At 32.1% G+C, this 64,067-nt stretch overlaps 6 protein-coding genes and 1 long non-coding RNA gene across 7 annotated transcripts; 5 read left to right on the top strand and 2 right to left on the bottom strand.

Moving 5' to 3' along the window:
* The first annotated feature begins 11,265 nt into the window (after positions 1-11,265).
* Positions 11,266-13,534, top strand: LOC108481690 (cytochrome P450 72A397-like). Its single transcript, XM_053031229.1, has 3 exons — positions 11,266-11,800; positions 12,520-12,892; positions 12,982-13,534. Exons 1-3 carry the CDS (start codon positions 11,523-11,525, stop codon positions 13,414-13,416), a joined length of 1,086 nt encoding a protein of 361 aa, XP_052887189.1. The 5' UTR covers positions 11,266-11,522; the 3' UTR covers positions 13,417-13,534.
* A 2,411-nt stretch (positions 13,535-15,945) lies between these two features.
* Positions 15,946-16,793, bottom strand: LOC128295556 (uncharacterized). The gene is made up of 2 exons (XR_008286059.1): positions 16,507-16,793; positions 15,946-16,205 (listed from the first exon to the last, which is right to left on the bottom strand). It is a non-coding gene; the product is annotated as an uncharacterized LOC128295556 (long non-coding RNA).
* Positions 16,794-21,234: 4,441 nt separating this feature from the next.
* Positions 21,235-23,495, top strand: LOC108482425 (cytochrome P450 72A397-like). The gene is made up of 5 exons (XM_017785557.2): positions 21,235-21,776; positions 21,857-22,074; positions 22,162-22,406; positions 22,483-22,858; positions 22,945-23,495. The coding sequence occupies exons 1-5, from the start codon at positions 21,494-21,496 to the stop codon at positions 23,377-23,379; spliced, it is 1,557 nt and encodes a 518-aa protein (XP_017641046.1). The 5' UTR covers positions 21,235-21,493; the 3' UTR covers positions 23,380-23,495.
* Positions 23,496-28,944: 5,449 nt separating this feature from the next.
* Positions 28,945-31,224, top strand: LOC108481689 (cytochrome P450 72A15-like). Its single transcript, XM_017784786.2, has 5 exons — positions 28,945-29,373; positions 29,456-29,673; positions 29,806-30,050; positions 30,134-30,509; positions 30,623-31,224. Exons 1-5 carry the CDS (start codon positions 29,091-29,093, stop codon positions 31,055-31,057), a joined length of 1,557 nt encoding a protein of 518 aa, XP_017640275.1. The 5' UTR covers positions 28,945-29,090; the 3' UTR covers positions 31,058-31,224.
* Positions 31,225-35,180: 3,956 nt separating this feature from the next.
* LOC108480736 (uncharacterized) lies at positions 35,181-36,152 on the bottom strand (the record flags this gene model as incomplete). The annotated part of the gene is made up of 3 exons (XM_017783824.2): positions 35,181-35,466; positions 35,554-35,673; positions 36,128-36,152. Coding segments are annotated over 3 exons (288 nt in total), but the record flags the coding sequence as incomplete, so codon positions are not given.
* Positions 36,153-41,311: 5,159 nt separating this feature from the next.
* LOC128295545 (defensin-like protein) lies at positions 41,312-41,910 on the top strand. Its single transcript, XM_053031223.1, has 2 exons — positions 41,312-41,448; positions 41,562-41,910. The coding sequence occupies exons 1-2, from the start codon at positions 41,385-41,387 to the stop codon at positions 41,732-41,734; spliced, it is 237 nt and encodes a 78-aa protein (XP_052887183.1). The 5' UTR covers positions 41,312-41,384; the 3' UTR covers positions 41,735-41,910.
* Positions 41,911-56,025: 14,115 nt separating this feature from the next.
* LOC108481688 (defensin Ec-AMP-D1-like) lies at positions 56,026-56,869 on the top strand. The gene is made up of 2 exons (XM_017784785.2): positions 56,026-56,147; positions 56,537-56,869. The coding sequence occupies exons 1-2, from the start codon at positions 56,084-56,086 to the stop codon at positions 56,707-56,709; spliced, it is 237 nt and encodes a 78-aa protein (XP_017640274.1). The 5' UTR covers positions 56,026-56,083; the 3' UTR covers positions 56,710-56,869.
* The last annotated feature ends 7,198 nt before the right edge of the window (positions 56,870-64,067 follow it).

The raw sequence follows: 64,067 nt of genomic DNA, 5'->3' as shown, positions 1-64,067 counted from the left end.
TGAAGTTTCTAAGTCTTCTCCAGAGTAATACTCAATGTTAACACTCTTCTTTTTGTGTATCCCTAAGTAATAGTAGGGATTCTTTTGCTAGAGCTTATGATTTGCTCTTTATCATTTAAGTGAACATTAATAAGATGCATTTTGTCATGGTCTTTTCATTCTCATTAACTTCATAATTTTTCCCTCTTTTCACAGCCAATCATTGCATATATCTCACATCATGTCATAATATTATGCTTGTTGGTCCCAATACTTTGATGCTCCTCTATAGTTTCCTTTTCCATTCAAATTTTAGGTGTTCAGATATCAATGGCATGAACAAACCCGTTACGAGTCCTGAAATCGATTTTGAGAAGGCTGTTTGTTTAGGAGAATTCGAAGCCGAAGAAAATACTGAAGACTATGTCTCGTCTCCTGACTTGCTAAGAATGGTGGAACAAGAGGATAAACAGATTTTGCCTCATTAAGAATCTGTTGAAACAATAAACTTGGGAACTGAAGAAAAGAAGTAAGAAGTGAAAATTGGGACCTCTATTTCAGAGGACACCAGGCATAATTTGATTGCTTTACTCCGCGAGTACAAAGATGTATTCGCATGGTCATATCAAGACATGCCAGGATTGGATGAAGATGTAGCAGTCCATAGACTCCCACTGAAACCAGAATGCAAACCCATTTAGCAAAAGCTAAAACGGATGAGACCTGAGATGCTGTTAAAGATAAAAGAAGAGGTCAAAAAGTAATTTGATGCGGGTTTCTTACAAGCTTCCAAATACCCAGAATGGGTGGCTAACATAGTCCCGGTACCAAAGAAAGACGGCAAAGTACGAATATGCATAGATTACCGTGACCTGAATCGAACAAGTCTTAAATATAATTTTCCCTTACCACACATTGATACGTTGGTGGATAACACAGCAAAATATTCATTGTTTTCTTTCATGGATGGATTCTCGGGGTATAATCAGATTAAGATGACCCCTGAGGATATGGATAAAACTACCTTCGTAACAATGTGGGGAACATTCTGTTACAAGATGATGCCATTCGGGTTAAAGAATGCTGGGGCAACATATCAGAGGGCTATGGTGACGTTATTCCATGACATGATGCATAAAGAAATAGAGGTCTACGTCGACGATATGATTGCTAAATCCCAAGGGAAGAAGAGCATGTAGTGAACCTCAAGAAGTTGTTCGAAGGTGAGAAAGTTTCACTAAAACTTAATCCAAACCAAATGTACGTTTGGGGCTACCTCGGAAAGTTGTTAGGCTTCATTGTCGATGAAAGAGGTATCGAGGTTGATCCAGATAAAATAAAAGTCATTCAAGAGTTACCACCTCCGCACACACAAAAAGAAGTCAGAGGATTTTTAGGGAGATTAAACTACATTGCCCGATTCATCGCTCAACTTACCAACCAATGCGACCCAATTTTTCGGCTTCTTCGAAAACATAACCCGAGAGAATGGAATAAGGAATGCCAGGTGACCTTTGATAAGATAAAACAATATTTGTCTAATCCTACAGTGCTAGTACTGCCAACTCCGGGAAGACCATTGATATTGTATTTGACTGTGTTTGAAAATTCAATTGGTTGCGATCGGGCAACACGACGAGTCGGAAAGAAAGAAAAGGCGATCTACTACCTCAAAGAAAAGTTCATCAATATGAGGCAAAGTATCCGTCCATTGAAAAATCTTGCTGCGCCTAATTTGGGTAGCTCGGAGACTCGGGCAATATATGTTGTATCATACGACATGGCTAATTTCAAAGCTGGACCCAATAAAATACATGATGGAATCACCGGCACTCTTAGAAAGAATGGCACGATGGCAGATCCTCCTATCGGAATACGACATTGCCTATGTAAGTCAGAAGTCGATAAAAGGGAGCGCAATAGCTGATTTCTTAGCGACTCAAACGACAGAAGAATATGAGCCCTTGAGATTCGATTTCCCAAATGAAGAATTAATGTTCATCACAGAAAAGGAATCCGAGTCATCAAAAGAGAAGCCATGGAAGATGAGTTTTGATGATGCGTCGAATGCCTTGGGGCATGGAATTGGAGCAATCCTAATCTCACCAGACGGGAATCATTATCCGTTCACAGCCAGGCTGAATTTCTTCTGTATCAATAACATAGCAGAATATAAGGCCTGTATCATGGGACGTCGTGCAACTATTGAACGAAACGTCAAAACTTTAAAGGTATATGGAGACTCGGCGTTGGTGATTTACCAAACCGTGGAGATTGGGAAGTGAGGATCCGAAATTGGTTAAATATGATGATCTAGTGGCGAGTGATTAAAGAATTCAAGAAATAACTTTTAATTACTTCCCACGAGAAGAAAACCAATTGGTGATGCCCCGCCACTTTGGCTTCAATGTTCAAAGCAAACAGAGAAACAGAAATAATGCCTCTTCAAATGAGCATATATGAAGTCCCTGCACATTGTTTCAGCATTTAGAAAGAGCCAGATGGATGGCCATGGTTCCATGATATCTTAGAATACGTCAAGAATCAAAAGTACCCCGAACAAGCAAATGAGAATGAAAAAAGAACAATCAGAAGAATGGCAGTGAGATTCGTTCTTGATGGGGACATCCTGTACAAGAGAGGAAAAGATTAGGTGCTCTTGAGATGCGTAGATGCTGTTGAAGCCCGAAAAATACTTGAAGATGTCAATGAGGGAATTTGTGGGACACATGCCAATGGTTTCACTATGACCAGGAAGATTATGAGACTCGATTATTACTGGCTGACGATGGAAAGTGACTGCATTAGTTTTGTACGAAAATGCCACAAATGTCAAACTTATGGTGATAAAATTCATGCGGCCCCTTCACCCCTTCACATCATGACTTCTCCGTGGCCTTTTTCTATGTGAGGGCATGAATGTTATAGGGCCAATTTCCCCAAAAGCTTTTAATGGACACCGATTTATTTTTGTGGTCATTGATTATTTCACAAAATGGATAGAAGCCGCTTCGTTTGCCAACATGACGAAGACTGCAGTTTGCAGGTTTTTGAAAAAAGAAATCATTTGTCGATATGATTTGCCTGAAAGAATCATTTCAGATAACGCCATTAATCTAAACAACAAGATGATGAAGGAGGTGTGTGAACAATTTCAAATATCATAATTCATCACCCTATCGCCCGAAAATGAATGGAGCTGTTGAAGCGGCCAACAAGAATATTAAGAAGATTATTGGGAAAATGACTGAGACATATAAAGATTGGCACGAGAAGCTACCATTTGCTTTGTATGCATATCGTACATCTGTGCGGACATCTACGGGAGCAACTATTTTCTCTCTGGTATATGGAATGAAAGCTGTGCTACCTATCGAGGTTGAGATCCCCTCTCTACGAGTCTTAATGGAATCGAAACTAGAAGAAGCAGAATGGGTTCGAGCTCGATATGATCAATTAAACCTCATCGAAGAAAAACGTCTAAAGGCAATTTGTCATAGACAAATGTACCAAAAGAGAATGATCGTGGCCCATGAGAAGAAAGTACGGCCAAGAGAATTCCACGAAGGAGAACTTGTGCTGAGAAAGATTCTCCCAATACAAAATGACTTCTGAGAAAAATGGGCCCCAAATTGGGAAGGACCATACGCCGTAAAGAAAGCATTCTCGGGTGGAGCTTTGATTCTCACTGAGATAGATGTGAAGGAGTTATCGAATCCAATGAATTCAGATGCTGTAAAGAAATATTATGCTTAAAAAAAAGAAAATCAAGATGAAAACCCATAAAAGGGCATCTTAAAAAAAAAAAAGAGAAAAGAAAAGAAAAAAGAAAAAGAGAGAGGGATCAAGGTGAAAACCCGAAAAGGGCGTCTTGATTAACACAAAAGATTAGGATGAAAACCTAAAAGGGCGTTCTAATGAAGCAAGCACTGGTTTAAAAAGCAAGGCGTTTTGAACGGTGGGTCAAACAGAGAGACTACAGTATTTGAAGTATTTCTAAAAACTCAAAATCTCTTACGCAAGAAAGCCATGCTCGAAAAGATTCTTGATTGAGGAACGTGGAAGAGTTCATGTGTTGAATATCTAGAGCATTTGTATTTGTTGAAATGCGATCCCCTTTCTCTTTATGACACTTTTTTTACTATCATTGATTAACTTTCTTTGTTTGCTACATTTGAAATGAATAAATGTGAGGTATCCTTTTGTCCCTACTGACCATTTTCATGCATCTCATTATGTGGTTCATTTACATGATAAATAGTGAAATGACATACTCTAAACAAAAGAAGTGCTAAGCATTACCGGATAAGAATTTGATAAGTACAAGAGCCTCAAAGCAAGGACAAAGTTCAACCAGGGCAAAAGAGCGATATCGAGAAACGAGATTAGTCGTGAAGCTAGAGGAAAGGTACAGGCCTCAAGAGAAAGTCAAGAGTCAAAGCAAGTGAACGCAGATCATCAAAAATCATGACAGAAAGGGACATATGACAAGCAAGCCCAAGGCGCATAGCATGATCATGTAGGCATAAAGGCATTTAAGGTAAACATGTGCATATCATGATAACATCATGCATGACATATACATGTATTTCAGCAGAACAAGAGGTTTTGATGATAGCTGTACTGAATCAAAGGAAAGGACACTTAAATTCCACCAGATGACATCTTTTGGTATTTTGATGTTTTTATTTCTATCTTTCAAAAAAATCAACTCATATTGCGAGAGGTGAGTTGGGCCTTAGGTCACACGCTGAGGTATTTTCAATTTTTGTTTCTTCAATTTATGCTTTTCAAAAAATCAACTCATATTGCGAGAGGTGAGTTGAGCCTCAGGACACGCTGAGGTAATTTCAATTTATGCTTTTCAAAAATTAACTCATATTGAGAGGTGAGTGAGCCTCGAGGCACGCCGAGATATTTTAATTTCGCTTTTTCAATTTCGCTTTTAATTTCTTTTTCAAAAATCAACTCATATTGCGAGAGGTGAGTTGAGCTTGAGCACGCCAAGTATTTTCAATTCTGCTTTTCAATTTTGCCTTACAAATTCGCTTTTCAAATCAACTCATATTGCGAGAGGTGAGTTGAGCCTCAGACACTGTTGAGGTATTTTCAATTTCGTTTTTTAATTTATGTTTCTAAAAAATCAACTCATATTGCAGAAGTGAGTTGAGCCTCGTGACACGCCGAGGTAATTTCAATTTTGTTTGTCAAAACTCAACTCATATTGCAAGAGGTGAGTTGAGCCTCAAGACACGTTGAGGTATTTTCAATTTGCTTTTTCAAAAATCAACTCATATTGCGATAGGTGAGTTGAGCCTCGTGACACGCTGAGGTAATTTCAATTTTGTTTGTCAAAATCAACTCATATTGCGAGAGGTGAGTTGAGCCTCAAGACACGTTGAGGTATTTTCAATTTCATCTTTCAAAAAATCAGCTCATATTGCGAGAGGTGAGTTGAACCTCAAGACACGCTGAGGTAATTTCAATTTTTGTTTGTCAAAAATCAACTCATATTGCGAGAGGTGAGTTGAGCCTCAAGACACGTTGAGGTATTTTCAATTTCTATCTTTCAAAAAAATCAGCTCATATTGCGAGAGGTGAGTTGAACTTCAAAACGCTGAGATAATTTTTATTTCTGTTTCAAAATTCAACTCATACTGCAAGAAGTGAGTTGAGCCTCAAGACACGTTGAGGTATTTTCAATTTCTGTCTTTCAAAAAATTCAACTCATATTGCAAGAGGTGAGTTGAGCCTCAGCTCACGTGCTGAGGTATTTTCAATTTCTGTCTCTATTTGTCAAAATCAACTCATATTGTGAGAGGTGAGTTGAGCCTCAGGACACGCTGAGGTATTTTCAATTTCTGTTTGTCAAAAAAACCAACTCATATTGTGAGAGGTGAGTTGAGCCTCAGGGCACGCTGAGGTATTTTCAATTTCTGTTTTTCAAAAAAATCAACTCATATTGCGATAGGTGAGTTGAACCTCAAGACGCTGAGGTAATTTCAATTTTTGTTTGTCAAAACTCAACTCATATTGCAAGAGGTGAGTTGAGCCTCAAGACACGTTGAGGTATTTTCAATTTCTGTTTTTCAAAAAAATCAACTCATATTGCGATAGGTGAGTTGAGCCTCAGGACATGCTGAGGTAATTTCAATTTTTGTTTGTCAAAAATCAACTCATATTGCGAGAGGTGAGTTGAGCCTCAAGACATGTTGAGGTATTTTCAATTTCTGTCTTTTAAAAAAAATCAGCTCATATTGCGAGAGGTGAGTTGAACCTCAAGACGCCGAGGTGTTTTCCATTTCATTCTTCAATTTCGTGTTTCAAAAAATCAACTCATATTGCGAAGGTGAGTTGAGCCTGGACACTGTTGAGGTAATTTCAATTTGCTTGTCAAAATTAACTCATATTGCGAGAGGTGAGTTGAGTCTCGGCTCACATGCTGAGGTCTTTTTAATTTCTGCTTTTCAATTTCTGTTTTTTTCAATTTATATTTTTCAAAAATCAACTCATATTGCGAGAGGTGAGTTGAGCCTCGGGACACGCTGAGGTAATTTCAATTTTTGTTTGTCAGAAATTAACTCATATTGCGAGAGGTGAGTTGAGCCTCGGCTCACATGATGAGGTCTTTTCAATTTCTGTTCTTCAATTTCTGTTCGTAAAAAAAAATCAACTCATATTGCGAGAGGTGAGTTGAGCCTCAGGACACGCTGAGGTATTTTTAAATTTCTGTTTTTCAAAAAAATCAACTCATATTGCGAAAGATGAGTTGAGCCTCGGGACACGCTGAGGTAATTTCAATTTCTGTTTGTCAAAAATTAACTCATATTGCGAGAGGTGAGTTGAGTCTCGGCTCACATGCTGAGGTCTTTTTAATTTCTGCTTTTCAATTTCTGTTTTTTCAATTTATATTTTTCAAAAATCAATTCATATTGCGAGATGTGAGTTGAGCCTTGGGTTCACATGTCGAGGTATTTTCAAAATCTACTTTTTGAGAGGTGAGTTGAGCCTTGGCTCACGTCTTGAGCTATTTTCAATTTCGCTTTTAATGTCTAGTTTTACAGAGTCAATTCATATTGCGAGAAATGAGTTGAGCTCGGGATCACATGCCGAGTAAAGAATCAATATTAGAGTGATTGAAGACACGATTTTGTCTCCCGAAGTTGCAAGTGAGTTAATCGAGGATATTAGATCTTGCCTTTCTAAAGTGGCGTAAGAGAAGACCCAAAACCTTATCTCACCGGGCGATAGAAGAGCATATTGAATTACATTGGAACAGATTGAAGCTACAAGGCATATCTCCGAATTTGCGATGGATTGAACCAAAGCTACAAGATGCGATGGATGGAAAGAGACTACGGATGAGAAGAGCACCAAAGAAGTCCATACTTAGCAAGACCGGGCAAAATTGGCTTTTTTATATCTTTGCTCTATTCTCGTTACGATAATAAGCAAAGAGGGCATTATTGTAGGCCAATTTTAGCCCATTTACATCAAAACCCAATTTAGCCTTACCTAACCCACCAAAATTAAACCCAAAACCCAAAATCTTAACTACCCAAAGCCCAATTTACATCAAAACCCCAATGGCCCAAACCCTAAGCCCAAATCAAAATAAAAAAACCTAGCCCACAACTTAAACTTTTCTCAACTAGCCACTCCTTTTCCACCACCAACTCCACTAGCCACACATTTTCCACCACCAACTCCACTAGCCACTCTTTTTCCACCACCAACTCCACTAGCCACACCTTTTCCACCACCAACTCCACTAGCCACTTTTTTTTCACCACCAACTCCACTAGCCACACCTTCTCCACCACCACTTGTACCTACAAATGAAGACATAAACAATAAAAAAATATTTTGTAAATGGCTATATAAGCCTTCTCATATTTTGTATATGGGGATTTTTTGGAGAGTTTTGGGAGAGAAAGTTATTGTAAAGGATTTTGGAGAGGTTTCTTTTAAAGTAATCAAGGAGAAGAGTTATTGTGAAGGCTAGTTTTGGAGAAGCTAGTTTTTTGAAGATTAATCAAAGATCAAAGCAAAAGAGGTTTCTTTGTCTATTCTCATTTTAAGTTCTTTGTTTACTTATTGTTTTCCTTTCAATCTTATTTTGTTTCTTTTATACGAAAGTAAAAATAAAAAATAAAAGGAGGAAGCTTACTCATTTTTACCGAAAAAGTTTTTTTGAAGTCCCATTGCCGTGTACGGTGGGCCATGGTGATGATCCATGACCGGACGATGGCCGACCTTTGGTAAAAAATCACCCACCCTCTCCCTCTCTTTTTTTTTGTTATTATTATATTTCTTAATATTATATTATATATATTCTTTTAATATATTAGGTATATTTTAAATTCTATATTATGTATATATATATTTTATACTATTTTATTTATATATCTTTAATATTATATTATTTATATATATCAATTTTTTCTACATGTTATCTTATGTATATATCTTAACTATATTATGTATGTATTTTAACACTATATTATGTACATATTTTTAATATTATCACGTATTTATTTTTTATATATGTACATATTGATATAGTATTATTAATAGTATTTTTTAAAAACATCATTATTATTTCTAATATATATATATTATGTACATCTTTTTATTTCTATTTTATTTTTATTTGTCAATATTAATTATTATTATTCTAATATTTTGATATTTTAATATTTTATATTTTATATATTTTATTATTCACATCATTGTTCGCATTTTTTGACAATAATATTCTTGGATTTTTTATTATCATTTTAAAAACTTTTTACGTTTTAATTTTAAAAATAAGGCAATGTACCAATTTTAACATTAAGTCATCGATTTCATCGCTATGTTGGGTGAAATTAATCGGCTCGTGTTAAAATGGGACGTCCTTCTAAAAACAAAAAACTTGCAACTTCTCATTTCCTTCAATCGGATCACACTTAAATGTCAAATTGAATTCGTATTTTTGAAAATCAAGACAACATGTGTTTAATAAGATACCAATTTTGGGCGTCGCGAGGGTGCTAATACCTTCCTCGCGCGTAACCGACTCCCGAACCCTAAATTTTCTCTGGATTTTAACGTAGACCTAAACTCAGCCTTTTATTCGTTTTAATAAGAGATCTAATAGGTGTCCGATCACACCTAGGAAAAAGGATCGGTGGCGACTCCCTGTTTATTTCAAAAATCAAACGTCAAATTTCAAACTTTTTTTTCAATAAATCGCCACAATTAGAGACCAAGCTAAGCTAAAATTTTTACGTCGCTACAAGCTTCACTATAATTTAAAAAAAAAAAAACATTGCTACAATATTACAACACAAAGTTACAATAAGAGCTTATAACTCAACAAAGGCTATCATAAATAATCTCAAGCAAGTTAAAGAGAAATGTTGAGAATACCACCCAAATAATGACTGACTTTAAAAGTTGAAAACCCAAAGCTATAGTATCTCAAACGAAATCAAACCATAAATATTAAAATTTTTCGAGTCTATTAGCTACTATAAAAAATTTAGCTCCAACAGACACCAAATGAGCCTTTGATTGAAGAAAATACGAAAACTAGTCTAGGTAAACCAAGCTGCCAAACTTACTTATCTTATCTTTAATCTGCCGTGAAATTCAAAACTAAGTTTTTGTTTATTTCACTTAGAACGACTTTCAAAAAATTATTTTTAAAAAATGGATTGATTTTTCGAAATACATGATATTTTATTGTGTTGAAATTTTATTCGTTGTCTGAAAAATTTTTAAATCATTTTCTTAGAGTTATTTTAGTGAAATAAATATAACATAAATATATTTGTTATAAAAAATTATATTAGTATTTTCTTTCGACAATTAAAATTTATTTTATGATAAGACAATATTTTACAATAATTAATATCATATATATATACGTAATAATAAATCATGTTTAATTAAAATTTAATTTAAATTAAATATATTAATAAAGCTACATATAATCATATTTTATATAATTAAAATATTAATATAAATATTTTTCAATAATTTATTAAAAATATTAAAATTTAATATTATTATTACTAAAATTAATTGTTAAAATAAAAATGTAATATTAAATAATTTAGTGTATTATTAAATATAAATAATTAAATATGTATTTTATAATATTTTAATATTCTTAAACAGCCATGTTTTATAGATGCTGGTGATGGTGATGGTGATGGTGCAGGCCCTTCTTGTTATAATTACTATAATTTCTAGTGCAATAATTGAAGTTGTTGGGTGGTCAAGCAAATCTCTTTTGACTGAAATGCATGTAATATACCGGCGAATCTAGAGGGGCTCGCGTGGTACCGGTCTCTTTAAAATTTAAAATTATTATTTAAATTTTTAATTTTTTAAAAAATTTTAAATTAATAAAAGTAACTCCTAAAATTATAAAATTATATTTAATCCTTTAAAAGTTATAAATATATAGACTAAAAATTAAAATTTCATTCGGCCCATTAAAAGATTATTTTGGCTTCGCCCTTGATATTGATGTTGAATATTTTAGAGTATGTTTCTTTAATAGGGTTCAATTATATATTTATATAATATAATTATTATTCATGATCGTGACATCGTAACTAAGTTCTTATGCATGTCAACATATATCTTATTTTAGGGTTAATACGTTTTTTTTAAATGTGAATTTACCTATATAATGGTATAAACCCATCACGCGGTCTCATGAAATATGCGAATATATGTCGTGCGAACACAAAATACGAACTACACAGAATACAGACCAAAACCCAATTAGGTAATCGGATACGGATCAGTAATAATGAATTTCATAACAGCCACCATCCCCTCATTTGTTCTAATTTATTTTATTTCCAGTGAGTTATTGTTTATGATAATTCACAACAAATGTTTTTGTCATTATTTTGTTGGTAAATAATAATAAGATTAAACTTTACTTTCTTAAGCTCCTTCAATTCTTTGGACGTTGGTGGTTTTTATTCTAATCTTATTTTCTTATTAATTTCTTTTTATAATAAATGTTTTTATAGATAAATTGGATTATAATTGAGTCATTGTATGGAATTAACATAATTGATATCGATTAAAATTTATTCGACTGGGAATATAAATTTAAAATTTTACTTCAATTTATCTTAATTTATAAATGATGAATTTAAATTTATTTTTTCTCTCATTATATTCAGTTTTCCGGATAAGATTTGGCCCAGAACAAAAACTAGAACAATAAAACAAATATATATATTTTCCAAAATTAAATTGTCAACTTTAAAATATATATTTTTAGCTATTTATCATCATAGAGAAAAAAAAATAAGGTCACCTGGCCTCATGCTTCAACACCTCAACCTAGATTCTCATCACCTGTATTTATCATCGATTCAGATTTTTATTTTTACTATATTCAAGAACTACCTATAAATATATCTTCAAACTTCTTCTTGTTAAGTTCATTCATAGATAGGTGAGTAAACTTGAGCTTCAGCTTCAACAAACACCATAGTTTGAAGACACAATTCTCTCATACTAAAAATATGGAAGTTTACCATGTAATTAGAGATTTGGTCTCATTGCTTGTTGTTGGGTTATTAATGATATGGGGATGGAGAGCTTTAAACTGGGTATGGTTGGCCCCAAAGAGGCTCGAAAGGTGCTTGAGACAACAGGGTTTTGCAGGGAATACTTACAGGTTCCTTTTCGGTGACATAAAACAGCTCTCAACTATGAATAGACAAACAAGAGCCAAACCTATGCCTCTTAGTGATGATATTGGGCCTTATGTTGCTCCTTTTCTTCATCAAATTGTCAACCAGTATGGTTTGTTTTTTTTTTTTTTTATTTAATCTTCAATTTATGATAATTCTTTGTTATTTATGTATGGAATTTATTGGGAGGAAATGCAGGAAAGAAATTTTTTAAATGGTTTGGTCCAAGACCAAGGGTGAACATTACGGACCCTGAAAAAATAAGAGAAATACTTAAACAAATTTAATGACTTCCAGAAGGTACATACCAATCCACTGCTTAATTTGCTTGTAAGCGGCCTTGTTAACCTCGAAGGAGACCGATGGAGCAAGCGTAGAAAAATCATAAACCCTGCATTTCATCAAGATAAGTTGAAGGTATAGAATAGTGATGGGTACTCAAGACTTTACAGAAAACATCATACTTAAACCTATGCTTTTCTGATTTAGAAATAATTGGATGCAGAATATGTTGCCAGCATTCTATCAAAGTTGTAGTGACATGTTAAGCAAATGGGAGAAGATGGTGTGTACAGAAGGATACAGTGAGTTAGATGTGTGGCCTTATCTCGTAGATTTGACAAGAGATGTGATTTCCCGATCTGTTTTTGGAAGCAGCTTCGAAGAAGGCAAACTAATTTTCCAATTACTAGAGGACCAACTCGTTCTCACAATCAAATTAATACAAACTGTTTACATTCCAGGCTGGAGATAACCCTCAACTTAATTTACTTGAAAAAGGTTGCAAATGTTGGAATTCGCTAAATTCGTGTTTGTTTTCTTGAAGGTTTTTGTCAACAAAGACAAACAGGGAGATGAAGATGAAACACAGAGACATAAAAGAGTCGCTTAGGGAAATGATAAAGAGAAGAGAGAAGGCAATTAAAGCAGGGGAAGAGAGCAATGAGGACTTGTTGGACATACTTGTGGAATCCAATATCAGAGAAATGGAAGCAAAGAATATGGGGATGAGCATTGAGGATGTGATTGAGGAATGCAAGCTGTTTTACTTTGCTGGCCAAGAGACCACTTCGGTCTTACCGGTGTGGACTATGGTTTTATTAGCAAGGTATCCCGATTGGCAAAGTAAAGCAAGAGAGGAGGTTTTGCATGTTTTGGGTGACAGTAAACCTAATGCTGATGGCCTTAATCGTCTCAAAGTTGGAAGTCCCTAGCATGTCTTTTGAAGGTTCGATCAATGAGGTGGACAACTCAAAAACTTGGTTTTTTTGTTTCGCTAATTCTACAGGTAACAATGATATTGTACGAGGTTCTAAGGCTGTACCCATCAGCGACTGAGCTAGGACGTTCCGTTCCAAAAGAAATAAAACTGGGAAATTTGTTGTTGCCAGCAGGAACAGAAGTTTCGGTTCCGATCCTGCTGATCCACCATGACAAAGATCTTTGGGGCGACGACGCACGGGAATTTAAGCCAGAGCGGTTCGCGGAAGGGGTTTCCAAAGCAACAAAGAGTCAAGTCACGTTTCTGCCATTCGGATGGGGTCCTAGGATCTGCATTGGCCAAAATTTTGCTATGATGGAAGCCAAAATGGCAGTGGCTATGATTCTCCAACACTTCTGGTTCGAGCTTTCCCCTTCCTATGCTCACACTCCTTGCAGCATGGTAACGCTTCGTCCACAGCATGGTGCACAGATAATTTTACATAAACTTGGCTCTAATTGAATTGTTATGTAAACAAATTTTTGTGAAAATATAGCGTTTTAGTGTATCGTCAAAGTCCGGTGTCTGTAATGGTACAATTCCGATGCATGAATAGTAAATTTTGAGATGTTTGGTGAAAGTCCGAAATAATATGCAGAAATTGAGTGTCTTGAATGGATGTAGTATTTAATGGTGGACATAGTTGAGGGACTAATGTGGTAATTATCAAACAAATAATTGCATATGGTACAAAGACTTTTATGGAAATTAGAGCAGGGGGAGTAGAAAATGACTACTTTGCTTTGGGCATCAATTTAGAAAGATTTAAAGTACAAATGTATTATTAGTTTAAGGGATTTGTTTTAAAGAAGGAATGACAATTAAACCTCATGGTTGATTTGTGGAAGGGAACCGATGATGGGATGATTACTCTTAGTGGTAAAAAAAAAAAACTATTAAGGAGGATATTATACTTGTTATCACCGGCCAAAATTTAAATGGGTTTGGGTTGAATTATATTGAGCTCGCAAGATGAGTTCATGGACCAAGCTTGCATGATAATGGGTGTTCACAGAAAAGTATCTATAGTTTCCTGTAAAGTCACATGTGAGATCGTACATTGGGACCGCATAAACATGTTTTATGTTTAGAATATGATATGTGTCTATGTGCATGGAATCTACCTAGTATATCATATCAATGAATAGTATCAATTATGAGCCAAAATTTTTTTGAGAGGTTAGAATTAAATTGTATATTTTTACGAAAATAAAAATTCAATTTCACTATTTTAATAGTTTATTTCTTTTTAATTTTAAATGATTAAATTAAATTTTATAAATTTTAGGAGGTTGAAGTACAATTGTATCATTACTAATTTAAAATTTTATAAATTATAAAAGACTTAAATGAAAATTTTCCTATTTTAAGGTGACTATAAATAAATAAATACCACCATCTAAAAGACTTAAAAAACACTCAACAAAGGATAAATAGAGAGATGTTGGGTAAATGTCCAAAAATGATTTAAGTGAAGATACGTGGGTAGGCGTCATGGAAATGTAAAGACAAGAATCCCACTAATGTATGGGATGTGAACACTTGAATGTAGGGAGCAAAGAGGAGCGAATCATTGTGGTAACATTTGGACAAGAAACATAATGAACAAAATGAAAGGAGAGGAAGCTAGTAAAAGATTTTTTTGGGTCATATAATTTGTGTGGTATATATTTTTATAATTTTTAAATATCATTTTAGAGTTGAATTATAATTTCTTTTTATGTTTTAAAACATAATTATTTTATTTTTAGAGGGTCAAAATAGAGGTGAGCATTGGTCGGGTTATCCGGCCCGGCCTAAAGATCTACTAGAAATGTGAGAGGTTTGAATAAAAATATAGGCCCGAAAAATGGGCTTGGACAAAAAATATAAGGTTCGTTTAGAAAACGGGCCGAGCCTTGAGTAAGGCATTTTTGACCTCGGGCCTAGCCCTGCCTAAATTCACTAAAAGACAAAAAAAATTTAATTTTTTAATATTATTTTCTTGTTATTTTCTCCCTATTTTGCTATCATTTTACTATTATTTTGCTACTATTTTGTTGTTATTGTTTGGATATTGTATAAAACTTATTTTATTGTTAATTTTGTTATTATTTTAGAGACATTTACTTGTTAAGTTGCTTCTATCTTAGTGTTATTTAAGTATACATATTTTTTAAAATATATTTTCAATTTGTTGAGAAATATTTATTTTGATATTTTGAGTATTTTGGATGTATTATATATATTTTAAAATTATATGAAAATTAATATGGGCAAATGTGGTCGAGTCCGAGTTTTAGCATCTTTATTTGGGTTGGGTTTGGACAAAATTTTAAGCCCATTTTTCAGGCTGAGCCTAACAAATGATTCTAAATTTTTAGTTGAGCTCTCGGCCCGGCCTATGCTCATCTCTAGTTCAGAGCTGCCCTCACTTTGTATTTCTTTGAGATTCAGTCTTATCTACTGTTGATTGCCCACTCAATTGAGGGTTGAGTAGAAAAATTTGGCGAAGCAAGCAAAGCTATCAATCAAGGTTGGAGAAAGCTTAGGAGGTCACAATGCATAATTATTTAAATGTAATTCTAATATTTAAATCAAATTTATTAATATAGTATTAACAAGCCTTAAATGTAATGATCATATACTATTACATTTTCAGGAAGAGAAAATATGTTTAAACTTTAAAAATAATGTAATTAAAAATGATAATCATAAATCTTAAAACATAAAAATATAATTAAAAATTAATTTTAAACCCTGGATAAAATTCTAGTTTTAGATAATGATACTAATAACAAATCAATATTTAAATTAAAATTAATATTAATTTAATATAATTTTGAGTCTTCAGCAAAGGCACTCAATGAATGCTTGGAAAGAAATAATGCAACTTGGTGATAACTTTGTTGGAGTTATATGGTCTTATTATAGTTTTATGTTTTTATGTTGCAGAAAAAACATATTGGAATTTTCGGTGGACTTTCAAGTTTCATGATTTTTTCTTAATACTTTACGTGAAAAAAAATAATGGGATTTAAAAATCTATCAAAAAGCTTCTGTTGTAGACCAATTTTGGCCCAAATACAACCCAATTATTCAAACCCCTTAAAACCCAATACAAAACAACCCAAACTACTAACCCTAGCCCAGACCAATAATAAAAAATAGCAAAGAAAAAAAGAACCCTGGCCACCCCGTGATGTTTGCCACCCCATGCCTCTGCAGCACCATTCCCAGGCATCACACACTCCCACCAACTCCTCCATACCCTGCAAAATGAAACAAACACCAAGACAGAAGCTGACAACACAAGAGCAGTAGCAAGAGGCTTAAAATATCGTTTTGAAATGGCTATAAGAGGGGGATCCGATTGTAAAAATTGGGGGGGGATTCAATATACAAAAATTGTATCACGAATTTTGGCAAATCAAAAGCAAAAAAAAAAACACATAAAAAAGGTTGAATTTTATTTCCTTTTTTCGTTTCTTTATTTTTTATTTTCCTTTTTTTGTTCAAAAAATCAGTTTTAAAACAAAAAAAATAAAAAAAAAAAGAAGAAAGGGGACTTACCTGAACTTCGGAGCCGCGACATCGGAGCCCTACTCCGTCGTTGAAATCGGCTCTCAAAAAGGAAAATGGGGGTCTCTCCCTTCAGATTTTCGGGCTAAGAAAATAGGGCCTTCAGGCGCCCCCAAAATCGGGGTCAAAAGCCCCCATTCAAGCAACCCCGACCACCACCTACGGTGGCTCCATGGCGGCGGCAATGATAGGTATAAACCCTAGCAAAAGGGGAAATGAGGGAGAGAGAGCCAAGAAACTCTCTGTTTTTTTTTTTTGCTTTTCAAAATAGGGGCTGGAAACACAAAATAAAAAAAAGGGTTTTAAGTTATTTAAAAAAAAAGGCCTGCACTTTAACCCGTTTAACAGGCCTAATATGTGCCTTTTAATTGAAAATGGGGGAATTGTACATTAGGTCCTTCCCCTTTGCGCAAACATTCAATCATGCCACATTTATTTCACTTCCTTTTTAATTTGGCTTTGAAACTTACGCATATTAGCAATTCGGTCCCATTTCTTTTTATTTTATTATTTTCACCCAATTTCATCTAGAGTTCAAATTAGCCCTTTTCGTCCTTTTCTTTTATATTTTATTTTATTATTTGATATTATGGTATTATAATTGTATTTTATTTTCATGCATATTATTTGCTATTATTATTATCACCTTCATTCCATTATTATTATTGCTATTGCTATGTTTTTTGTTGTTTATATTTTTATTTATATTATTAGTATATTGTTATTCCTTAGTTTATTATTATTATATCATTTTTATGTATTTATCTACATTATTATTATTATTATTATTTTTTTTGAACACATCATGCATTTTAAATTATTACCAATTTTAAATATTTTATATATATCATTTCATTTGATCATCATATGTAGTATTTATTTTAGATTCTTATACGTATCTTGGTATTTTAGATTATTACATGTATACCTATATATATATCTTTTATTTTAAACATTTTTCTATGCATTTTCTTACATCAAATTTCTTTTTTTTTCACGTTATTTTTCTAAATATTTTATATGTCATTTGAACTAAATTCTATTTTTAAAATTTTTATATATTACTTAGTTACATTATTTTATATGAAAATTATTTTGAACTCTTTTATTATTTATTGTAAACCTTTATTATTATTAATTTTAAGACTATATAGGTATTTATTGAAAAACTTTCATAAATATTATTTTGGATTTATATATATTTTATTTTTGAACAATATTTATTTTAAAATTTTCTTTTACACATTTTAAGCTCTTTGGTAAATTATTTTAAAGTGTTCTTGTTATTTTTTTTTTGTATTATTCTTCTTATTTCATTTAACATATTGTTTATTTGAAGTTTGCTTTATATAGGTTACTTTATTTTATGCCCAAAATATTATATATATTAATTATTATAAATTGTTTTATATTCTTTACTTTAAATTGCCTTTTCATTTTAAAATTGTTTTATGTATTATTTATTTAAAACTGTCTTATTATTTTGAATTGTTTTATGCCCCATTTTTAGAGCTCAATTTATTTATTTTATTTATCACCCATTATCGTTATTTCCTTATACTATTACATATTTTATACTTATATATACATATATATGTGTATGCATCATTTGATCTAAAATTTTGTAAATAAATGTATCATCTTTCCTTAAATCATTTTATATATTTTAAATATCCATTTTTCACTTTATTTACTTTTAAAACTTAGTTATGATCATGTTAAATAGTTTTTATATCTTATTCGTTTTAATTGGCTTTATACTATATATTTTAGATTATCACATATGTTATTTCATTTATTTCATTTATTTGTTTATTTATTTTTTTCTCCTTGATTACTAATATTAACATTTAAATAATGCATGTTGAGTGATTATTGTTATTATGTGTACCTTAATTCATTCACTTGCATATTTATATTTGTCGTACATTTGTGATGTTATTCTTGTATTATTATTTCATGGTCTATAATCCCTTTCATTTTGTTTCGTTTAAATCATATCATGCATCTACCTCAAATGTATTTGTCCAAACATGGACCGTTTTAATCCAAACAAATGATACACGTCGCTTAAGTATCACACTTGCTATGGTTTTAAAAAACAAAAATTTCAAAATGAGGCAATGTTTCGCGTTTTAGAACATCGAGAAATTGTGCCCTAACTTACGGGGTTTCGATTTTCTCGTTGGTTCTAAATGTCAAAGTATCCTTTTGAGTTTTAAAATACACGAAATTTTAATTAAAATTAAAGATACACCTATGCTCGAGAATTCATGGTATGGTGTCCTAACTTACGGGATGTGATGCTCCGATATCTCGAGATAAGGAAATCTTTAAACAAATTGTTTTGAGCTAATTCAAAAATTTTAAAATCGATAATGATAGAAAAGATCATATTTCAAATTCATTCCTGATTTTTGATTTTCGACATTAAGACACTAACTAATCAATTCGGTACCAATTTTTGGGCGTGTCGGGGGCGCTAATCCTTCCTCACACGTAACCGACTCCCAAATTTGTTCTCTTGGAATTCGTAGACCAAAATGCCGTTTTAGTAAACTAAAATTGTTAAAACAAAGGTGATCCGATCACACCAAATAAAGATCGGTGGCGACTTTCGTTTTAATTTTTGTTTCCAAACAAAGTCGACCCCATCCTTCAAAAACCGGTTTCGACAGCTTCACTATAATAATAATAATAATAATAATAAAACATTGTTACAATATTACAACACAAAGTTACAATAAGAGTTTATAACTCAACAAAGGCTATTAATAAATAATCTCACACAAGCTAAAGAAAAATGTTGAGAATACCACTCAAATAGTGACTGACTTTAAAAGTTGAAAACCCGAAGCTATAGTATCTCAAACGAAATCAAACCATAAACATTAAAATTTTTCGAGTCTACCAGCTACTGTAAAAAATTCAGCTCCAACAGAAACCAAATGAGCCTTTGATCGAAGAAAATATGAAAATTAGTTTGGGTAAACCAAGCTGCCAAACTTACTTATCTTATCTTTAATTTGCAGTGAAATTCAAAACTAAAGTTTTTGTTTATTTCACTTAAAATAACTTTCAAAAAATTATTTTTGAAAAATGGATTGATTTTTCGAAATAGATGATATTTTATTGTGTTAGAATATTATTCGTTGTTTGAAAACTTTTTAAATCATTTTCTTAGAGTTATTTTAGTGAAACAAACATAACATAAATATATTTGTTACAAAAATTATATTAGTATTTTCTTTTGACAATTAAAATTTATTTTATGATAAGACAATATTTTATAATAGTTAATATCATATATATATACACGTAATAATAAATTATGTTTAATTAAAATTAATTTAAATTAAATATATTAATAAAGCTACATATAATCATATTTTATATAATTAAAATATTAATATAAATATTTTAATAATATATTAAAATATTAAAATTTAAAATTATTATTACTAAAATTAATTATTAAAATAAAAATGTAATATTAAATAATTTATTCAATGATAAGTACTTATATTAATAATTTATCGTATTATTAAATATAAATAATTAAATATGTATGTTTAATCATATTACGTTATAATATTTTAATATTCTTAAAACAGTTTTAAAGATGCTGGTGATGGTGATGGTGATGCTGCAGGCCCTTCTTGTTAATTTTAGTGCAATAATTGAAGTTGTAGGGTGTGGTCAAGCAAACCTCTTTTGACTGAAATGCATGTAACATACCGGTAAGTGGCGTATCTAGAGGGGGGCTGGCGTGGCCTCGCCCCTCCCCCCCTCCCCGCCCCCAAAAAAAAATTGAAATTGTTATTTAAATTTTTTCAAAAATTTTAAATTAATAAAAGTAACATTATACTTTGTCCTCTAAAATTATAAAAATTCTATTTAATCTTTTAAAAATTATAAATATATAGATTATAAAAATTAAAATTTCATTCAACTCTCCTAAAATATTGTTCTGGCTTCGCCCTTGATAGCGATGTTAAATATTTTAGAGTATGTGTCTTCTTTAACAAGGTTAAATTATATATTTGTATAATATAGTTATTGTTCATGGACGTGACATTGTAACTAGGTTCTTATGCATGTTAACATATATCCTATTTTAGGATTAACATGTTTTTTTTAAATGTGAGTTCACCTGTATAATGATATGAACCCATCACGCGGTCTCATAAAATATACAAATATATGTCATGGGAACACAAAATACAAACCACACACAATACATATCAAGACCCAATTGTGTAATTGGATACGGATCAGTAATAATGAATTTTCATAACAGCCACCATCCCCTCTTTTTTTCTAATTTATTTTATTTCCAGTGAGTTATTATTTATGATAATTCATAACAAATGTTTTTGTCATTATTTTGTTGGTAAATAATAATAAGATTAAACTTTACTTTCTTAAGCTCCTTCAATTCTTTGGACGTTGGTGGTTTTTATTCTAATCTTATTTTCTTATTAATTTCTTTTTTATACATGTATGGTATTAACATTATATCAATTAAAATTTATTCGACTGAAAATATAAATTTAAAATTTTACTTCAATTTATCTTAATTTATAAATGACGAATTTAAATTTATTTTTTCCTCTCATTATATTCAGTTTTCCGGATAATATTTGGCCCAGAACAAAAACTAAAACAATAAAACAAATATATATGTTTTCCAAAAATTAAATTGTCAACTTTAAAAATATATATTTTTAGCTATTTATCATCATAGAGAAAAAAAAATAAGGTCACCTAGCCTCATGCTTCAACACCTCAACCTAGATTCTCATCACCTGTATTTATCATTGATTCAGATTTTTATTTTTACTATATTCAAGAACTACCTATAACTATATCTTCAAACTTCCTCTGGTTAAGTTCATTCATAGATAGGTGAGTAAACTTGAGCTTCAGCTTCAACAAACACCATAGTTTGAAGACACAATTCTCTCATACTAAAAATATGGAAGTTTACCATGTAATTAGAGATTTGGTCTCATTGCTTGTTGTTGGGTTATTAATGATATGGGGATGGAGAGCTTTAAACTGGGTATGGTTGGCCCCAAAGAGGCTCGAACGGTGCTTGAGACAACAGGGTTTTGCAGGGAATCCTTACAGGTTCCTTTCTGGTGACATAAAAGAGCTCTCAACTATGAGCAGACAAACAAGAGCCAAACCTATGCCTCTTAGTGATGATATTAGGCCTTATGTTGCTCCTTTTCTTCATCAAACTGTCAACCAGTATGGTATGTTTTTTATTATTTAATCTTCAATTTATGATAATTCTTTGTTATTTATGTATGGAATTTATTGGGAGGAAATGCAGGAAAGAATTCATTTACGTGGATTGGTCCAAGACAAAGGGTGAACATTATGGACCCTGAAAAACTAAGAGAAATATTTACCAAATTTAATGACTTCCAGAAGATACGTACCAATCCACTGCTTACTTTGCTTGTAAGCGGCCTTGTTAACCTCGAAGGAGACCGATGGAGCAAGCATAGAAAAATCATAAACCCTTCATTTCATCAAGATAAGTTGAAGGTATAGAATAGTTATGGGTACTCAGACTTTACAGAAAATATCATACTTAAACCTATGCATTTCTGATTTAGAAATGATTGGGTGCAGAATATGTTGCCAGCATTTTATCAAAGTTGTGGTGACATGTTAAGCAAATGGGAGAAGATGGTGTGTACAGAAGGATACAGTGAGTTAGATGTGTGGCCTTATCTCGTAGATTTGACAAGAGATGTGCTTTCTCGATCTGCTTTTGGAAGCAGCTTCGAAGAAGGCAGACGAATTTTCCAATTACTAGACGACCAACTCGTTCTCAGAATCAAATTACTACAAACTGTTTACATTCCAGGATGGAGGTAACCCTCAACTTAATTTACTTGAAAAAGGTTGCAAATATTGGAATTGGCTAAATTCGTGTTCGTTTTCTTGAAGGTTTTTGCCCACAAAGACAAACAGGGAGGTGAAGATGAAACACAAAGACATAAAAGAGTTGCTTAGGGAAATGATAAACAGAAGAGAGAAGGCAATTAAAGCAGGGGAAAAGAGCAATGAGGACTTGTTGGACATACTTGTGGAATCCAATATCAGAGAAATGGAAGCAAAGAATATGAGGATGAGCATTGAGGATGTGATTGAGGAATGCAAGCTGTTTTACTTTGCTGGCCAAGAGACCACTTCGGTCTTACTGGTGTGGACTATGGTTTTATTAGCAAGGTATCCCGATTGGCAAAGTAAAGCAAGAGAGGAGGTTTTGCATGTTTTGGGTGACAGTAAACCTGATGCTGATGGCCTTAATCGTCTCAAAGTTGTAAGCCCCTAGCATGTCTTTTGAAGGTCCGATCAATGAGGTGGACAACTCAAAAACTTGGTTTCTTTGTGTCGCTAATTCTACAGGTAACAATGATATTGTGCGAGGTTCTAAGGCTGTACCCATCAGCGACTGAGCTAGGACGTTCCGTTCCAAAAGAAACAAAACTGGGAAATTTGTTGTTACCAGCAGGGACAGAAGTTTCGGTTCCGATCCTGCTGATCCACCATGACAAAGATCTTTGGGGCGACGACGCACGGGAATTTAAGCCAGAGCGGTTCGCGGAAGGGGTTTCCAAAGCAACAAAGAGTCAAGTCACGTTTCTGCCATTCGGATGGGGTCCTAGGATCTGCATTGGCCAAAATTTTGCTATGATGGAAGCCAAAATGGCGGTGGCTATGATTCTCCAACGCTTCTGGTTCGAGCTTTCCCCTTCCTATGCTCACTCTCCTTGCAGCATGGTAACGCTTCGTCCACAGCATGGTGCACAGATAATTTTACATAAACTTGGCTCTAATTGAATTGTTATGTAAACAAATCTTTGTGAAAATAGTGTTTTAGCGTATCGTAAAAACTCCTGTGTCTGTAATGGAACAATTCCGATGCATGAATAGTAAATTTTGAGATGTTTGGTGAAGTCCGAAATAATATGCAGAAACGGAGTGTCTTGAATGGATGTAGTATTTAATGGTGGAGATAGTTGAGGGACTAATGTGGGAATTATCAAACAAAAAATTGCATATGGTACAAAGACTTGTATGGAAATTAGAGCACGGGGAGTGGAAAATGACTACTTCTACGGGCATCAATTGAGAAAGATTTACGGTGCCAATGTTAGCAATTCTTTGAGCTTCAGCCTTAAACATTAGCAAGATTTTAATACCGGGCTTAACTAGTGTTGATTGCCCGCTCAATTGAGGGTTAAGTTGAAGGGTTTGGTGAAGCAAGCTAAGCTATCAATCAAGGTTGGAGAAAGCTTAGGAGGTGACAATACATCATTATTGCATAAATAGTTTAAATGAAATCTTAATATTTAGATAAAAATTATTAATATAGTACCAACAATCCATATCTTTTAACCACGTGTTTCAAGATTATGAATTTCATTAATGATTTGCAAAATATATCCTCCATTCTTATTGCGTGGGTCTAATGAAAAATTCTCCTATTTCTAATTGTGATAAAGTTGAAACTTTCTTTAGAAAAAAGGGCAGCAACATTTTTCAATTATTGAACATGTTAAATATGACTCCTATTTTCAGTCAAATTTGAAAAATAGTCTTTCAGTTAAACTCTGTTTACTTGTTTCAATCAAACACTGATTAGTTTAGATTATTTTATTATTATTTGATCTATGAATTTAGCTTATAAATAGGCTCTTTTACAACATTAGAAAATACACCCATTAGAAATTAGAACTCATAACACATTTAGAGAATTTTGTGTTTACGTTTTGTGGGTTCTTTGTTTTCGGGTTTTCGGGGTTTAGTTTTTATCTCCATCTTTTGTACTCTTCGTTCTTTTGCCATTATAGTAAAATTATCTTTGCCCGTGGTTTTTTATCCTCTTTGGAGGGGTTTTTCCACGTTAAATTTGTGTGTTTAATTTCTCAATTTATTCTGCTATTTTCTTGTTCGTTACTTAATCGGGTTAAAATCCTAACAAGTGGTATCAGAGCTAGTTCAATTTTCATAGATCAGTCCGTTCAGAGATGGCAACAACAAGGTTTGAAATTGAGAAGTTCGATGGTGAGACAAATTTCAATCTGTGGCAAGTTCGGATGATGGCAATTCTAGTTCAATCAGGCTTGAAAAAGGTTGTTATCGGGAAAAAGACTGAGAATCTAAATAAAACAGAATGGGAAGAGCTTGATGAAAAGGCTTTATCTGCAATCCAGTTGTGCCTCACGAATACGGTATTGCAGGAGGTATTGATGGAGAAGACCTCATCTGCCTTGTGGAAAAGGTTAGAAACTCTTTATGCGACTAAGTCTCTGGCTAACCGTTTAGTGTTGAAACAACGTCTATTTACGTTTCGCATGAACGAAGGTGAGCTTCTTAGAGATCACATCAGTCAATTCATTACTCTTTTAAATGATTTAAAGAATGTTGAGGTTCATATTGACGATGAAGATCAGGCTATGCTATTATTGTGCTCTTTACCCCCTTCATACAAGTCTTTCAGGGAGACCCTGATTTATGGTAGAGACAAACTCCCATTCGAAGATGTGAAGGGTCATTTGTTGAGTAGAGACAAACTCGACAATGAGCTTCATTTGGATAGCAAGACAGATAGGCAAGCTTCCATTTTGGTAGCATCAAAGAAACGAGATAAAAGGTGTCGCTATTGTAAAAAGTTAGGTCACGTCAAAGCAGATTGTTATAAACTGCGAAATAAAAAAGCTGCTGAGAGTAACAAGGAAGATGTAGCTGGTGCTAATTTGGCCGATGAAAATGGGGATGATTTCTTGTTAGTGTCAACAAGTGATAACACCAAGCTCAAGTCCGAGTGGGTTTTAGATTCATGATGTTCTTTCCACATGTGTCCCAATAGAGAATGGTTCTCCACATACAGTTCGATTGAAGGTGGAGTTGTGCGCATGGGAAACGATTCATCCAGTAAGGTAATTGGTATTGGTACTGTTAAAATTAAGATGCACGATGGGACGATTAGGACACTCTCAGATGTTAGATATGTACCTGATTTACGAAAGAATCTCATCTCCTTAAGTAGTTTAGACTTGAACGGATGCAAAATCAACATCGAGTCGAGCGGTATTAAAGTATCTCGTGGAGCTCTCGTTTTGTTAAAAGGTAAAAGAACCGACAGTCTTTATATTCTGGAAGGTTATACAGTGACCAGTGAAATCGGACGTCCCTCGTCCGTTACGGAGTTGAAGTCAACTTGTTTGGAGTGGAGGCAACTTGGTCATAGGAGGGAAAAAGGTATGACTATTTCGTTGAAGAGAGGTTCTCTTTTAAATGCAGGTTTTGAAAAGTTAGGGCACTGTGTTCGCAAAAATCAGACCCGGGTTAGTTTTGATTTGGCAGTGTACAAGTCGAAGGCTAGAAGTCTTCTAGTTTCTAAGCACAAATTTGACTCAGTTGATTCCCTGCATAGTTCAAGATAGGCTCGTGGCGGGCTTTGGCAAAGATGGCGTTGTGGAAATATGAGTCAAGGTAGAGATTTGTTAAATATGACTCCTATTTTCAGTTAAATTTGAAAAATAGTCTTTCAGTTAAACTCTGTTTACTTATTTCAATCAAACACTGATTAGTTTAGATTATTTTATTATTATTTGATCTATGAATTTAGCCTATAAATAGGCTCTTTTACAACCTTAGAAAATACACCCATTAGAGATTAGAACTCATAACACATTTAGAGAATTTTGTGTTTACGTTTTGTGGGTTCTTTGTTTTCGGGTTTTCGGGGTTTAGTTTTTATCTCCATCTTTTGTACTCTTCGTTCTTTTGCCATTATAGTAAAATTATCTTTGCCCGTGGTTTTTTATCCTCTTTGGAGGGGTTTTTCCATGTTAAATTTGTGTGTTCAATTTCTCAATTTATTCTGCTATTTTCTTGTTCGTTACTTAATCGGGTTAAAATCCTAACAGAACACCTAGGTGAATTTTCATTTTTTTTTTTCGATTGGGTGTATGTTAAAATTGATTTTTTTGACAGAAATTAGTAGACTTGAGAATTTTTACTTTGTAGGGTTCAATTTCCGTTTGGGTATTGTAATTTCATATTATTGTGTCTTTATGTTTTAATCTTTTAGGAAGAAGTTTTTACATGGACTTTCAAACTTCGTGATTTTTACTATATACTTCACTTGAAAAAAATTCGTGAGAGATAAAAATTCAAAAAAAAAAAACTTGCTATAAGATTACAACACAAAACCATAACAAGAGCTTATAACTCAACAAAAGCTATCAATAAATAATCTCAAGCTAAGTAAAGAGAAACGTTGAGAATATCACCCAAACAGTAACTTGCTTTAAAAGTTGAAAATCCAAAGTTATAGTACCTCAAACGAAAATCGAATATTAAACATTAAAGATCTTTGAGCCTACTAACTACTGTAAAAAAATCAGTTCCAACAGACACCAAATGGACCTTTGATCGAAGAAAATACGAAAACTAGTCTGGTTAAAACAACTTGCCAAACTCACTTTTTCTCAATTCTTTAACTTGCAGTGAAATTCAAAACTGAGGTTGTGTTTGGTTAACTGAAAACAACTTTGAAAAAATTATTTCTAAAAAATAATTTATTTTTTGAAAAAGATTGATATTTTATGATATTTGGATGATTTTTGTAAAATATATTTTGTTGTTTGATAATTTTTTTGAAATCATTTTCTTAGAGTTGTTTTAGTAAAACAAACATAAAATAGATATATTTGTTACAAAATATTATAGTAATATTTCCTTTTGACAATTTAAATTTATTTTTATAACAAGACAATATTTTATAATAATTAATATTATATATAAACTTAATAATAAACAATATCTAATTAAAACTTCATTTATTTTAAATATATTAATAAAGCTAAGTATAATTTAAACAAATACTCATGTTTTATATCATTAAAATATTAATATAAATATTTTCCAATAATATATTAAGAATATTATTTAAATTTTAAAATTATTAATGCTAAAATTAATTATTAAAATAAAATGTAATATTAAATAATTTTTCAAAATGATAAATTATATTAATAATTTATTATATTATTAAATATAAATAATTAAATATGTATGTTTAATAATATTCAACATTATAATATTTTATTAATATTTTAATATTCTTAATTTTAAAAATTAAGATAAAAATTTATTATTAATATAATAATATTGAGCTTGATTCAAGTTAGTTTTTATATAAAAAATAAAATTACACATAAAACTAATTTTCAAAAATAACTTTCACTTTTAAAAAGTAAACTAATTTACAGAAAAATAAACTTATTTTGTGTTAATCTATTAATTTATTTTTGTTAATAAAATTATTTTCATGAAATAAATATAAAAAGTACAAAAAAAAATTTCCTATTAACTCTCGATATTAAACTGCCATTTTCTTCCTCTCCCTAATTTGTATGTAGCTGTGAATGTTTAATCAATTTGAGTAAAAGTAAAATTTGAGTCAACAAGTCATATTTTATTATCTTAATTGATTTAAATTTTTTGAATCAAGTCAAAACTAAGAGTACATAAATTTGAAATTTTTAAAGAAAAAAATTTTAACATGATAAACTTAAATTGTTAATTAACTTACTTAGGTCCCAAATTTTTTATATATATTTTATAATTTTTATAACTTTTCAAAAATATAAATTTTGAAATTTTTATAAATAATTTAAATGTAATTTTGTTGAGTGAGAGACTAATTTACTCATTTTTAAAATTAAAAATTCAACTCAACTCAAATTCAAAACTCATATAACTCAATTTAATTAACTCGAAATTTAATATCTTTTTATTTTTCAAATCAAATTTAATTATGCTCGTCCTATATCAATAACTTTGTATCCAGATCAAGCTTCTTTTAAGCTATATATAAAATTTTAGAGAATATATGGTCACCACGGCCCAATGATTGAACACCACTATACTCTCATCGATGTATACTTGAACAAAATTTCAACATTCTTTGCACAAGTCTTTTGGCCTGTGGTGTTTATAATTGAGCTCTAACCTTTGTCTATTCCTTCATAATCATCTTAATTTTTTGAGGATATTATTTACTCTTTTAATAGGTAAATAAATTTATTAATATTATCATACGTTTCATCATAATATTATTTTTACATAAATTTTAATAGATATGTTAATAATAAATTAATTTAATTGGTAATATTTATTTATTCTCATGACTCATTTTTAATAAAGAAGATAAAGAAAATTCGCTTATCATGAGGAGGTTTTATTTTTAACAAAAATATTAGTTATATTTCTAAGTTTAAATCTAAATCCATACTAACTATTTTTTATTTTATATTTAATTATTATAATACATAAATAATAAATATTTTTTTTCCTATTTATGCTACCAAACAATCCATTAATCATAACTTATTAATATTTATGGAAAGTAAATCGGACGCCAAAGAAACCTTAGTCATACCAAAAAGAAAGAAGAGCTAGAGGTGGGCAAAGCTGAGGTTCAGCTTTTATAAACACCATCATTTGATGACACAGTTCTCATATTCAAATCAAAAGACATGGAAGTTCACCTTGTAATTAGAGATCTGGTTTCACTGCTTGTTGTTGGGTTATTAATGATATGGGGATGGAGGGCTTTAAACTGGGTATGGTTGACCCCAAAAAGACTAGAAAGGTGCTTGAAACAAGAGGGTTTTGCAGGAAATCCTTACAGGTTCCTTTCTGGAGACATCAAAGAGAGCTTCACTATGAGCAGACAAACAAGAGCCAAACCCATGCCTGTTAGTGATGATATTGAGGCTTATGTTCTTCCTTTTCTTCATCAAACTATCAAGAATCATGGTATGTTCTACATTAATCTGCAATTTCATCGTGATATTTAGATTTCTTTTTTTATGTCTGAAGTTTATTAGGGGATATGCAGGAAATAATTCATTTATGTGGATTGGTCCAAGACCAAGGGTGACAATTATGGACCCTGAAAAAATAAGAGAAATATTTACCAAATTCACTGACTTCCAGAAGCTTCATTCCAATCCACTGGCTAGATTCCTTGTAGGTGGCCTTTCCAACCTCGAGGGAGACCAATGGAGTAAGCATAGAAAAATTGTAAACCCTGCATTTCATCAAGATAAGTTGAAGGTATGTTGTGTTTGCACTTTTTTTCCTCTTTTAATTCAATCATTTTGACTTACCTTAATCAATAACTTTAGGAGACCGATTTTCATTTCTAATATATTTATGTACTTTCTTCTGGTATGGAAACAATTGCAGAACATGTTGCCAGCATTTTATCAAAGTTGTAATGAGATGATAAGCAAATGGGAGGAGATGGTGTCTAAAGAAGGATACAGTGAGTTAGATGTGTGGCCTTATATCGTAAATATGACAAGAGATGTGATTTCCCGAGCTGCGTTTGGGAGCAGCTACGAAGAAGGAAGACGAATTTTCCAACTATTAGAGGACCTAACCTCTCTCACAATCAAAGTTTTTCAATCTGTTTACATTCCAGGATGGAGGTAAACCTGAACTTTATCTTCGAGTTTTAAGGAAAATGTTACAGATGTTGAAATTCGAATCTCGGGTGTTTGTTTTCTTGAAGGTTTTTACCCACAAAGACAAACAGGGAGTTGAAGATGAAACACAAAGACATAAAAGAGTCGCTTAGGGAAATGATAAAGAGAAGAGAGAAGGCAATTAAAGCAGGGGAAGAGAGCAATGAGGACTTGTTGGACATACTTGTGGAATCCAATATCAGAGAAATGGAAGCAAAGCATATGGGAATGAGCATTGAGGATGTGATTGAGGAATGCAAGCTGTTTTACTTTGCTGGCCAAGAGACCACTTCGGTCTTACTGGTGTGGACTATGGTTTTGCTAGCAAGATATCCTGATTGGCAGACTAAAGCAAGGGACGAGGTTTTGCATGTTCTTGGTGACCGTAAACCTGATGCTGATGGCCTTAATCGTCTCAAAGTTGTAAGACCCCTTCTCCTAAATTCTCTCATTATTATTGCACCGAATATATAAAATTAATCATTTTACTACTCGTTTGTCTAAGTTAACAACTAAAAAACTTCGCTAATCTACAGGTAACAATGATTTTGTACGAGGTTCTAAGGCTATACCCACCAGTCGTTTCGCTAGCACGCTCCATTCCAAAAGAAATAAAAGTAGGACATTTGTTGTTGCCAGCCGGAACAGAAGTTTTGATTCCAATCCTGCAGATCCACCATGACAAAGATCATTGGGGTGACGACGCACATGAATTTAGGCCTGAGCGGTTCGCCGAAGGGGTTTCCAAAGCAACAAAGAGCCAAGTCACGTTTCTGCCTTTTGGATGGGGTCCTAGGATCTGCATTGGCCAAAACTTTGCCATGATGGAAGTCAAAATGGCGATGGCTATGATTCTCCAGCGATTCTGGTTCGAGCTTTCCCCTTCCTATGCTCACTCTCCTTGCACCACGATGACACTTCGTCCACAGCATGGTGCACAGATAATTTTACATAAACTTGGGTCTAAGTGAATTGTTACGTAAACAACTCTTTATAGTCATCATTACTCAAATAAGTGAAAATCTAGATTAAATTGCGTACCCTTCCGGTAGGTCGGGGATTTGGATAATATAATATTTTGTGAATTAAATTATAAAAATTATTGAAGTAAAACCTGAATTTGATTTTCATGTTTAAATTACTTATTGAGTTTGTTTTTTGATTTTCGAATTTGACTTCCGTCACAATTTTGATAGAAATAACCTTAACAAACGCATTAAAATGAAATAATATATAATATATATTAAAAGTGATAATATATATATCTATAAATTTAAAGATAGTGTTTTGGCGTTGAATTGCAAAATAGTGGGATTCTTTTATTGAACATTGAGGACGTAAAATATTGTAAATAAGTTGAATGTTTCATGAATATTCTTTTTTCTCTCCATCTTTGCTTGAAATAGAAAATCAAAAGTTTAGGTTGACGAGGATTATGAGTTCATTTTTCAGTGATAAATGATAAAATTAAGGGACTAATCATCAACTGCGATAAAATGTGTATTTAAGGGGTAATGGTGATGGTCAACGTATCAATGTGATAAGAGATTAAAGGCCTTAATGTTGCTTGATCGGAGAGGGAAAGAAAAAGATATAGAAGAATGAAAGAAAAATTGTGCATATTATTAATGATCTGGAGATTGTTGTTTCTTGGTGCATTAATTATTGCATTTGATCATGAAACTCAATGAATATGTTGAAGATTGAAGTTGATGATATACGTTTTTTTGTTGTAATTAGTATTAATTTCTACATTGTCTTTAGATAGTTGTATTGCGATTATCATATGGACTAGTTTTATGGCTAGGATTAATATTAACTTTTAGATTCAATTTATAGCTTTAGGATTTTAGGATTTAACTTAGAATTAAGTTTAGAAATTAGAAATACAACTAAACTTCAGAACATATGACTTAGTATTCTTTTTGTTGGTATCTTGCTATAATTTGACATATCTTTTATATGTCTTTGTCATGACAACTTTTGTGTATACTTCCATTGATATGTCATGATCACCTCCCTCACATCACACTTCCTTTAGTATATATTGTATGCTCACATTATTATATTATTGATTGGATGTCATTTTCTATGTCATATAGCCTCCTAGAATTTCATGTTCAAACATGGTGTAAATGAATGATATCAAGTATACTTATTGAATGAATGCTTCTTGCTTGCCTACCTATATGCTTTATTCATCCTTGCATTATTTACTCCTTATACTCTTCATAATTGATATCATAAGCTTCTGAAATCCATTGTAGGTATCATTATTGTCGAAACTTTTTTTGAAGTCAACTTTTTATTTTGAAAAACAAATGAAAATGGAAGTCGTCACCAATTCTTTTTATTTAGGTATGATTGGATCACCTTAAAACTCATTTTAATAAAATGGTAGACTTGTTAAAACAATACTTTTTGATCTACAAAATCCAAGAATTGGGTTCGGGAGTCGGTTACGCACAAGGAAGGATTAGCACCCTCGTAGCTCCCAAAATTGGTACCTAGTTGATTAATTAATGTCCTAGCGTAGAGAATTGAAATTTTAAAGAGAATTTAAAAATATTATCCCACTTTGCATAATGTTATTTTTAATTAAAATCACTTGAATAAATCAAAAGATATGTAAAATGCCCTCTTATCTCGAGGAAATAAAAAGGTCATATCTCGTAAGTTAGGACACAACATTTCAAATCCTTGAAAATAAGCTTTCTTTTTATTTTAATTACTATTTAAAATCTCATGTGTTTTAATTTTAAAAGGAATGTTCGGTTATCTGGGTTCAAAGAGAAAGTCGAACCCCGTAAATTAGGACACGACTTTTCGAATCTCCAAATACGAAACATTGTCTTAATTTTAAAAATTTCCTTTTTATACATTGAATAAAAATTAATGTAACACTTAAAATGGTATATATTTAATTTATTCAGGCATCGTATGAAAAACGGACAAATATGTTTAAGCATAATGTATGGTACAATGATAATGAAATAGTGTGAAGTGGCTATGTGGGTAGAATACTAAAATAATAAATAATAAGTAAAGGAATGCTATAATAATTACAATATAATTATAATAATAATAATAAAACACTAAATAATAACAATAGCAATAATCATATTAATGACTATTCTAATACTAATTAAATAATAAAGGAGAAATAAACACTAATAATAATAATAATAATAAGTGCAAATAAAGGAATAAATAACAATATAAATTTTAAATACAAAAAGAGTAAAGAAATAAATGAATGAATGAATACATAAATAAATAAATAAATAAAATAAAACAATACACATATAAAAATCTATGAAAGGTTGAAATTAAATGAATAAAGGATTAAATAAAATTAAAATAAAATTTAGAGCCTAAATTATAATAAAATAAATGAATAAATATAAAAGGACTAAATTGAAATTTGAATGGAATTTAGGGACTTAAATTGTAAAAAAAGAAGATAAATGACAAACATAAAACGTTCTAAAAAGGACAGGGACCAGATGGGTAATTATTCCAAGCCTTGGGACACGTGTCATCCCCTAAACAAGTTCACAGTGACCCAGGGATTAAATTGTGAACAATTTAAAATTATAGGGAAGAAATAAAATAATTAAAAAGGAAAATGACTAAATTGAAAGAAGTCGCAAAAACAGAAGGGCCAAAGGTGCAAATAGACCCCCTAAAAAAACACGCTGATCCTAGGTCGGGTGGTTTGGGTTGGGCTCAAGACGACACCGTTTTGGGTGTCTATTTCCCAAAAATGGCATAAGGATCAAAATGAAAATAAAGTAAAATTAAGTGGTAAAATTAAAAAAAGATCAAGAATGTATTAAAAACCGCCTAAAAAGCGAAAGGACTAAGGTAGCAATTTTACCCTAGTCACAAAAACATGTGGATATTAAGGTATCAGGTTGGGCAATCGGGTTGAAGGCCAATACGACATCGTTTTGGGGCTATTGAAGCCAGCCCTAAAGGACATTATTTAACATCGCCTACAAGAGCCAATTTTTTTTTAAAAAAGTCAATTCTGTTTAGTTTTTGTAAAAAAAAAAACTTAAGAGTTCTCTTTTCTTCTCTGGATGGTTCCTAAGTTCGGCCACTAATCCAGCGAGCTCCCATGACGGCCACGGGTCATTGACGACAAGCTCCGCCGTTTTGGTGACCGGAAAAAGTAAAATGTTTCCTTTTTTGGCCTTTCGACTCCCAAAGCTCAGATCTGGTATCGTTGCTCCTCGAAATTTGATGGAAAAAAAATCTAAAAACCCTTTTAATTTCTCCGCCATTTTCACCAAAGGGAGTCGCCCGTCGTATGGGACAGCATCCTCGTCCACTCACGGCAGTGGAAACCGAAATGACTCTTTGAGTTTTCTATTTTTATTTTATATTTGATGTTTTTTTAAATAACAGAAAAGAAACAAGGGAATCACCTTTTGAAATTTTTGTTCTATCTTTTTTGACTGCTTTTCGTGTCTGTTTCTTTTTTATTTCTATTTCAAAAAAAACCCAACCACTTTTACAATCTGTTCTAGGCTTTTTATAGCCAATTATGATATATTTCTTTTTGCTTTTTTCTACTGTTTCACTACTGTTTCTTGTGTCGCTGTTGTACTTGCAAATAGTGGTTGACAGTGGCAGACCTCGGGCGACGAGACCACTAGCAAAGTGGAGCAACAGTGCTGGCTAAGGGTTAATGTTTCTGACCATAGTAGGTAATGGGCCATTGGGCCATTAAGTTTTTCTTTTTATTTTGGGCCTTGTAATATTTTATTTAAATTTGTAATTTTTCTTTTATTTACTTGGAAATGGGTCTGAACTAAATTGGCCTATTACAATTGTGTTTTCTATGACATATTTCTTAATAACAATTGGTATCTTACAAAAAAGAGAATGTTTCAAGAAAATACATCTACTAAGAGGGAGTATGAAAAATAAAAATTGCGTATGTTTATGAATTACTCATTATATGCAATTTTGACATAGGATCATTCCTTGATCACAATACTTGACAACAATTTGTGTCCTTTTAGGTACTTAATTTCACTCAATAATCCAAATTGATCCTGCCCTAGCCAATAAAAAAGCACCACATTGCCACCTCAATAAAATATGATTAAAAATTTTATATTCATGGAAGAAGTAAATTTATGAAATTGGTTAACTTGTGGAGAATGAAGTCTATTCTACAAAATCAGAGTTTTAAGATACCAAGGCAGCAGGCAGCTTCCATTGAACTAGCAATGTCCCTGCATACCAAGCATCTCAGTCAGACCTTTTAGTCTCTCGGTTCCTTCACTAATCAGGAAGCGAATCTTTTGTCTATCCTTGCAATCTCGATTACTCTCCATCTCTTGTCTAATGACCTGTTTCAATTCAGCTGCATAAACCCATTTCTTTTCAGGCAATGCAAACTAAAACTTGGTTTTTAAAACTCACAATCCATTTCGAGCAATAAGATTTTCACCTCTAGAATCATGAGGAGCCTTTCGAGCAGCCCGTAGAGATTGTCTATAAAGCTTCAGCACTCGAGCACGAAGCAGAAAGCCCTGCAAATCCATGGAGAGAACCACAACTGATTCTCTTCCTTTGAAAAGAAAACATTGCTTCAAGATCTAATTTCCAATTTAAAAATTGAGGGGAACAAGGTTTGGCTTCTTTGTAAATCACCTAAACATCAATTCATTTCCAAGGAAGAAAGTAGTGAATTTGTTTACAGAGTAAAGAATCAAACTCCTCAGTCGAATAACTATTCAAGATCAATCAAATAAATAAAAACAGAGAATGAGAAGAAATTTAGGGCAGTTTCCCTGAACATAAACATGAGAATAATCACAAAACATGAAAATTCTTGAGGCTGCCCCATAAAAACTTACTCTAGGCCGGGTGAAATTGAATTCTCACATCAATTTTTTTACTAAGCAAGAACTCATTTGGAACGGCCAATTCTTCAAGAATGATAAAAAGATCGTCTTTTCAAAAGGAAAAACACACGCTTAATTAACATAAAAAACTGAAAATCTCAGGGAATGTATAATTACCTTTCTGAGAACCTTGCAAGAGTAAGAAAATTTACTTGCAAAAAAACCGAAAGGAATTATTTTAGGGTTTGATTTCTGCCGGCAACGGAACAAGAGCGGCACTGCTTATAATAAACTTCACTCTGTTCTCTCAAAGGCATTCTGGAAAACCCTAGATCGGCCTTTAATATTTATAACCTGATTATTTAGCTCCTTTTCCCTTTCTGTCCCTCGACTGCCCGTTGAACTTTTTCTTTTGAAATAATTTCACTAAACGTCCCCACACTATGGGGTCAGATTTTAAATTAGTCTCAATATTTTAAAATATTTTAATTGAGTCCAAATTATCATACTGTTCCAATCAAGTCCATACGTTAGCGATTCCATTGTCTGTTATATGTCTATTGGGGAAATGTGTTACCATCTAGTTGGTACACAATTTTTATACTTTATTATTTTTTTCAGTACTCCATTATTCTTTTTATTTATTTATAAATAATAGTTTATATGTTATAATTAATATAATTAATTAAAATTATTTATTTGCATTAATTTTATAAAATATTTTTAACTTTCTTTTTATATAAAAACACATAATACAATTAATAATTTATATATTAATTTAATTTAATTTTAAATAATTTATTAAAATATATTAATTTATTAATTTTATAAAAATTATTTTTATATGTTTATTATGAAAAAGAATAAAGAGCTCGATTGAGTTTTAGCATGATTGGCATGGGTTTTCTTGCCAATATAAGAGGACATGAGTTTGAGTGCACTGGAGCGTATTATCCTCTTTTTATAGGTTGGTCTTTTATAGGTTGGGGAGGGGTTATTAGTAGTTCTAAGTATTGTGTTAAAAAGAGCATATATGATCAGAATCTATAATGAAAAAGAGAGATGTGTGGTATTTTTGATTTTGACATGTCATTAATAGACATATAATAGAAAAATTAAGGGCAAACTCTAAAAAATAGTCCAATCAATTATGTTTTTAGTTCTATTTTGGTCATAACTATTAATTTTTTTGATTTAGTGACTCATATTTTCAAAATCAAATGTTTTACTTACTCTTTCATTAGTTGTCCTTCGATGGGTGAGGAAAAGGTGGTATAAAACTTTTTTATTGACCTAATAATAAATTTAGCCCTCCAATATTTGCACATTCTATCAATTTGATCCTAAATCTAAAGATTTAACAAATTTAATCCTCAATGTTTATGAAATTTGTCATTTTAGTTCTAATTCTAAAAATTCAACAGGGGAGTGACTAAATTACTTGATTTTAAAAAGTTGAGTGATTGAATCGAAAAAATTAATAGGTGGGTGACCAAAATAGAACCAAATGCATAGTTGGATGACTATTTTTGTAGTTTACCCAAAAATGAATAAAATTGCTGATGGAAAAACATGATTAGAGGGATACTGATAATTTTGTAACTTAATTAAAATGTTTTAAATTTTAAACATCAATTCAGAATTTGACTATATTAATTTAGCAACATCTAGTGTAATTCACTCTTTTCTTTTTAATTTTCTTTTTTAAAAAGTCTAATTCTATATTTACTTTTAAACTATGTTAAAATTTGGAATTTAATTCCTCTACATTAATTTGGTTTAATTTGTTTTTTATGTTCAATTTGGTAACATACAAGTAAAAAGAATGCATATTTGTAGGTTTTTTCAACTTTGATATTATAGATTTTTATATTTTTATTAAAATAAGTTTAAATGAAAGTTATTTCTCATAATACACTTTTTACTATTCAAAGTATATCTCAATGCTAATAAATGTCAAGTTTTTTTGGCCAGAATAAGTATCAAGTTTATATATATATATATATATATATATATATATATATATATATATCACTTAATTTCTTCAAGATCAAAAACGAGATAAGGGAAGAGAATTAATTAACAAGTCTGACTTAGCATCTTGATACTAGAGTTTCGTTTTATATATAGACTTCTATTGATATCGAATTAGCTTAACATTTTGATTTTTTTTCGTATTATATATATAAATAACACAAAACTCTAACTATAATCTCTTTGAGGGTGTATCTTCAAAGGAAAACTCCTAAAAGCTTGGAAAATTTGTTGAGAGCTTGACTCTATAAAAAAAACACTTAGGAAGTTATGTGGAGTTGTTGGAAATTTTTTTTAATTTCAACAATCCAAAAACAAAATAGACGAGTAATAAAAATCAAATGAAAAATGAATTTCCCTCAAAATAAAAATATTTCACATTTTGATTTTATTTGAAAATAAATAGTTTCATTTGAAGGGAATTAGATTTTTCATCTTCCCTTTCTTTTGTTTTGGATTGATAAAATTTAAAAATTTCCAATAATCTTGTATAGAGCATTTTATGTGTTTTTTATGTATATATTTTTATCTATAAACAGAGCCAAACTCTTTACAATTTTTCAAGGTTTTAGGAGATTCTTCTATTGAAGGAACGACATAATAAAGCTTATAGCTAAAGTTTTGTGTTATACAAGAATGGATCTAGGGGTGATTAATTTAATATATTCATTTTTGTTATGTATTCCCTGTTACATGAAATGAATTTGCACTTTAGTGATAATGTGGTAGAGTTGCTACCACTTAGCTCTGCTTCGGATTCGCAATATGAACTTAAATTTTTCCAAGTTGAAGATATTTGCAAGCTAGTGAATAATATTTATCCAGATGATTTTATAGAACTAGAAAAATAACATATGAAAATTCAATTGGAGTACTTTGAACTTGATGCTCATAAGAGCTTAGAGTTGAAGAAAGTGTTAATGATCACAGAGTTGTATCAAGTGTTAGCAAAGATAAAAAAAATTAGAGATTTATCTTCTTGTTGCTAGAATTATTCGTCTTGTGCTAACTCTTCTACTGTCTATCATAATAACAGAACAAACATTTTTAACCATAAAAATCGTAAAGACAAGGCTCTTAAATAAAATGGAGGATAATTTTCTTTCTTACTTGGTGGCATACATGAAGAAGGATATAGCTTGACAATTTTCAACTGATTCTCTTATTGATGATTTTGACTTAATGAAAAATCGGAAAGTATGATTTAAGATGAATTTTAAGAGAGAGTGTTTTAGTTACTTCAACTTATGTTTTCTTTGTAAGTAGATTATATTATCCATTCCTATTGTTTTTTAAAATAAAAGATCCATTATTATTATTATTATTATTATTATTATTATTATATATAAAATATAAGAAAGAAACAAAAGAAAAGGAAAGGATTTTTTTTTTAAAAAAATAGTTAAAATTAAACTTGACATTAATAGGAGTCGAGGTCTATTTAAAAAAACAAAACAAAACTTGAAACCTCGAGTATTGAGGTCTTAATTCAAACTTTTCAATTGACATTCTCTTTCTTTGTTTCTTCTCCAACTCGAGAGAATCCAATAATCAGAATCTTATATTGAACTTGACACCCATGAATATTGAGGTACATCAAAAAGTAAATGATTTTTTTTTAGAAACTTAAATTGGGAAATAATAAAAATTTCCCTATATTCAAGTAAAAAAAAATGCTTGAATAACGATTATCAAATTAAAAAAAATTATAAACCGTAATGAACTAATAATTGAAATATTTGTTAACTTAAAATGGAATAAATCTAGATAGAATTTACACATGTTGAGATTTAAATCCAAATAAATTTAGAAAGAGCTCACACATAATTTACACAAGATAAGACTCAAAATTAGACCATCAAATTTTTACCATCATAGTCGGTATTGGCAAAATGAGGAATGTGTATTCCTCAACACTGATGGAGCAATGCAAATGATGTCTGGACATGCTGCGGCTGGGGGCAGTGTTCGTGATAAAGAAGGAAATTGGATTGTTGGATTTTATCGATTTCTCGATAAATGTTCGGTTTTCGATGCAGAGCTTTGGGGCATTCTTGACGGACTCATCTTGTTCAACAAGGAGGATATGATCGAGTTATCATCCTTTCTGATAGTTTGGAAGCAGTTAAAGCCATTCTTGGAAGGTCATCTCTGATTTCTAATTCCGCTTTGATTAGGCGAATTCAGAATGTTTTATCTCAGTAAAATCAGTGGACTTTACGATACGTTCCGAGAGAACAAAATCAAGTCGCGAATACTCTAGTTAAGCAAGCTTTGTTAGAACAGGCCAATATGCAAGTCCTTGAGGTGCCTCCGGAGAGGATTCGCAGCTTACTTGATAGGGATAAGTCTAGGAGTGTAATATTCAATTAATGCTTTTTTTTTGTAATTTTTTAAGTTTTCTATTATTTCACCAAAAAAAAAAAAAACTAGTTCAACATTGTTAAAGGTAATAGTTATTTATTAATTTCGACATAATAATAACATTATAAATGTAGATGATGAAATTAAGTTAAGTTGAAGTAAATAAATTAAATATAATTTTATAATTAAAGAGAAAAGGTTTTATTTCAATGAGTGTCTATATAGTCATCATTTCGCCAAATTATAGGTTAACAAAAATTTATTTTCTCTTAAGAAGTGATAATCAGTAGTTGTTTTATTTTTAAATTTTTTTTAAGTGTATGTTGATGTGGTATGCCATATTAGCATATTTGTTTATGTGGCATGTCACGTGTAAGCTTCACAATATTTATGTTATCGTTTTGTTATAAAGTGGTTATTCTATCGTTATCTCCCTAACGGCGGTTCTACATGGCAGTCCAAATAGGTTTTAAATGCTAACTTAGATGTCTTATGTGGCAGTACAAATTAAATTTATTTAATTAAAAATCTATTTTCATCCCAACAAGTAGACATCCAAGTTGGCATTAAAAATCAGTTTGGACTGCCACGTAGGGCTGTTGTTAGAGAGATAACGAAGTTTAACGGTAGAGTGATCACTTCGTAACTAAAAGATAACGTAAGTAACTAAAACGTAACATTTCAAACATAAGTGACTAAAATATAATCTGAGACAAAAAAGTGACTATTTTTATAATTTACCCTTTTATTAATAAATATAAAAACAAATCATCATCCCAAATTTTCTTTTCTATTTATAAACATTTAGAAAAGCGAAAAAAATGTTACAAATCACTCTGAGTGGTTATAATATGAATAGATATGATTTAAGTGAATTTTGAAAACAACACGTGCGAGTTCATCCCTTTTTCTCTACAACTAATTCAACACTATCCCTTATATAAAGGCATCACAATGTTGTGTTTTCATTGCATCAACAACTCTCTCTCTCTGTCAATAAGTCTTGCCAATAATAAGTTCTATAATAAAGTTCCAAATGGATCGTTCCTCTCATTCAGTCTCAGTTGCTTTCTTTCTTCTGCTGATTCTTTTAACCACAGGTTTTTCTTTAACCCTTTTATTAATTTTTTTGATTTGTCAAGAATTTAAGATTTCTTAAAATATTTGTATTTAATTCATTTTCTTTATGATGAAATTGTGTGAAATGAAATAGAGATGGGGCCTATGTCAGCGGAGGCTAAAACATGCGAGACTAAAAGCGGTAAATTCAAGGGGATGTGCATGAGTTCTACCAACTGTGCTAGTGTTTGCAAATCAGAGCCTGGTTTTGATGGTGGACATTGCCGAGGTTTTCGTCGTCAGTGCGTTTGCACTAAGCCTTGTTAAACCACTAAGCTTTGTTAGATCAGTAATCTATTATATTTCATTGTCACGAAGATTTCCCCTTTTTTTTTTTTTGCTTATCATGCATTTTGTGCTTGAGAGTTGAGAGAAATAACACATCTCCAACATATATTGTATACCAGTAATTTTGTTATTATAATTAAATAAATCTTTTATGATGTTTATATTGCATACGAATGAATTAACTTCAAGATTAATTTCATAAATTTTCGTGTACATCTTAAATTAATTAATCGTCTTAAAAGTAAATATTAATTAAGAACTATATTAATAATATTTGAGCTAATATTTTATGCATCATGGGACTCATCCACGGTTAATTTATCACAACATGCTACTTTATTAATGAGTAAAATGACTATGTAATCAATTATTTATAAATAAATATTGATAAATTTAATTAAATTTAATTGAAAATTAATAAAATTTTTTGGATAAGTATTTGTATTTTATCCAAGAAGCAGGAAACAATAATATTTTGTACAACAAACCAAAGAATCAGACTACTTGAATTTGAATTTTTGCTAACAGATGATCCATAAAAGTTGTAGATCTACCAAATAGTCTATCATTTTTTTTGCGCTAGATGGAATGCATATAAACATTCCAAGCCAACTTAAGAAGGTGTGAGATAAGGGACTTACCCTTAATATATGGCTCCGAGATTCAAGGCCAGAGGAGCATAGTAGGTAATTCCTTTCAGAAATAACCCCATGAGAGAACAACTTATCCTATATTGGCAATCTATTCAAAATAGCCATCTAGGAAATGATTGAATGTTTTGGCACATGGAGGGGGAACCACAGTAATATGTGCCGTGAAATCTTAGTTGTCTAAATTTGGCTCAGCTAACCAAAAAGAACTCCCTCTTAAAACATAATTTTGAACCCAAGCAACCCAAAGAGACCCTTCTCAAGCAAGCGAGGAACGAACTAGCTGTAATATGCAAGCTTGGATCCATTCCTCAAGACAATTCAATCCCAGTCCTTCTTCAGACTTGGGTAACCAGATATTCCTCCAACTAACCCTTGCACCAGTAGCTTTGATGTTGTTACCTTTCCAGAAGAACCAAGCACACAATTGATTAACCTGCTTCAACATAGACTAGGGCAATTCAGATTGCCTACTCCAAAATTCTGCCTACAAAACTTAAATTTATTAAATTACAAGAATGAAAATTTCTAAGTTTCTTAGTCAGTTTAAAAAACTTTAAACTATAACTTCACATAACCCAGTTAATTAATTATCTCTCATTCAATCTATGTAATTACTAACTCATGATTCAATGGCATTAACTAGACCATTTCAGTATCTAACTAAGTTAATCTCTCTTCCCCACTAACTATACTCCTATGCTAGGCAAGTTGGGTGAAGTCACCAAGAACAAACTTATTGGGTCGATTAAGGCATCAGGTATATTCTTATTCTAATCGCAAATTAGCTTGTTCGTCAGTGCTACTAAAGTTAATTATAATCTATCTAGTTTAGATCTAAATCTTAATTTTCTTTTCCAAGACAAATCAAGATTATCAAATTAAAGCAACTTGGTGATCAAGTAGGCAGATTAAAAAAGCATAGAACAAAATAAATAATTAGCAAAGATCGAAAAAATCAAAGAGAAAATAATTTAATTAACTAAAAAATAGGATCTATTATTGTTCCAAGAAAATAGAGTTTAGTTCATAATGAATTGAGAAAGCCACACAAAAAGATATTGAGAACAAACTTTCATGCAAAAAAAGTAAAAAATAATCTAGAGATAAAAATAGTAATAGAATTTATGTCGTCCATATATCTTTTTCATCTTGTCTTTTCAAGGTTAAAGTTCCCTTTGATATGAGAGAGTTAATTTTTAGCTTCCAAGTGATTTCTTCCTCTTTTCCTCCTTCCTTTTCTCTTAAATCTCATCACCCTTATTTTAACGTTTTAATCACACGGCTCTACTGAACGCTAAATTATAATAAAATAACTCTAAATATGAGAGTTATCATGGTGTCAACTACAACAATAGAATGAGCATTTTTAGCTATGAAAATCGTGAAGGCAATGCTTTGAAATAAAATGAACGATGATTTTCTTTTGAGTTACTTGGTGGAATATATTGAGAAGGACATTGCTTGACAATTTTCAACCGGTTCTCTAGTTGATAACTACAATTTAATGAAAACCAAAGAATATAACTTAGAAAATTCAACTTTAAGAAATATTGTTATACCTTATTATACTTTGATTTATGTTTTCTTTTAAGTAGACTATATTAACATTTAAAAAGTAATAAATTACTATTTATTGTTAGATTATACTTATATTTCGCCCTCTCGGAATCAAATCCTAGAGCCGTCCATGGTGATTTTTTATATATAATAAGAAAGAAAGAAAAGAAAAGACACAAAGAAGTAAAAAATAGAGTCAAAATGTTAAGCTAAACTTAACATCAATGGGTGTTAATTTAGATTTTTCAATTAACATTCTCTTTCCCCATCTCTGGATCTTGAGGAAATTCAATAATAAAAGCCTATACTGGGTGTCGAGGTACTCCAAAAAGTAAAATTTTGGAAAATTTGTTTTATAAAAGCTTAGTTTGGGAAACAATAAAAAAAATTCCCTATATCCAAGATTGAATAACTATTATTAGAATAAAAGAAGATACGAAGCATAAAAAACCATTAATCAAAATATCTTCAATACTAAAATAAAATAAATTCAGAAAGAATTCACATATTTTAAAATTTAAACATCACATGATTTGATCCCTTTTTTTCGATAACTTCCTCAATACTAACCCTTATATAAAGCCATCCCATTGTTTTATTTTCATTGCATTAACAACTCTCTCTCTCTCAATTAATAAATTCTAAATGGATCGTTCATATCCTTCAGTTTTAGTTGCTTTTCTTCTTTTATCATTTCTTCTAGCCACAGGTTTTCCTTTAACCTTTTTCAATTTATTGTCTTTTAAATTAATTTCTTGATTTCTCAAGATTTCGTAAAATATTTGTATTTAACTCATTCAACTAGGCATGACATAATGGAATATTTAGAGAAAATATGTTAAATGTACCATGGTTAATATATACGTGTATTTCTTTAAAGAAAAAAAATGTATTTTCGTATTTAACATTGACTCTTTTGAATAACATGTTCTTTGATTTTCTTGCATTTATTTGTTATGATGCAATCGTGTGAAACGAAATAGAGATGGGGCTTATGTCAGCTGAGGCTACAACATGCGAGACTCAAAGTGGTAAATTCAAGGGGATGTGCATGAGTTCTACCAATTGTGCTAGTGTCTGCAAATCAGAGCCTGGTTTTGACGGTGGATATTGCCGAGGGTTTCGTCGCCAATGCTTTTGCACTAAGCCTTGTTAAATCAATAATCTATTTTATTTCTTTGTCACGAAGATTGCCCTTTTTTTTTTCTGTTTATCATGCATTATATGCTCGAGAGTTGAGAGAAATAAGACATCTCCAACATATTTTGTAAACCAGTAATTTTATTATTAGAATTAAATTAAACTTTTATGATCTTTATATTGCATAAAGAAGATTAATATTGATGGTAAAAAAAACCTCTCAAAATTAAATTCAAAATCTTAACTCGATTGACATCGATATTATTGTCAATACACTTAGGCATAACAACTCTCTTTATTTGTGAACCCCCATCATCATTAGACATTAGATCTCCCGTATCAATCCAAATTCTATTATGTTCTAAGGGGCATAAATGGCTGCCACAACTGATACAAATTAACGCCTCTGCCATATAACCGTAATAATCCCAGTACATTTAATATCCTATCATCATCACCCTTCTCCTCATTAGCTCCAACCGACAGTACTAAATTCTTAACTGCTTGGAGAATTCTATCCACCTCTTTGGTACCAGCTTCCTTATTACCACTGAATGTATCCATGGAAGAATTCATATCTGTATCACAGCCACAGTATTGATTAATCTCACTGGATCGAATTCATTAACATAGACACTGTACCGCTCATTCCCAACTTGTATAATCTCATCAATACGATAAGAACAATTTGTTATAATTTGTATATTGGCTTTCATAAAAGAACTAGGTTGCAAAGTCCCTTAATCAACAGGGACGAATTCATCCCACCTTGCCTAAATATTCTGGAATGTAAAAACATTCCAAGCATGAATAGGAACGCCCCTACAGGCAAGCCACACTCTTCGACTCTCTACCTTAATTTTATCCGACCACCACTGCTTATGCATGCAGCAACTATCTAGGATGTCCCACTGATTTGGTTTGACAAACTCCAACATCTCCACACTCTCGAACACCACCAGGATCATAGACCCAGATAGTCTCAAAATCGTTGCTCCCCTAATACCCTTTTCATTTATATCTTTCTCTAATCCTATAGAAATGTCTGCAACACCCAGTCATACTTCTATGGAAAACATGAAGTTTCTCCACATCTATCATACTTGGAATGATCTTTTCATCATCAGCTATAAATTCATACACCTGGAATGATCTTTTCTTCAACGTGCAGTATCCTTGCGATATTCATGACTTTGTAATTGTAACACCCCAAACCTGGCTTATACGTTATGGCCGAATCCAGAGATGTTACAAGGTAGAGTTTTGAAAATAGAATCATTTCGTCAAGTCATTCAAGTTTCATAATTCATATATGTTTATAACTATTTTCGAAAGTGTTATTCAATTTATTTATTTATCAAAGCATAATTTACAGCGGACTCTTAAAACCGTTATATTTTAGAAATTTAGTTCATTTTTTGGGAAAACCTTTATTTTCGCAAAACCGTATTTTCCATCATGCATCGCAATGAAAGAGTAAATAATAGACTCCAACAGTCCGGATAATCCTAAAAATTACAAACTCACAAATGAAGCCAGAATTATAAATAAATAAGAAAAACGTAATTTACTAAGTAAAATAGTTCTCGATCAAGTGGTCACCGTTAAGCCTCCATCACACCGACCTGTCTAAGTCTGTCAATTACCTGAACAAAACAGACAAATAGATGTGAGTTTTCGTAAACTCAGTGTTTAACCCAACAGAAATAGACATGCAATACATACAGTAAACTCATACATAGTCAGATACAGATTCAGGTTCGGACCTAAGCCCTTTACAGATTCAGATAACAGAATAGATATGTAGATCAGAAATACAGAATCCTACCTCTATCCTCTACACACAAACTTCGACCATCTCATCACACCATGTGAGGTTAAAAACACCCACTCATCCCTACACACCATATCGTGCCATTACAACGCATGTCAGATAATATACAGCCAAGCTGCCAGAATATAGGCGAAAGTCGCCATATAGATCACTTCCCCCATGTATACAATCTCACTCCAAATACAGATACAGAATACAGATATAACAAATAAACATGCTTATCATGCTTGTGTATAGATATCAGATATACTTATAGCAGAATAATCAGACATGCATAACAGTGTCCTACTCAGAGTATACTATCAGAATAACAGATCACATAATCTAGGGTTTGGTTAGCCCTTACCGAACCTACGGTAAGCCTACAGTCGATCGGAACGACCCGTGCGATCCTAGGAAAAATTTCAAAATTTTTGGCCTATATGCCCGTGTGGGCCCACACGCTCAGAGCGGCCTTGCCCATGAAACCCACATGGCCTAGCCCAAAAATTCACACGCCTGTGTGGCCTACATGATTAATCTTGGCCTAGCCCGTGTGGCCCACATGGCCACACCCACAACATCACACGGCCGTATCTTGTGCATGGCTGCACCTTTGTCAGACACACGGTCGTGTCTCGCACATGGCCATCCACACGGCTGGCCACACGCCCATGTGGTGTCAACAGTAAGCATTTTTGGCTTTCACTAAAACTCGATTTTTCACGTTTTGGGGACACACCTGGTACGGTTTGGATGCAAAAACAATCTCAAGCCCTTTGAAACCTAAAAACAGTGTAACGCCCCCATACCCGAGACCATCGCCGGAGTCAAACACGAGGTGTTAACGGACTTAATTCATTAATTAAACAGCTCAAACAATTTATTTTTAAAATTTGCAGACAAGCTGTCTAACTGCATCACAGTCGCTTAAAAATTCATATCTTGAGTTCCAAAACTTGAAATTAAGATCTGTAAATTTTTCCTGAAACTAGACTCATATATCTATCTACTAATTTTTTTCTAAAATTTTTTCTCAGGCCAATTAGTACAGTTTATTAGTTAAAGTCTCCCCTATTTCAGGGTTTGGCTACTCTGACCCCTGTGTATTACGGATTAGATATATCCCTGTCCATAGTTTCAATGACTATGTCGTTTGTTTCTCATAAAACTAGACTCAATAAGGATTTCATACATGTAAGTTACAACTCCTAATTGTTCTTGTACAATTTATGGTGAATTTTTAAATTTAGAACAGGGGATTCAGAAATTACTCTGACACTGTTTCAACAAAACGTAAATATTTCATAAAATACAATTCTTTTAGATATTTTTTTCTTCCACATGAAAATAGGTTCATTTAGCTTCAATTAAGTATTTTCTTCATCATCTAATTCTATCTATACTATTTTTAGTGATTTTTTAAATTCATGTCACTGCTGCTGTGTGATTTTATTTTATAGCCAATTTCACCATTTTATGGATTTCCATAGATTAGTTAGCACATAAAGCATACATGTTATCAAATATAATCTCGATTAGCCACTCCAATAGTTAATCATTCTCAAACATTTCCATGCCATCCATGAGCTATATCATAAGATTATATACACAAAAGGATTATAATGCTATACATGCCATATTCTCAAAATATGCAAGCCACCATACCGAGATGGTCCGTTGATAGTGTGAGCGTGCCTCCGACCGTCCTGATCTCCAAACCGGCTTGTCAAAACTACAAGGAATGGAAGGGAAGGAGTAAGCATAAATGCTTAGTAAGTTCACATGCAAATAACAAATAACTTAACAAAGCAATTATACCAACCAACATTAGCATAATATCACCAATACATATTTCACATTTCTATTCATCATTCATCGTCTTACTACATTATTGTTGTCGTATCAAGTCTCAACCCGAGGGTTAAGTACATACTTGTCCAAAGTGCCCATTCCACAACACTTACCAATACGTCACTTGCATCTTAAGTATCCTTCCATTTCACTAGAATTTTACCCGTTGAATACATCGGAATATAACTCGGATACATGGAAAGTTTGCACATAAGTGCCACATATGTAGCCAAGCTACCATGTAACCCGCCCATAAGGGAACTCGGACTCAACTCAATGAGCTCGGGCGTTCGCATCCATAAGTGAACTCGGACTCAACTCAACGAGCTCGGATGCCTAGTTACATCTCACGAACTCGGACTCAAATCAACGAGTTCGGACGTTCGCATCCATAAGTGAACTCGGACTCAACTCAACGAGTTCGGATACCCAACTATCCGAATCTATTCCTAAGGTTCAACGGGATTTTCCTCGTTCGTACTCCTTTACCATTCTCCTTGGAATACCAATGACGATACTTCGGTAGTCCTTCACATTTTTCACATAATTCATAAAATTTTTGCATGTTGTCCAACAATGACCACAAAGCATAGAATTGCATGATAACAATCATAATATCGTATAAATAGCATTAAATGATTTAAAATAACGGTTATATTACAATATTTACATATGAACTTATCTTGTATGCGAAAATGGTCATTTTTACCATTTTGTCCACAACTTGGTATTTTGCCGATTTTAGCCCGAATTTCGATTTTCCTTGCTCTATCATTTCAAATATAGCCTAATTAGGACTCATATTATTCAAATCAACCCAAAATCATATTTTACAAAAATTACAATTTTACCCCTAAACTTTCACATATTTACACTTTTGCCCCAAATCTCGTAAATTAAACTTCATCCTATTTTCTTATGTTTTATGATATGCTGATCATTTTTCCCTTCTACAGCAACATCCAATTCTCACTCTAACATGTACTTATGAACATTAGGTATTTTTACCGAATATGCCATTTTAGTCGTTTTTACGTAAAATCACTTAGCAAAAGTTATTTAACACAATCTCAAGCTTCATATTCTACCATAAAACATCAAAATTCATGCATATCATTCATGGGTAAATTTTTAAATATAAACCCTAGCTCAAAATATTGGTAGAAATAGGTAAACCGAGCTACGAGGATTTCAAAAATATAAAGAACATTAAAAACGGGCATAGAAATCACTTACAATCAAGGCTTAAAAGTGTTGAAACCTTAGCTATGGTGGAGAGAGAAATTTGGCAGCAACTTATGGAGAAGATGATCATTTTTGTGTTATTTTTCCCAATTTATTTCATTTAATATTCAAATAACCAAAACGCGCTTGGATTTTCTTGAACGAATTTCATGCTCTGCTGTTACATTTTCCTCGTTTTCTCCCTCCTGTTGTTCTAAATCGTCGATTAATTTGTATGACCATCGAGGAACTTTTTTACTTATTTCTTTTATTCCAATAGATTTTTTTCTAATTGTTTGATTGTTGGGATTAGTTATAACTATATTGAATATCTTTATTCTCGTCCGATTAATCAGTTTTTCAAAAGATTTATCAGACTATGGAGTGAATGATTTGATTAATGACTATTCTATTCGATTCTTTCTTCAACTTGGAATCGATTCACAACAATTCTTTTTATTTTTCATATTTTCATATAAATATAAATTGATATTGCATATAATAGAAATAAAAAAAAATACGGGTTCGGTTCGTCTTTTTTGAGACCCTTCCTTATTAAACTTTCAAAAATTCCATCCGTGTCCAATTTTTGTCCATAAACTTAGAAATTGGTCAAATTTCTATTTAAGACCTCCTAATTAATATTTCAAAGCAATTTCATACTAGAAACTTCTAGAATGTAAGTTTTGTAACTTATTCAATTTAGTCCTTAACTTCAAATTAAGCACTTTATGCATAGAATTTCTTTACGAAATTTTCACACAATCATACAATCATATCATAGACCTCAAAATAATCATAAAATAATTATTTCTATCTCGGAATTGTGGTCCCAAAACCACTATTTCGATTAGGCCCTAATTCGGGATATCACAAACAGAGTACCCAACACCGATTTAATAGATTGATTAACGAATTCAACATAAGAATCAACATGGAACTGACTTACCACCAATGAAAAACCACCCCTAACACGTATTAAACCGTTGAAGTGCAATTCTCTGCTCCACAATCTACTCCTAAACACGAATTACCACTAATCAATCACTACAGAATGTTATCGCTAAAATCCCAACCAAAAGTTAACGACAACAGTGTTCTACTTACCAAACCAAAAGCAGAACCTGACAATTCCAATAGCACGATCGAACAACTTATTCACGAGTCGAATCGAAAGAGAAATAAAATAGAGGGATGCTAGAAAAAGAGAAGAAAATGTCAAGAAGGGGAAAAACAAAAGAAATTAGACGTCAGATTTCTTTGGAGGAGAGAGAAATTTTTAGCAAAAAGAAATAAAAATAAGAGATATCCCACATATCCCTTATTTTACTCCCACTAATCCACTACTTATAACTCTCTCAAAATTTTAGCTCTACCGAAACTCTATCAAACAACCAAGCAAAAATTAACATCCATACTTGCAAAGAGATTCAAACACAGAACTTCCAACGCACTAACTCACCACTCGAACAAGCAGGCTTATTCTAATATGAATTAACAAAAAATTCTATGTAAGCCCACTCCACAAGGGTAAAGGCTTGAACCAAAAATAACAAAATTATCAAAAGTGAAACTTGAACCTAAGACCTCAAACACACACTCAAAACTCTTAGCCACTAAAACAAATATATATTCATGTCAAATATTTACAAAAACAAAAATAAATTATTTAAGGCATTACAGTAATTGTTGATTCTTCTTAATACGATGTAGTGATTTTTTCGAGCCAACTTTATATAAAGAAAAATTTTCCAACACATACGCATCTAATAAAATTTTTAAGTTATTTAAAAGAATTAAAATTATATTTTTATTTAAATATCATATTACTAGTTATATACTCATCCTAATCACCAATTCTTATTTATAAGCTAAAAGTGTCCACGATTAGGCTAAGGGCTTCTATACATTAAACATAGTAACATATTAAATTTTATTGTATAAAAATATTAAATCTTAATCTAATTTGAGCTATACAAAATATCAAATTATTAATTTGATATTTTAATAATAAATATAAAATAAATAAACTTGAATAATTATATAAAATATTCAACAAAATTTAAAAAAAAAAAAAAAAACCCGCAATACTTGGGCTAAGTTGCTGTGGTGTAAATGAAAGTGATTTAAGACCACTAGAAAAACAATAAATGTGGGATTCATCCTTTTTCCTCGATAACTACTACAATCTCAATGCTTATATAAATGTATCTTAATTATATGGTTTCATTGCATCAAAAACTCTCAATCTCTCTCTCACACACATATTCACACTTTTAATAATATTTAAAATGGAGAAATCTTCTCGTTTGGTGTCATCTTTAGTTCTTTTTATGTTGATTCTCCTAGCAACAGGTTTCTCTTTAATTTTTTTTTTCAAATTCTTGTTAATTTATTGTTTACAAATTCAAAATTTTTCATACAAAATATTTGTATTTAACATGCTCAGATGACCATAAATTTAAGCATGTCAACTCTTAAATTATATATATACATATAAATTTGATATTCACTCTTCGACAAAATAGTAACCGGTGACAATTAGTATGAAGTTACCACATTAACTATATAAGTTGGCAATGGCCCATTTTTCTTTGAGTAGTTTTATTATTAATTCTTTATTTAATATATGTGCATATATTAAAGCTAACCATCCCATATGCTTAAATATATTTTTTATTTATTTGACATTCACTCTTATAATACTTATACATCATTATGAAATAAAACAGAGGTGGGACCTATGGCAGTGGAAGGTAGAACATGCGAGACTAAAAGTAGTGAATACAAGGGGATATGCTTATTTGATGCTAATTGTGATAGTATTTGCAAAGTAGAGCCGGGTTTCGATGGTGGGCATTGCCATGGCTTTTTTCGCAGATGCTACTGCACTAAACCTTGTTAAACAAGCAATCTATTAGGATTTCTTTATACTTAAAAAATTTGCTTTGTTTACTCTTGTTATGTGTGTGCTTGAGAGTTGAGAGAATAAGATCAACAACATATTGGTGTACATTGAATTCTATTACTATTGAATATATCTATAATTTTTATGTTCCATATGAATTAACTTCTAAATTAATTCTCTTTAATTCTAATCTTTCTATTTCTTCTTGGACTATTTGTTTTAAAATGTATATAAGTAAGACTGTATGCTTGAATTTGAGACTTACTTATGAACCATGCCAAATTTGATGAAATTTATATAATAAATTTTTTTATATTGAATTTCATGGTATGTGATAAGCTAGTTAATTACGTATCTTTAAAAGACAAAACAAGCCACTACCTTCTTGAAGCTCAATTCAATCGGTAAAATTACAATAATTCATTATTGCATATCCAAAGGTTAAGATAGAGGAAAAGGTCTGATGGAATTAAATCTTTTTCCTGATCTACTCCTTTTGCGTGGCATGAAAGCATCCAACACCTTTCCATGATATCCAAACAATTGCTTCAACCAACGCCAATTCATCCTGTCCGGAAGATTACTAACAAAGATCGTAACACAGCCCATCGTCCCTAAGATCATCCATCTAGTTTTATCTCACTTCCTTCACCGCCTCCTGTTCTTTTCCTCTTTAGTTCATGCTTTTGGCTGAGTTTCAGCGACTCGTTCTTTAGCTTAGCTTTGTTGCAGGTGGTTGGCTTTCTTGACAGTCCTGTCATTGTCCATTGATATGCTACTATTTTTCATTGACCCAACGAGATAACTCAAAGACAATTCCATCCTACCCAAATAATATTTGATACATATTTTACTCTTCAATTAAATCTAAACATATATCTTATCACTAGTCTCACTTGTTCGCTCCATTAATTAGTACAAAATGGACTCTCGTTCAGTTTCAATTGCTGTTCTACTCCTGTTGGTGCTTCTTGAAACAGGTCGAATAAAAAATACATTTATATTTAATAATCACTTATTCGAATAATATATATATCGCGCGGTTTGATGATAAAATTACGTGAAATGAAATAGAGATGGTACCTATTGCTGTGGAGAGTGGGACATGCAAGACTCCAAGCACTAAATTCGAAGGCATGTGCCTAAGTTTTGCTAACTGTGCTAATATTTGCAAGTTAGAGTGAGCAAAATCTGATTCGATTCGAAAAATTCAATAAAATTTTTAAATTTTGAATTAAATAGTTCAAGTTATTTGAGTCAATCAAGTTATTTGGATTAACTCGAATAAAAAAATAAGTTTTTCGGTTTAACTCGAATGTGAATTACACAATTCGAGTTATCCGAAAATCCGAATAAGAAAAGGCAAAACTATGTCATTTTGATAAATGTTTACGTTTTCTAAAGTTTAAAGTCAAAACCATTAAGTTAAAAGGTAAAATTATGTTGTTTTGATAAATATTTACAAATTAAGTTAAAATGCAAAACCATTATATTGTTTATGTTTTAAAAATAATTTTATACTTCGTTTCCTAGTTAAATAATCGGTTCATGTAAGCACAATACTGGGTACAAATAATAAGATTCGTTAACTCGACTCGACTTGACTCAAAATTTTTTGACTCGATTCGATCCGATTCGAAAAAAAATTCAAATTGAGTTCGGTTGCTAAAATAGGATTCGTCAACTCGACTAACTCGAAATTTTTAACTCGATCCGACTCGACTGGATTGAATGCTCACCCCTATTTGCAAGGGGGAGCCAGGTTTCAGCGGTGGACATTGCCAAGGCTTCCGTCGTCAATGTTTTTGTACCAAGTCTTCTTAGATGTGCAACCTCTTATATTTCATTGTGCTTATTATGTGTGTGCTTGAGAGTTAGAGAGGATTGAGATGTCTTCAACATATTTTGTATATGAATTTTGTATATTAATGTTAAATGATCTTTTATAATGTTTTTGTTTCATATTGAAATAAATTTTAAATTAATTCTCTTAATCTTTTTTATTCCTTTTAAAAATTAATACCTGTTTTTGGTCGATTAGCGTCAAAAGTTGTGATTTGTTTATGAATAATATCGAATTTGATGAAACTCAAACAATAATTGCAAAATTGTTTGTTTAAAGTTTGATTCGTCTACTTAAATTATAATTTTACAATCAATCAAGTCGAATTTAATGAAATTTAAATTAAAGAGATATTTAGTTTAAAGTTTGTTTCCTCAAAATTGAAGAAATATATTTTGTTAATTATTTTTAATTAAAATTTTAAATAAAAACTTTAATTAATTAAATATTAAAATTAATATATTTTGATAATTGAATTAGTAAAATATTAAACTTACCACTTAACAAATTATGCATATGTAAATTAAAAATTATTAAAATGAAAGTTTGGTTAACTCCATGAGTTGTATATATTATAATATTATTGGTTGAGTTAGTTTCACAAGTTAACTCGACACCAACTTAAAATTGATGATAACACCATAATAAACAACTATAATCATTTAGTATACTTAATTTGATGTATTTATACTCACAATTTAATTTAATTTTTTTATATTTTAATATCATACATATTTCATTTGTTATTTTAATTAGTTTCAAATCATACGTTTCATTATTTATTATATGTTATTTTTAAACACACCTCTATTCTATTTATGTGGTTTTCAAACACATACGCATCTAATAAAATTTTAATTTATTTAAAAGGATTAAAATTATATTTTTATTTAAATATCATATTACTAGTTATATATTCATCCTAACCACCAATTCTTATTTATAAGCTAAAAGTGTCCACGATTAGGCTAAGGGCTTCTATACATTAAACATAGTAACATATAAAAAATATTAAATTTTAATCTAATTTGAGCTATACAAAATATCAAATTATTAATTTGGTATTTTAATAATAAATATAAAATAAATAAACTTGATTAATTATATAAAATATTCAATAAAATTTTAAAACGAAAAAAAAAATCGTGGGCTAAGTTGTGGTGTAAATGAAAGTGATTTAAGACCACTAGAAAAAACAACAAATCTGGGATTCATCCTTTTTTCTCGATAACTATTACAATCTCAATGCTTATATAAATGTATCTTAATGATATGCTTTCATTGCATCAAAAACTCTCGTCTCTCACACATATTCACACTTTTAATAATATTTAAAATGGAGAAATCTTCCCGTTCAGTGTCATCTTTAGTCCTTTTTATGTTGGTTCTCCTAATAACAGGTTTTCTTTTTAATTTTTTTTTCAAATTCTTATCATTTAATTTATTATTTAATTCACTACAAATTCAAAATTTTCCGTACAAAATATCTGTATTTAACATGCTTAGATGACCATAAATCTAAGCATGTCAACTCTTAAATTATATATATACAAACAAATTTAATATTCACTCTTCGACAAAATAATAACTAGTGACAATTAGTATGAAGTTACCACATTAACTATATAAGGTGCCTATGGCCCCATTTTTCTTTGAGTAGTTTTAATATTAATTCTTTATTTAATATATATGCATATGTTAAAGCTAATCATCCCATATGCTTAAATATATTTTTATTTATTTGACATTCACCCTAGTAATATGTATACATTATTATGAAATGAAACAGAGATGAGACCAATGGCAGTGGAAGGTAGAACATGTGAGACCAAAAGTAGTGAATACAAGGGGATATGCTTATTTGATGCTAATTGTGATAGTGTTTGCAAAGTAGAGCCGGGTTTCGATGGTGGGCATTGCCATGGCTTCTTTCGCAGATGCTACTGCACTAAACCTTGTTAAATGAGCAATCTATTAGGATTTCATTATACTTAAAAGATTGTCTCATTTCCTCTTGTTATGTGTGTGCTTGAGAGTTGAGAGAATAAGATCAACAACATATTGATGTACATTGAATTCTATTACTATTAAATATATCTATAATTTTTATGTTCCATATGAATTAATTTCTAAATTAATTCTCTTAATTCTTATCTTTCGATTTCTTCTTGGATTATTTGTCTTAAAATGTATATAATTAAAGACTGTAGGCTTGAACTTGAGATTTACTTATGAACAATGCCAAATTTGATTAAATTTATATAATAATTTTTTTATATTAAATTTCATGGTATGTGATAAACTAGTTAATTACATATCTTTAAAAGACAAAACAAACCACTACTTTCTTGAAGCTCAATTCAATTGGTAAAATTACAATAATTCATTATTGCATATCCAAAGGTTAAGATAGAGGAAAAGGTCTGACCTCTATTTGAGGATTTGATTCATGAGCGACCTTGATCGGTGCTGGCGTAAAAGTTGCATCAACAAATCATCATTTACTGTGAATCAGTATTTACAACAAAGGTTTCCATAAGGATTAATGTTGGCCCATCAAAGAGGTTGTCAATCAAATTTTGTCCAAACAGATTCACAAAATAAAATCATAATTTTATAAAGAGATAATATAATGGAGAACAAGATTAGAGTAGCTCCATGTGTAACTTAATGGCTTGGATTATGAAATGGAGACGCGTGGAGAAGAAATGAAGAAGAAGAATAAGAGCGGGAAATAAAGAAATAAAAAGGAAAAGAGAGTAGGGAAGTTAAATTAAATTAAATTTAAAAAAAAATTAGACTCCTCATAAAGAAAAAATATAGAGATTAGGTGTATAAATTGATCTAAAATTTTTATTTGAAACTATGATTTAACGTGCCATATTCACTTGTTAGTATTCCATTAACGGTTCATTGAAAAAAATATAACAAATTAATAGTGTTAATAATCTTATCGTAATTTTTTAAAATTTAATGTTGAAATTTTACTAAATATATAATGGTCGATGGTGATGTGGAGGACAAAGCAAGAGCGAGAGCTTTGGAACACAATGAATATGGCTGTGCTGAGACTTGGAGGGGAAAACTTGAACTCAAACATTCTTGAAGATATGGAAGTGATCGACAGTGGTTTTGAAAATGAAAAATCCGTTGGTTGGAACGCAGCTTGGTAGGGTGGGCTGTGGAATACAAAGCATTGCAAGAAATAGCCAGTATTATGAATGAGATGATTGACTTGCTTTGGCGTTCCTTTGCATGCTTGGAACCTTGGGACTTTTTAGAACATAGCTCAATAGTATGGTGAGTGGTTAGGACTTAGAAGTGACTTAGACACGAGAAGCTTTAACACTTTTGTGAGTGGTAATATCCATGTTCTAATAAACCAAATGGTTAGAATTTATGATATTTTACTACTGAAATGTCGAAACCAGATTTACAAGGTTATAGTTGTTATTCCAATAGGGTTGGAAGCGTGTAAATTATTGTACTAAAAAATCACACAAAGTTCAATTCCCAGGAAAGAGAGGTGGATCATAAGGATCTCTTAAGTACCAAGTCTTTCCTTAGTCAGAATATCCCTTCTATCGTAATTTAATAGCACAATTAAATACTACTATTATACCCTCAAATATTGAAAGAAAAATAGGACAAAAAAGAACACAAGAGGTTTAACGAGGTTCGGTAAATTATACCTACGTCCTCGGGCACTAACACCAGATGATAACTTCACTATCTCCAAAATATTACAAACAAATAGAATTCCTTAAGAATTCTCAAATGGGAGAAGAGAGAAAACTAAGTGAGAAAGAATAGTGGGATAATTTGAAATGAGAAATGAGAAGGCCTATTTATAGTTGATGTTCAAGGACCAAATAATAAATAGCCCATTATCTCAATGACCAAAAAAAGAAATTATCCCATGCCAAAATTTCAAGTCAATTTTAGGTGCAAAATCTACACCTCCTATTCTTGACATTTTAGTCAAATTGATGGCTACCATTTAATCTTCATGCAATTTGTCATGCAATTTGTCAACAATCTCCCATGCAATTTAATGCTGCAAAACCATGCAATTTTCAACAATCTCCACCTTGAAGATTTGATTAGTATAATCACATCTTCACATACTTCCTTCAAGTCCCCAAATCCAATAAAGCTATCTTTTGTAGTGCCTCCAAATGCGCTCATGAGCGCCATACACCTGAAGGTGCTCAAATTCTCAGGATGTTAATCAAGTTCAAACAATGATTGAACTTGATTGTTGTTACCACCTTGGTCATCATATCTGCGGGATTATCTGCTGTCGGAATCTTCTGAAGTAGAATTTTTCCTTTTTCAAAGACTTCTCGCACAAAGTGATATCTTACGTCGATATGCTTGGTTCTTGAATGATAAACTTGATTTTTCGCTAAATGAATAGCGCTCTGACTGTCACAATATAGACTAATGTGACTTTGAACAACTCCCAAGTCTTCCAACAATCCATTAAGCCAAATAGCCTCCTTAACAGCTTCTGTAACTACCATATATTCTGCCTCTGTAGTAGACACAGCTACTGTAGACTGTAAGGTAGACTTCCAACTCACTGGGGCTTTAGCAAGAGTAAACAGATACCCCGTAGTTGAACGACGTTTATCTAAATCACCAGCAAAGTCAGAATCAACATATCCAACTACAAACTGACCAAGTGCTTCATCCTGCTCAAAAACTAAACCAACGTCTACGGTTTTTCGAAGATACCGTAGAATCCATTTCACAGCTTGCCAATGTCCTTTTCCAGGATCATGCATATACATGCTCACAACTCTAACAACTTGTGAAATGTCAGGCCTCGTACACACCATTGCATACATCAAACTCCTAACTGCATTAGCATATGGGACTTTCGCCATATATTCTCTTTCGTCTTCAGTCTTCGGAGATAATTGAGCACTGAGTTTCAAATGAGAAGCAAGTGGGGTACTTACATGTTTTGTGTTTTTATTTACACTAAAACATTGTAATACCTTTTTCAGATATTGCTTCTGATTCAAACAAAGCTTGCCTCTCTGTCTATCTCTACTTATCTCCATGCCGAGAATCTTCTTGGCCTCACCTAAATCTTTCATCTCGAACTCTCGATTCAACTGAGCCTTCAGCTCATCTATCTCTTTTTGGCTCTTCGAAGCGATTAACATATCATCAACATACAAGAGAAGATAAATGAAAGATCTGTCATGTAGCTTTTGCAAATACACACAATTGTCATATTTGCTTCTTGTGTACTTCTGCCTGCTCATAAAGCTATCAAATCGCTTGTACCACTGCCTCGGGGATTGCTTCAATCCATATAGTGATTTGTTCAGTTTACAAACCCAATTTCTACCACCAGCATATTTGTATCCTTCGGGCTGAGTCATATAGATCTCTTCTTCTAACTCACCATGCAAGAAAGCTGTCTTTACATCAAGTTGAGCTAGCTCCAAATTCAACTATGCTACCAAGGCCAACAAAATTCTAATGGAGGAATGCTTCACAACAGGGGAAAATACATCATTATAGTCAATTCCCTCCTTCTGAGCGTAGCCTTTAGCTACCAATCTTGCCTTGTAGCAAACATCTTTCTTGCTAGGAGATCCATCTTTCTTTGCAAATACCCACTTGCATCCGATTGCCCTTTTACCTTTCGGTAATTACGCCAACTCCCAAGTATTATTCTTCCGGAGAGACTGCATTTCTTAATCCATGGCGCTTTTCCATTTGTCACTTTCTAAGCTTTGCATTGCTTCTTGATAAGTGACAGGAATATCATCATCAACAACGGGAAGGGCGTAGGCTACCATATCAGTAAATCGAGCAGGTTTACGAATTTCTCTCCGTGGCCTTGCAACTGCAACTGGTTCTGGTGTACTCAACGGTTCTTGGGTCAGAACCTCTTCATCCTCTAATTCCTCTATTGTGGCTGGAGAATTAGACTTATTAATTGGGCAAATCCTCACCTGCTCAAACTCCACCTGTTTTGGAGTACACTCCACCTGTTGTGGAGTATCGTTTGTCTGAATATCTTCATCTGCTACCTTTTTCAATGTGGCAGATTCATCAAAGGTAACATCTCTGCTACATATAATTTTCTTTGTATCTAAGCACCAAAGACGAAATCCCTTTACTCTAGAGGTGATTCCCATAAATAGAGCTTTCTTTGCCCTCGGATCTAATTTTGACTCCTTCACATGGTAATATGCAGTGGATTCAAACACATGTAAGGAATCATAATCTGTACCCGGTTTTCCAGACCATACCTCCATAGGAGTTTTTCTTTCTAATGCAGATGATGGTAAATGATTAACAAGATGGCCAGCATATGTTACAGCCTCAGCCCAAAATTGCTTGCCCAACCCAGCATTGGACAACATACACCAAACTTTCTCCAGCAATGTTCGATTCATACGCTGTGCCACTCCATTCTGCTGTGGTGTATCCCTAACTGTGAAGTGTCGAACAATACCATACTCTTGGCACACATCGAAGAACGGATCACTTTTTATATTCCCCTCCATTGTCCGTCCTAAGCCGCTTGATTTTCTTGCCAATCTGGTTTTCAATCATAGTTTTCCATTTAAGAAAAACACCAAGCACTTCATCCTTAGTTCTCATGGTATACACCCAAACTCTTCTGGAAAAGTCATCAACAAAAGTAAAAAAGTAGTGTTTTCCTCCCAACGAAGGTGTTTTGGAAGGCCCCCACACATCTGAGTGAACATATTCCAAAATACCTTTTGTATTATGGATAGCAGTGCCGAATTTCACTATCTTTTTCTTTCCCAGAACACAATGCTCACAAAATTTTAATTTGCAAGCCTTTGTACCTTTCAACAATCCTTGCTTTGCCAGAATTTGCAAGGATTGTTCACTAGCATGTCCCAACTTCATATGCCACAACTGCATTGAGTCCAATTCTTTGTTACTGGAAGCTGCAGCTACTGCTCCAATAACTGTACTACCTTGGTAGTAATACAAGTTATTTTTCCTGATGCCCTTCAATATCACCAGTGCACCAGATGTCACTTTCAAAGCCCCATCTCTCATAGTAACAACTGAACCTTTGGATTCCAAGGCTCCCAATGAGATGAGATTTTTCTTCAAACTGGGCACGTACCGAACATCAGTCAAAACTCTAGTTGATCCATCTTGATTCTTTAATTGGATTGAACCTATCCCAACAGTTTTACAGGCATTGCCATTGCCCATATAAACAACTCCTCCATTTAGTTCTATTAAATCAGAGAACCACTCCCGGTTAGGGGACATATGATAGGTACAACCTGAATCCAATATCCACTTATCTGAATGGAACGATGATGATGATGCAACCAGTGATAGTTCAGAGTCACTGGTATCATGCTTTGCAACACAAGCATCTACAACAGCTTTTCCCTTATTCTTCAGCTTTGGACAATTTTTCTTCCAGTGGCCTTTCTCATGACAAAAGACACATTCATCTTTCCCAAGTCTGGACTTCGACTTTGATCTCCCCTTCTTAGTTTTTCTCCAAATGTATGAACGACCTCGGACTACTAAAGCTTCTGTGTCTCTGATTGAGTTTTCTGTTTGTCCTTCTTTCTCTGTTCATAACTGTATAAGGCCGCACAGACTTCACTCAGAGATATATCACTCTTCCCGTGAAGTAGAGTAGTTTCTAGGAACTCAAACTCCTCAGAAAATGACCCCAACAGCATCAAAGCCAAATCTTCATCTTTGAATGTCTCATCCATATTTAGCAAATCAGTGACTAACTGATTAAATTTAGTGATGTGATCATTCATTGTAGTACCAGGGATGTAAGTGAAACGAAACAGCCTTTTCTTCAAGTGGAGCTTATTCTGACTGTGTTTCTTCAAAAATTTTTCTTCAAGTGCCACCCACAACTTATTTACAGAAGTCTCCTTTGAAAAAGCATACATCTGCTCTCGAGAAAGGCATGACCGAATTGTGCCACATGCCAACCGATTGATCGCCTTCCAATCTTTCTCCTGTACATCATCTGGCTTCTTTTCATCAATGGCAATGTCCAGATCCTGCTGAAAAAGGACATCTAGAACATCACTTTGCCACATACCAAAATGGCTCGTGCCATCAAAGATCTCCACGGCCAATCTTGCATTTGCAATTGTCGGTCTTGTCCATATGGACGATGTTGAAGCTCCTAAACTGTCCGTTATCTCCATAATCTTTCAATATACCTAAGGAAATCTTTTTTGATGTGGAAGATCAGTTTAAACTGCAACCACAGAGCATACTACGATTAACCTTCGGCTCTGATACCACTTGTTATTCCAATAGGGTTGGAAGCGTGTAAATTATTGTACTAAAAAATCACACAAAGTTCAATTTCCAGGAAAGAGAGGTGGATCACAAGGATCTCTTAAGTACCAAGTCTTTCCTTAGTCAGAATATCCCTTCTATCGTAATTTAATAGCACAATTAAATACTACTATTATACCCTCAAATATTGAAAGAAAAATAAGACAAGAAAGAACACAAGAGTTTTAACGAGGTTCGGTAAGTTATACCTACGTCCTCGGGCACTAACACCAGATGATAACTTCACTATCTCCAAAATATTACAAACAAATAGAATTCCTCAAGAATTCTCAAATACGAGAAGAGAGAAAACTAAGTGAGAAAGAATAATGGGATAATTTGAAATGAGAAATGAGAAGGCCTATTTATAGTTGAGTGTAACACTCCTAACCCGCATCCGTCGCCGGAATGGGGTTACGAAGCATTTACTAACATAACTCAACTCGAAATAATATTCCTTACATTTCATACTTTGTGACTCAATCTCATGACAAAACTTATCTTTTAAAACTTAGACAAAATCAAACAGGTATTAGCAACTAACAAAAACTTACGCATGTGATAAAATATACCATTTCATGAATAGATACATTTACTGTAACACCATATACTTTCCTTATTCATACATAGCCGAAACACATCATTTATCATCATTAAATTTAATCAAAACAATTAAATATGTATTAAACTTATAATAACCCTATCATACGATTTGATCCGCATAATCCAAAATACTATCTCAAATTATATTTTATAATCATATAGAGAATACCAATTTACAATCAATCACTTATATATATATATATATACTACATATAACTTCCATTCAAACACATGATATGATAATCTGAAAGAACTCAAACATTGTCTAAAACGTATAACACCAATCATATATACCATCTATTAATAATATATAGCATTATATCCAAAATGAATTAAACCATGACTACACATAACCAAATTCAAACTTAGTAGTTAAG

The sequence above is a fragment of the Gossypium arboreum genome, chromosome 1, assembly GCF_025698485.1.
Source record: "Gossypium arboreum isolate Shixiya-1 chromosome 1, ASM2569848v2, whole genome shotgun sequence".
In the NCBI taxonomy this organism is placed as follows: Eukaryota; Viridiplantae; Streptophyta; class Magnoliopsida; order Malvales; family Malvaceae; genus Gossypium; species Gossypium arboreum.
The sequence above is the reverse complement of the archived record's forward strand: the minus strand, read 5'-3'. Positions and strand labels throughout refer to the sequence as shown.

Excerpts from the sequence above, each read along its gene's own strand:
- LOC108482425 (XM_017785557.2), top strand. The coding sequence starts at position 21,494 with ATGGAAGTTTACCATGTAATTAGAGATTTGGTCTCATTGCTTGTTGTT. Across the intron at positions 22,075-22,161 it reads TTCATCAAGATAAGTTGAAG|AATATGTTGCCAGCATTTTA; the intron begins GTATAGAATAGT and ends GATTGGGTGCAG. Across the intron at positions 22,407-22,482 it reads GTTTACATTCCAGGATGGAG|GTTTTTGCCCACAAAGACAA; the intron begins GTAACCCTCAAC and ends GTTTTCTTGAAG.
- LOC108481688 (XM_017784785.2), top strand. The coding sequence starts at position 56,084 with ATGGAGAAATCTTCCCGTTCAGTGTCATCTTTAGTCCTTTTTATGTTG. Across the intron at positions 56,148-56,536 it reads GTTGGTTCTCCTAATAACAG|AGATGAGACCAATGGCAGTG; the intron begins GTTTTCTTTTTA and ends GAAATGAAACAG.
- LOC108481690 (XM_053031229.1), top strand. The coding sequence starts at position 11,523 with ATGGAAGTTTACCATGTAATTAGAGATTTGGTCTCATTGCTTGTTGTT. Across the intron at positions 11,801-12,519 it reads CTTCATCAAATTGTCAACCA|GTTTTTGTCAACAAAGACAA; the intron begins GTATGGTTTGTT and ends GTTTTCTTGAAG. Across the intron at positions 12,893-12,981 it reads ATGGCCTTAATCGTCTCAAA|GTAACAATGATATTGTACGA; the intron begins GTTGGAAGTCCC and ends CTAATTCTACAG.
- LOC128295545 (XM_053031223.1), top strand. The coding sequence starts at position 41,385 with ATGGATCGTTCCTCTCATTCAGTCTCAGTTGCTTTCTTTCTTCTGCTG. Across the intron at positions 41,449-41,561 it reads GCTGATTCTTTTAACCACAG|AGATGGGGCCTATGTCAGCG; the intron begins GTTTTTCTTTAA and ends GAAATGAAATAG.
- LOC108481689 (XM_017784786.2), top strand. The coding sequence starts at position 29,091 with ATGGAAGTTCACCTTGTAATTAGAGATCTGGTTTCACTGCTTGTTGTT. Across the intron at positions 29,674-29,805 it reads TTCATCAAGATAAGTTGAAG|AACATGTTGCCAGCATTTTA; the intron begins GTATGTTGTGTT and ends AAACAATTGCAG. Across the intron at positions 30,510-30,622 it reads GCCTTAATCGTCTCAAAGTT|GTAACAATGATTTTGTACGA; the intron begins GTAAGACCCCTT and ends GCTAATCTACAG.